This window comes from Cotesia typhae, unplaced genomic scaffold (assembly GCF_013202065.1).
Source record: "Cotesia typhae breed Kobodo isofemale line unplaced genomic scaffold, CoteBio_Ctyphae contig_27, whole genome shotgun sequence".
NCBI classification, from domain to species: Eukaryota; Metazoa; Arthropoda; class Insecta; order Hymenoptera; family Braconidae; genus Cotesia; species Cotesia typhae.
In genome coordinates, this window is record NW_027423733.1 from 3,631,837 (window position 1) to 3,702,041 (window position 70,205).

Genomic DNA, 70,205 nt, shown 5'->3' on the forward strand with positions numbered 1-70,205 from the left:
CGTGACGGGCCCCTTTCGACGTCTACCCGATTTCTAAACCTACAATCACCCGCACAGAGACGAATCATATACCGGGCTCGTTGACTCGGCTCACAGGAGTAACAGTCCAGCGACGAAACATAGACCTAGATACTCCTGCAACTTATACACACTTTACTACAGAACAACAGCCCAGCGACGAAACATAGACCTAGATGTTCTGCAGCACACTCTCATAACCCACACCAGCTACAGCAGTAACGGCCCAGCGACGAAACATAGACCTAATCACTCTGCAACTCACACATAACCCACTCTTGTCTCACACTCACACTACTAACTTGACTTTTATTAATTTTTACTTTAATAAAATTGACTGTAATTAATTCTAATTAAATATTTTAAATCAATTATTCAATCATTAGTAAATTAATAAAACGACAAACAATATTCAATTTACAACCAATTCTCAAATTCCAATTGTTAATTTTAATTCCGTTAAAATATTAGATGGATTAAAATTCCTCAGTAACTTATAATCATGGTCTTAACAATATACAATAACTATTTAAAACAAAAGGTCTTAATACCTTGAATTAACTTTTGATAATTAAATAAATCACAATATAAAATTCTCAATCACGTTCAAAATTATTAACACAAGTTTAATTAATTAATTCTGACTAAGTTTTTACTGTGACAATTTTTGACTCAATTAACTAATTCCTAGGACTTAATGTCCACGCCGATAATTATCAAACTAGAGTAATATTAATTTAATTAATTCACGGACTTAATCCCAAAATTATTAAATTCATACTTGACGGAATAATTTTATAATATAATATTCTCAATTAATAATTTTCCTAATATAAAATATTCTTACTAATTAATTCTTAATATAAAATATTATCAATAATTTTCTATTAGTTTTATCTATTATAAAAAATTCGACACAAGTCGAAATATTAAAATTTTAATTGCTAGAACATTCGCTAGCTGTTTTGCTTGACCTTGGGTATTGGAATTTACTGCAACACAAAAATTGACGCTTGACTAAAATTCCACGAATAAAAATTTGTCGATCTTTTCCAATGACAAAAATTAATCAATTTTACTAAGTTAATTGTTATAAAAATAAATTTAACGAATTTTCAGATGTTAATTAATTAATTGATAATTTTTAGTTATTAAAATTTTCCCGCAAGGTCGATTGAGTGATCCTCGGGTATAAACCCCCATGAAAATCACTAAATCCAAAACTAGCAAATGTTCCACAATTAATTTATTAGTAATCGTCGATTACGATCCAATTGATAAAATAGGAAAAGTAACTGGGTATTGGGTAAACCGCGGTCCACTTCTTTCCCACAGAGTAATAATTGATACCTTGAAGAACAAAACGATGATCTAACTCACTCGTTGAGGATGAAGTCCTAGTTGTAGTTGGCTTCCTTCGTCTCGTCACTACTCCGGGGATCGGTCCTTCTTGATTTCCGTGGCACTCAGTCTGGCGGTCACACTACTTCTCCCTTTTCCACTGCACGGCTCACCTATTTTAACCCAAACTCACCCCCTCCTATTCTCCCTTTAGGCCCGAAGATCGAGACGCGCCAGTGCTATGTCGAATAATTATCGATATCCGGTGACTTATCGATTAAGGGTAATTTTACCCTGTTACACGGTCTTATAACATAAATATCTATTTTTTTATACCACTTATGTATCGTCAATTAATAAATAAAAGGTGTTAATACTAAGATTAGTAACTGGCGTCGCTATAAAAGTTATTTATGTCATTCATGAAGAAAATTTTTTCCAGAAAATAAATGTATTGCTAAAAATAGATGTTACACTTTCACATCACAATTGAATCAAAAGCAAAATCACAGTTTAGATTGAGACTAGAATTTAATAAAATAAATTTTTAGCATACGACGTTTTGAATCATAATGCTACTAATTGGAGTGATAAATATAATTCTATGAATTTAATTGTAGCTTACGAATCTCTATTAAGATATAGCCACGCTTCAAACTGTATGCAACCGCGGGTACATACATGTTTACCGCAGCATGTACGACAAATCCACATCATCATTCTCCACGCATTGATATTATTTATATGCTACACCCACTGAGTACCGTGTAATTTTATTATTCTCTTAGGTTTGATATGCACACATGAACAAAAATGTTGAGAATCTGAAAAGCTATATCTCAAGTGATTATTTGACAGTGAAAAATTAATTACGGCTGATGGGAACAAAAACATTAATAATTTTCAGTTTTTTTCATTATTTTATTTTTTTACATTCGTTATCTACTTGTTTTACTGAATCGCACAATACAAATTAAGGATATTATTTTTTATGCTATACTACATTTACTCTGGTATTATTGTAGAAATTACCTGGGTAGAGATAGGTAAAGAGTACAAAGGAAGAATAAACATATGGTTGTTTTACTTTAAATAGCTAATTTGAAATTTTTGTTAATTATCATAAAGTAAAGCCATTTGAGATAGTAATTGCTAAAAAGGTTTTGTGTTCTTTCATAAAAAATGAAAATTCAACAGCACAAAAGTAGGTCGATGAAAAACATTTTATTCAAATCCCTGTTTCTGTAATGTTTCATAAAAGCAATCAGCTTTGCAGATTTTAATTTAAAAATAATTATTTTTCTACTTTTGTTCATCTCTATTACAGTCATACTACATTTCCAAAACAGTCATAAGACATGAACTTCATGAAAACACAAAGAATAAATAAATCCGATGATATGAAATATGATTTGTTCTGTTTGTTTTAAAAACAAAATTTTTTAAAAAAGTTACAAAATCTGAAATAGCACACAGCTGGCTCTTATGTTATCATGAAAAGTGATGAAAAAAATATTGGTAGTTGTTGAAAAGAAAGTAGGTATGCAGTTCTACATTAATTGATATTTTTTTATTTGAAAACGTAATAAATAATAAAAAAAACAAAAGCGCTTGAGCTTTAAAAAAACTCTTTCAGTGCAATTTTTTTGAGTTTTGATTAGTGCTTATTTATTTTTATTACAAAATTTATTCATTACTTCATATGGTAATTTAAAATATCTGCATCAATTCATAAAATAAAATTGTCTGTGGAGAAAAAAATTTCATTAGGCATTACTTTTTCGTTTTGGTAAAATTCAAATCATGGTTCTAGATTAATTTAATTTACTTTTTTGCTTTTATTATTTCAAGGATTATTTAGCTATTAATCAATTTTTTATTAAAAAATTATGTGGATGAATTTATGTAATGGTCATCTGTGAATAAATGATAAAAAAAATGAATAAATATTTCAAATTTAGAGATTATAAATTATGTCAACACACGAGGTAGCCGTTTAAAAGTTATTCCAAAAAACCACAATTAAAAAAAATTTTTTTTGTAGTTTCTATGGAATTTCTCAAAAACTACTTGTTTAAATCGATCCAAATTGTATTCAAAATCTGTTTGGTCAAGCCCCTTCGAATGGTTCAAACCACGACGAAATCGGTCAAGCCGTTTAAAAGTTATGAGAAGTTTACATACGGCCACACACACACACTGTGTTAATGCTAAGTAAATAAGGTTGACGTGATAGAAGAAAATTGATTTGTATAACAAGATCAAAATGAAATAAAAATTAAAGAAAAGTTCTAATAATTAACTGCTTCGTATAAAGCACTTCTAATTGTTTAAAAAAAAATTACTTTCATTATTTCAATTTTTATCCTTTAGATTTTTCCAACTATCTATTTTTGCCCCCCGCTCTCCAACCCACCACCGGGGCTTTATCCCTGGATCCCAACGTTGTACCAGAATTTATCGCCGCATTTGTCATAAAAACTAGTATCTGCTCGTGCGGTGTTGTCAATTGCCCACGAGAGCGACATTTAGCGCAAAAACGAACCGAGTTTCAGAAGAGACTATTTTGTGTGTAGGAATAATAGAAGATAGATTATCTACATATTTTTATACAGTCGTATCTTTATTTTTGCTGATTGAAAACAGAAATGACGAGTTTTTTTGTAAGAAATTTGACGTAAAATATTTTATCGACGGTAAAACACAACCAGTAACGTTCGCGCTAATGGCGTGCAGAATAGGATTGATTTCATTTAGTCTGTAAGTACATGATTTGCTTGTAAACAATCTAATCACCAAAATGCTCGGTCTATAGACTCTATTCTTTTTTATTAGCTTTATAATCACCCTTTGTTATACCGTATTCGAAATAGTTGTCTAATTGACTGTCATGTATTTATAATCGATAAATAAAAAATTCAGCTGGTCCTTCGTACATCTAGATTGATTGTAAATGAATTTTATTCTTAAACAGCATATAGGCACTGCTAATCTTATTTGCAGTGGCAGCGCATGTATCATAGTTTTCTTATTTGAGCAGAAATGCTGCGAAACATTTTGAATTGTAATTGTCATAATTATTCGTTTACTTATTTGATAACATGAATTTTTACATTCCCATCTTTGTTCTTTGTTCTTCTTAGCTATCATAAATTAAATTTTTTCTTTTCTATTTCATTTTGAAGATTAGCAAAATATTTTATGTTTCATTAAAAATTGAATTAGTGTAACGATGCGTATATTTGGAATTTTCTGAGCTTTTTTAAAATTTTGGGGTAATATTGACTCAATAACTTTTGATGAATACAATTTTATTACTCGCATGACAACAAATTCGGTCCTTTTACGAGTGCACCTTAACTTTAAGCTAATGGCATTATTTTAATCATCAGAACTGCTATGCTGGCTTCTATGTATCGATAATAACTGTTATTTGAATTAGAAGAAAAAATATGTTCGTATTTATTCGTCATCCAGATTAAATTGTTCTTCAACGAAGTAGTTTTTATGAATTTAATAAATTTATACCAATTTTTCTGTGAGATTTTATTCAAACTACTCTGCAAAGATTTTTCATGCACTGTAAGAAATTTGAAGTATATTCAGAGTAAATAATCAATTCCATCTCCCGTAGTACTGGAGTAAAAAAATAAATCACTTCACGTACGGATTAAATTTTCAATTTTTTGCGTGCATTTTTTTATTTCATTTGTAAAGAAACGTCTTCGGTAATTTACAATAATATGATTACATTTTTATGTGTAGAATGTTAAGTATTACTGATTTTATACAATCCATAGCATCTGCAGAGAGAAGATATATTTAAGAAATTTATTAAATTAAAAAAGATTTTTAAATTTTAAAGAGAAAAAAAAAAATTTGAAGGAAAAGAAAAACATAATGCGTCTGATAGTCTATAATCACTATTTGATAGTTTACAATCTCACTTTGATAACGTATATTCACTATTTGTACACCTTGAATGTTGTTATTTTAGAATTACCCTTTTTGCTTCACTATTTATTTTATTAGCTGGTCTTCCAAAAATGTCAATGTCAATAGCATATTTGTTGATGATTTTGCCAATTCTGTATATCGGTGCTCGCGTAGACAATCGCGACCTTATTAATACTCCAGAATAGGTCTAACCAAGATGTTAAATAATTTTATCAAAGTGTCGTCATTTTGAAAGTCAGTAGGGGAGAAGGGAGTCAATTGAACCACGGGGCAATTGAACCATTCGAATTAAAAAATCGAAAAAATTTTAAAAACGCTTCATGCTCTTAGAATTAGATTCTAATATGTTAAATTCGGATATGATCAAAATTTGAAATTATTGAGATTAATAAATTTTGAAAAATTGAGATTTTTTTATTTTTAGGCATGTAAACTTTTTTTTTTGGCTGGTGAAAAATTGTTTAATAATATTTCAATTTTTGAATTAACTGATAAAGTTTGAATTGTAGTCGTTGTATATACTGATACTTTATAATCCTCAACTATGTTTATAGTGATATAATAGTTTACTTATTTATTATTTACTATTAATTGTTATAAAATTATATGGGGTCAATTGAACCAACAGTCCCGGGGACGATTGAACCATACGGAGAAGCATGGGACATGCGCGCGCATCTTGACTCTGCGTGAAAAAACTCAGGGAAATAACCTAACAATTTGATGAACTGAATTTATGATGAAAATTATTTTTAAATTGATTTTTAATGTATTTAATATAATATATGCGCATTAAAACGGTGCAACAGTAATATTAGCAAGTAACAATTAATATATTATTTATTAAAAGTTCGGGTTTGAGTTTTAAATATTATTGGTTCAATTGACCCTAAGCAGTGGTTCAATTGCCCCCAAGCGGGGGTCAATTGAACCATTCGACGCGTTTGGATAAATTAATAATTTTTTAAAATTCACGTTGTTTATTGACTAATTTATGTATTGATAATGATAGTAGACATAATAAACTACCATTTCAAGAAAAAAAAATTATTACTTAGTTTTAATTCGAATAGTAAAAAATTACTAAACTTTTTATGGTTCAATTGACCCCCTTCTCCCCTACTTATCCTCAAAACACTGCCAAGTACTTTATTAGCTTTTGCCTATTAGCTTTAGATGTTAAAATTTTAGAAAATCGAAATTTTTTATCATTCAATACTTGTTTTTAAATGAAACAAAAATTTATAACAAAAGTTTTGACTAGTTGACTTAATCTTTTAAAGGGTAATTTATTTTTTAGATTTATCTCTCTCTTTAATCCTCAAAGATATAATTTTTTTACATTTACCGGAAAAGGAAAGTGTGTTAAATTGTCAATAGTGAATGAAAGCGTCAAATCATTACTTCGAATAAAAAGATTTGTGTCATCATGTGTTTAGGGTGTATATAAAAAAAACTATATGACATATTTTCAAGAGAGCTAAGAAGTCATCATAGGAATATACGTCAAATCTTTAATCATGTCCTAAGTATTGTCGTGTAGTGTGGGAAAACTGTCACATTTATTATTAAACTACAAGTGCATATAAGTATGTAAAATCTTTCGTATATGCGTATATATATGAACTACATGTTCATGAAGATTACTATTTCGATAGTATAAAAGTCACGCTCTAGAAATCACGAATCTACTACCATAATTATTGTCGAATAGTGTTTTTGTATACATTATCACAAGGATTTTGTTTATTTGAAGGTCTCGTAGTAATTTTTTATTATCACGTCCAACCGATCTTGAATCTTATTCGACAAGTTAAACGATTCATGACACGAGCGCTGAAGTTGAAAGTTTAAATTCATTTTTCTCATTCAAATAGCTCCTTATAATATTAAATTTGTTTGCAATAAAATATTTATTAACCATTTTTAAGTATTTTAAAACAAGTTTTATTTTCAGTTGTTCATTTTCCTATTATATCTATCTATAGACACCGAGCGTGACGAAAGAATATTATTAATTCAATTTATCTAGCAAATATAAAATACACAACTGCTATAAAATATGAATTGAAGAAGTTAAAAATATTCTATATCGAACAGTTAACTATGAATACATAACACGGTTATTTACACAAAGTCGGTGTTAAGATATCGTTTAATAAGGGCATGTATACGCACATTGTGCCAGTAAAGTTTTGCATATTTCAAAAGACATCATCATACGTGCCCAGAGATTCAATCGATATTTATTGATTGCATGAAGCGAAAAAGGTTAAGGGTGGTTATTATCAAATTTGCTACAGTGGCTTGAACTTTTTGCTTTTTTTTTAACTTCCCGCTAAGAAAATTGAAAATTTTCAGATATCGGAAAGTTATTGGTTTTACACAGAAAGAAAAATTTCTTGACTAGAGAATAAAATTCTGGGCTCAAGAAAATTTTTGGGTGGCTGAAGGAAGACTGAAATTCTGATGGCCAAAGTAAGAATTTTTCTTGGAATTTTTATATTTGATCAAAATTTTTAAATACTTTAGGGAAGCAGCGCCACTTACTTCAGCTGAGAAAAAATTTTCTCACCTTGAGAAAATTTTTCTCTTGAATATTTGATTCCGATTTTATATTATTTTAGCGTGCAATTTTATATATTGAATGAAAAAAAAAATGATTTAATATTATTTGATCTTCCAATTTGATATATTAGTCAATAAAAATATTAATGAAAATTTACCATCGAGATATTTAATTTTTTGGAGCAAGAGAGAAATTTTCTCAAGGCAAGAAAATTTACTTCTATTAAGAACAAGATTTTTTGGAGCAAGAGGCTAAATTTTCTCAAAACAAGAAGATTTTCTTGACTTAAATAAATTTTCTTGTTGAGAAAGTGAACCTTTTTTTTTGTGTAGCTTAATACATCTTAGTATTAACGAAATGTCTCTTTAATAACTTTTCATCGTATGACATTCAATTTTTGTTACCAATTTCATTATATTTAAGCTGCAATTTAAGAAATACGCGAAAAATTAGGGCAAAACGGAGCTCAGGGACAAATTAAATACTTCAAGAATTCGATAAAAACATTTTTTTTTTCTGTGTAATATCAAGAAATAGATTTTCACGTTTAGCATGATTTGAAATTAAAAAAAAAAAACCAGTCCTTTAAAAGTTAAATTCGATGAAATAATATTTTTCTTCATTTTAAAACATATAAACATATCAAACGTTAACTTTCATGAATCACGAGATTTTCCCTCAGTGAAAAAGAGAACGAATTATTTCTATTGGTCTCAGGGTATTTTAATTTTAAATACAAAAAATGCAATACCTTAAATATTGTTTATCGACAGCCATCATGTTTCTTACTTATTACTTGTGTTACTATTTTTAAGGTTTAGTGATTTATCGAGATGAAACATATGGCGCTACAATAAAATAATGTTGCCTATTCACGAAATTAAAAATTTTGTCAGCACTTAGAGAAACTTATAAAGTATTTATTGAGTTTCTGTATTAATTTGAAAACTATTTATAAAATTCGTGAATGCGTGGAAATATTAGGAATTAACGACAGTATTTTGCTGCCTGGAAAAAAATGATAAATTTTAATAGAAAGTATAAAATTATAAATACCCATAAATACTTAAAGATTTTATGAAATTTCATATGTGTATTTATCATTTTTTCCAATAGACTTAATAACTTTTTTTTTATTATAGTAATATTAGCTAGTGCGTTAAATGTGGGTTTATTGATGAGAGCAAGGTAAATAAAATTGTTTACGACAGAAAAGTTTATTTTACAATTGAATGATATTAGTACTAAATATAAAAACTTGGATTATCCTGAAATATACGCTCCCATTTATGTATATGTATATTTTCCTTCTCAATTTGTTGGAAAAGTAAGTTTTCATACAAAAAATTTAATATGTGCTCAATCAAAATATTGTGATTAATTGAAAGTGATAAAAATTCTTAGTTGTACGCACAAAATTAGCTTAATGGTTTCGTTCTGTTAATTTGACGGAAAATCCATTTAAAACATCGGAACAGACAACTCTGAAATTTTATCGAATTTCCCTAGTAGAAATGAAATCGAGTTTTCGGCTAGTAACTGGCCAGTTCGACTAGACTTGCTAATTACTGGTTAGATTCGAGTGAAAACATGATTATTTTTACTAGGGTTGTCCAATATAAAAAAGTTAAAAGAGTTACAAAAATTCAACATTTACTGATTTTGAGATCAATCGGACAATTTGTATAAAATGAAAATAAGAACCTGGAATTTGAAAAATTTTTGACCCAAAAATTACGAAATCTAAAACTTGTAACTTTCCGATACATGAATTGGTTAATTATTTTGCAAAGCATACACAGAAAAAAAAAGTTTCTCGAACCAAAAAAATTATGAGGAAGACTGAAGTTATTTTGGAGCAAGAAGAAATTTTCTTGGCTTAAAAAAATTTAACTTCGTTCAAGAAATTTTAACTTCATTCAAGAAATTTGCAGTCTTCCTTAAGATTTTCTTGATTTAAGAAAATTTACGCTTGACTCTTTTTTTCTTTCTATGTAAAAAATTGTCAGTAATTTTAAAAAATCCTCATTTGTTAAAACTCGAAATTTGAATAAATGACTGTAATTATTATCGAAGTATCATCGAACAAGATCTGGTTCACCACTTATATTATAAAAAACTTGAAAATAGCCTCGAAAGACGAAAGAAATAGCTAATTGATGATGTTCTGAGTTACCCTCCCTTATTTTTTTTTTTTTAATTTTTAAACTAATTAACGAATTGATTGCAAAACATAATCGCTTTCACTGTTCAAAAAGAAATTTTTATCATTTCTTATATGTAGGCCAAACCAGTTGATTTGATCTATCTTCGAATACATTTTTCTAAAAATCCCAAATTTAACTATTTTTTGAAGATTAATTGAATTATAAATTCTGATTATTTACAATGTTTTTCACCCTAATTCTGTATTCGCTTGAAAAGTAGAAAATTTTTAATTTATCTTGACCATCAAGATTTTTTTATTTTTTTTCGCGTGACTCGTCAATAAAACAAACAAAATGAAAAATAAATTAATTTAATCTTCTTACCTTGAGCATTCAGTCGCTGGGACTTGACAAAAAATAGGCCAGTTCCTATCGAACTTTTAATCAGCTCTAGTCATTGTTCTTATCACAAAATTAGTTAAAAATCCCTCCACTGAATAATTACCACTATTTTATTTTCTATCCATCAATATAAAATCTTTTTTGTTTAGTTTAACAAGAAAAACAAACACTTGTACACGTGTAAAAATATTCGACCCTGTTGATTTTCAGTGATTACCCGCTAATCTATTGTCCACTTGCCAATTATTGCCTACTTGTTGACTAACACCACATTTGATGATGAAAAAAAATTAATAATAGTAACTAATTTATTTAAAATAAAAACGAAGGGAGAATGACTCAAAAGTAAAGATTTTTTTTTTTTTTTTTTTTTTTGGTTGTTGTTAGAAAGACTAATTATTGGAAATGTGTCTTAGTGTTGTGGCGACAGAAAAATACAAAGTGTAAATTAAAGATATAGTATCTACTAAAAAAAAAAGTAAAAAAAAAAAAAATTTATTTATAGTTAATATTCATATTCAATTGTATACTTTTGAATTGAAGCTCACTGAATAAAGAGCCGTGATGCAACGGACACGCGACGTGAATTGAAAGTGGGCACCGGACAAGAAAGCGTTCATGAAGCGCGTCGTTCGTTTGTTTCAACGCAGGCGCACTTGTCGTAACGTCGCCAACGACTATGACGACACGTTTTTCTCACACCCCCTATATTACTGTGCGATTGAAGCAACCACCGGTATAAAGATTATGGATGCTCGGTGTACTCTTTTCTTCATAACGTTATTATACTGATTTATTCGCTTCACTTTTTCCTTTCGATTAGACTATAGACAAGAGGAAAAAATTTTTCGTCTGATTTAATTTTACCTTTTTTACTATCAATCTGTATTTGCTGGGAGTAAATAACGATCGACTTAGATAAATTTAACTGAAAATTTTTTTAAACTCTTGGGATGATAATTACTAACGCGAAGAATTTATTATTTTTATACATGAAAATTCAGTGTTAATTTAATTTAATTAACAAACCGCGTTTGACATAAATCGATTTTCTGGTTGTAGGAAATAAAGTGAGGTACTGAACCAGAGAGTCGAAGTTTATTAAAAGGAATTTTTGGAATAAAATTTAATTTTGCATATCTTTTTTTAGCTAATATGCCTAATTGATATACCTAATTTAATTGGAGTGATAGTTATCACTAATAAAGGAATAAATTAACTTTTTAATGTAAATAAGTACACAGAAAAAAAAATTTACTTGAATCAAGTAAATAATTTTGAAGAATTTCATCTTCTTCATTTGAGTAGAAAAATTCTTAAACCAAGAAACTAAGAAATTTTTCTTGGTTGAAGAATTTTTCTCTTGATTCAAGTTAATTTTTTTTCAGTATAGATATTTTTTTTCGTCATGGTGAGGTTAAATCTCTAACTTTTTGAGATGGTTTATGTTATTCTTGTTAAAAGACTGACTTTGTAATAGATCACTAAAAGTATTCTGTAAGATGTATTTTTCTCGAATCACAAAATATTTTATTCGTCAAAAAATTTTTATTAAGAAAATGTAATACATATCTCTTGAAGTAAACATTTTTTTACGCACAGAAAAAAATATTTCTTGACTGGAGAACAAAATTCTTGGCTCAAGAAAATTTTCGGATGCCTGAAGGAAGACCGAAGTTGTTTTGGCCGAAGTAAAAATTTTTTTTGAAATTCTATTCTTGGTGGAAGTAACTTTTTCTTAATTCAAATTATCATAAATATTTGATACAATAAATTTTCATATTCGATCAAGATTTTTAGATACTTTAGGAAAATAGCGCCACCTATATACTTCAGCTAAGAAAAAAATTTTTTCACCTTGAGAAAATTTTTCTCTTGAATATTTGATACCCTTTTTATATTATTTTAGCGTGCAATTATACATATTGAATGAAAAAAAATGATTTAATATTATTTGATCTTCCAATTTGATATATTAGTCAATAAAAATATTAATGAAAATTTACCATCGAGATATTTAATTTTCTGGAGCAAGAGAGAAATTTTCTCAAAACAAGAAAATTTACTTCTGTCAAGAACTAAATTTTTTGGAGCAAGAGGCTGAATTTTCTTAAAACAAGAAGATTTTCTAGGCTTAAATAAATTTTCTTGGATCAAGATACGTATTTCTTAAAGCAAGAGAATTAATTTTGTTGGAATAAGTGAAAATTCTTGTCGAAAAAAAAATTTTCCTTTGCTCAAGAAAATAATTAAGAAAAAAAATATTTTCTTGACTCAAGTGAACCTTTTTTTCTTTAAAATTCCAAATAAAAGATTAAAGTTCACTGAAGTTAAAATTTATAGGTTGAAGAAAAGAGCTGATGATAAAGTGCGTAGATATAAAGTATAGAAGTATCAATAGATGGAAAATAGACGAAAAGAATGGTAGATCGAATATGATGAGAAAAAAAAATTTTACTTGCAATAGGTTGTTTCTTGCGCGTAGTATCCAACTACAAAAAAAAATTATAAGCAATAAAATTCAATTCTTAGATTTGAATTTAGATGACCTGTTTCTTCTTACATGGAAAAAGCGCTATCTATTTTTCGTCGAATACAATATTTCGGGTAAATTTCTCACATAATGGTATCATACATCCAATACGCTGAGCTTAAAATTATATTTGTTGACGAAATTTCTATTACTTTTTCCTCCGTGCAGCTCTAACACAATTTGTGTTTATCAATGTGTATAAAAACATACACAAAGAGATACATTTTTCTAAAAATATTACAGTAACTAAAAATGATATTTTCTATTTAAACAAATTTTCTTTTGATTTATTTTTACGCTACCATTTTCGCTCTCTAGATGGTAAGAAATTTTCTTTAAAGATTGGCGTAAAAATAGCAGTAATCGTGGGACGTTCCGCAATTCTTTATCTATCACAATTTTCCACATAATTATTTATAAGGTACCTGCGGGTAATAAGGCCTAAGTGTTATAAATGCTATTTAAAATAACCGCTTCCTTTAAAGACTTTCCTAGTACTAGTAGAAGCGCCTAGCATAAAAATGTCGCTTCAAGTTTATAGAGTCCCGATACAACGTTCCTTGTCTTCGATATTTCATCATCCGTCATATGCTAAAGTAGCGCAGAAGAATTCCTAAAAAACGATTTGAATAAATGGTAGACATTTCTTTAAATTTTATATTTAATAATTTAAAATCATTGTTCTAATTTTTATCAACATCCTAAAAATTATTGTTCATTAATTTAAGTGATGATTGATCTCTAATAGCTGACCCGGCAAACGTTGTTTTGCCATATAAATTATTCTAGTGTATGAAAATATATCTTATTTATTGTAAGTGTGCGCGTATGTGGTATATGAGTGAAGATCTCAATAAAACGTAACATATTCTTAGGGCGATTTCTGAGGTTAAGTTCTAAGCTGAGTCAAGTCTGTCGGTTAGTTATTTAATGAAAGCAATTCAAAAATTTTCGAAATTTGATAAAATTTTCAGTTTTACCGTATTCCCGTGCAATAACAATTAAATGCGATTTTATATTTAATTTGTGTAAATCGGATCTGAAAGCTTATGTTATAAGCTTTAGTTTGCATACTTATTCATTTTTCCAAATTAAATAGTTTTGACAGCAATTTAGACATTTTTGAAAATCGCAAAAATTTTCACTCTCACTGTATTTTCATATAATAACAATTGAACGCGATATCCTCTCGAGTTCCTGTAAATTACATCTGAAAGCTTATTAAGCGATCTTTAATTTGCATATTTATATATTTTTTTAGATTAAATAGTTTAGGAATGACAGAAATTTGAATTCTTCTAATTCCTCAAAATTTGGAACTTTTACTGTTTCATCGCGAAATAACTTCTGAATGCGATGACTTATAAAATTTTTGTAAGTTGCACCTCAAAGCTCATTAAATAAACTTTAATTTCCATACCTCACTATCAGTCTAGACCAAAAATTTCCTACACTCTCAGATAGATCTAATGAAATTTTACTTTTGCATTTGTTTTGATTTAAGAAATCTACTCCCATTTTGGCTGCCGAATGGTCTTTTTTTAATTTATTGTAACTTATTTTAAATTGTATATACAACGAATTCTGAAACTATTAGTCAACAATATTAATCTTTTTGTGCAATAGAGTATACAATATTTTTTGTCATTCCATCTTTAGCTCACACAAACAAACTGGATGGTTTGCCCATTCGAGAGCATGCCATGTATAATTGTCCTCGTGAAAAACATGACGTGCTCAAATCTAAGCCACAAACAGACATTGTTTAGCCTTGGGACTTATTAATAGTGATTGCAAATGCCAATCTAATGGGGAACTAAATGCGTTTCAATTGAATTGACACATCTGTGAGTATAATAGGGATTCGTCGAAGTAATATACCTTCACCCCGGCATTTGCTATTTGAAATAATGGTTTTGATGACGTTCACTAATTTTTTAACGGCTAATCGCGTGCCATTGCACAGCCGTATAGTGGGTTCAAATTACGAAGCAAAATAATCGGAGCTCCAAATATGACTCCTAAATTATACGGTGGTATGCCTGGTAAATCCAATGAGTTTAAAAACTCTGTTGGAAAATGTGCAGTTTCAATGACATCGCAAACTGCATCAATGGATCTATACGTCACCAAGTTACCTGGCAATAACTGTTGTATCTTGAGATTCAATTCCTTGACGTCCACATTTTTTATTGCTAAAGTCGCCTTTTCTGTCAGCTACTTATGATAGATGTATTGTGTGTGTACATCGAGAAATATTAGGTTAATGAGGGCATCTCAGAAGGTTCTGGGTTCGAGTCCCAGTCCAAGCTATCCGAATTTCATGTTCTTGATTTGAGTAGAAAAATTCTTAAACTAAGAAATTTTTATTGGTTTAAATTAATTTTACTTGATTCAGGAATTTTTCGTCTTGATCCAAGACAATGACACTCTTCAAAATTATTTTCTTGGTTTAAGAATTTTTCTCTTGATTCAAATTATTTTTTTTTCCTGTGTGGAAGTGTGAACACACTCTAAATAGCGCTAAATAGCAAGACAACGCTTTCAACGCCTTTTTCTCGAAATTATTGAAAATTTTGCATTTTTTAGCTTTCCAAGGCGATCACTTACATTAAATTCACGGTAATCGTGAAACGAATGGGACGACCGTTACTCATAAATTTTATCAAGTCTACTAAGAGATAAATGAATTTTTTTTTGTAATTTTTATTAAGAAAATAGTAATTAATTAAGGCCGCATTATGTTCCACCATTACAGCGAATGTAACGGTAATTTTTTAAAAAAAATTTTTTTGTCTACTGAGCGGTTATGACAAAAATTTTTTCATGCATTAGTTCGGGGAGTAATATTTTTTCTATCGATGCAAATTTTTCTAGTTAAATTATTCATGAACGAAATTAACAAATATTTCGAAAGTTATTGTTGTTAATTGAATTAGATAAAATTCATTGCTTATGTGTTGTTGACTATTATTTCTTTAGGAATATTATATAATTAATCAGTAATAAAGTCCTGTATCTTACTGTCCTGGACTATATTTCCTATCTGAAAAAAAACTGTACGAAGACATCGGATAAAAAACAAAGTATGAAAGTTATTTTTTCAGTTCCGAGTCATTAAAAGTCTAGTAAGAAATGAAAAAATTGGATATGAAATTTCTATTTTCCAGTTTCAATTTCATTCTAGACCTATCTTACTCAAGAAATCAGAGAGATCCCTGTTGTCTCATTTTATTCTTGCCATCTGCACCCACTAGAATAACAAAATTTTCTTCCACAATAAATGAATAATTTCTACAGAAACATGAAAGGAAATATACACTAAAAAATTCTTAAAGTATCCCCTTTAACTTTTAAAGAATTTCAAGTATCTATGATATTTAAGTCGCTAAAAGATTAAATGCCTTTCAAAAATAGTTTGTGATAAACACGAGAAAAAATTCGACTTGTCACATAATAGCAACAGTTTCATTTAAGATAAAATTATGGTAAAAACGGGGTAAAAACAATAACTTCCCGATTTTTGAAAATCTTCGATTTTCTGAGCGGGAAGTTGAAAATACACTCGATTCATAAAAAATAATATTGATCTTAATTGTTTGCCTTTTAGTAGAATGAATTGCCAATATTAAATTTGATAAATTACTCTGTCACTTAATTCATTGTTTATTACATTATTATATTATGTTTATTGTTTATTTATTATATTATTTGAGTAATTGTTCATTACTTTTGTTGTTCAAATTACGTACTTTGATTGTTACTTTGTTTATCAGATCATTTGAAATTATTCATTAATGCTTGAAAAATTTACAGTTTGAAATATTTATTATTATAAAATTTGAATGTATACTATATATTGGATGAATTAAATGTAATTTGGAAGGCCGCAAGGGGCTTAGACTCCATGGTCTATATATAAAAAGATAATAATAATAATAATAATAATAATAATAATCTAAAAACATGATTTTGAAGAGATCAGTTGTCTTGATTCAAGAATTTTCTATCTTAAAACTCGTTTTCTTTTCTTGAGATATTTAAAATCTTCCATCACGATTACATTATCATCATGATACAATTAAATTTTTTTTTTAGTGAATAAATTGAAATGTTAAGTCAATTTATGAGTCAATGAACAACATGTTATTATTTTTATTTATTTATTTTCATTAAAATAAGAAAATTTTCAATAACGATTTCTTTTGAAATGTAAGTTTTATTTTTCCATTCAATTTGTAAATTTCTTAAGAACGGTTTACACTTTTTTCTCTATCGCCCTCTATTGGACAAATGGAAGTATCTCTGTCACATTTATCCAACAAATGAAATTTTTGAATGCATTTAATGTACAAATAAATGAAAATTTTGAAAGAAAGCGCTTCGCGTTCCGATATACATAATTTAATTATCTATTGAGTAGTGGAGCGCTTTTTTCGAAATTTTAACTTATGGATAAGCAAATCACGTTGAAACTTAACTACCAACCGCTCTCTTGAATTAATTCAAACTGAATACCTTGAAGCAAAAATAAAAATTTAGAAGAAAATATTTTTTTTCAAATCATCAACTTTTTTTTTCAGTGAAGTCATGAATTCACGAGATGACATTGCTACCAATCATCATCACTAATTAAAATAAAAATTGCAACGGATATTCATAATTACATCGCGATAAAATAGAGGAATTCTTCAAAAAAGAAACAAAAAAAAATTAGAACGTATGATCGATTGTCTGGTGAAATAAATTACCCACTCAAATCTAATGATCACACCTCCGATGATAATTAACGCTTCCAGCAAGTCGTCACGTGCCATCCTCCTGACGTATACCCTACATAAATGTAAGTCATATGGAATGCTACATATCACTCAGAAGAGAATATTACATGAGTATTCGACTGCAACTGGTGAAAGAGAGCAGTATACATATCTATATATATATATATATATATATATATATATATATATATATATATATATATATATATATATGTATATATATATATATATATATTAAGAGAGCTTGAGTATCCACTATAAAGTAGAATAGTTTAGAGTAGTGAGACGTCGACTAATGTAAAGGTAGGTCATGATGGGAAACGCTTTGTCCTATATGCATGTGGTGTATTAATGCATGTGACACGATAGTTACTGTAGCACATAGAACCCAAGGCCGAACTCGGTAGCCGATCGATCAGGCAAATATTTTGAAAATAAGCTTTATTTGCATCACACACCCTTTCGTTGAAATTCAATATATTTAGTTAAATATTTATTTTTTAGACATGAGAGAAATACTAAATTTTATTGAAATTACCGTTTATAATTGTCTTGATTTAATCAATAAAGGAATCATTTGTTTGAAAAATTAGATGATATTAATAGTTGGTTGTAATTTTCATACAACGTTTTGTTGATTTTCGAATTTTACTAGGTAAAAATAAATAATTAGAATTCAATATTAACTATTCAATATCATGTTATTTTTGATGGTAGGAAGTAAGTTGTCGGATTGAATAAAAAACAAAAGTCTGACTGTGTTTGTTTCAGACCCGTCAAAGTTAGGGTCAATTTTTCTCTATTATTGCAACAAGAAAACTCCTTGATTTAAGAAGAATATCTTTTTCAAAATTTTACTCTTACAATCAAGAAAATAAAACTCGACGATTGAAAAAAAAAAGTTTGGTGAATTCAAATAAGTATATGTTAGGTAAATTGTTTTAATATTCAGTTGTTTGCACATAAATTATGATAAGTTAATTTTAGTTACAGTTCAATTTTAAAGTTTGCTAAAATTTTTTCGTAAACCGCATTTTTCATAAGCTGTATTAAGAAAAAAAAAATTTATGGTTGCTGAAAAGACAGTAAATTAAAAAAAAATTGAGTTGAAAAATTGATTTTTTTTTTAATTATAGTGTTGTACCCTCCATAAAAACTTGAAAAATCCACATCATTACACAGAAAGAAAAAAAGTCTTGAGTCAAGCGTAAATTTTCTTAAATCAAGAAGATCTTAAGGAAGATTGAAAATTTCTTGAATGGAGTTAAATTTTTTTAACCCAAGAAAATTTCTTCTTGCTCCAAAATAACTTCGGTCTTCCTTACTATTTTCTTGGTTCAAGAAATTTTTTTTTTCTGTGTATAAATACATATGCATTTTGACTGACAGATACAATTTAATATGACAAAACGTTGGAAACTTGAGTTTTGGGTGATAATAGAGCACATCTATTATCTTCCCGTTCGTGCTTAAGGTATAAAATATTTTCAAAAATGGGATTTAGTAAACAAAAAATTTTTTTTTTAATTATTTATTTATATTTAAGCCTAAAATCGCTAACTTACTTATGATTTAATCCAGCATTGAAGCGCCATTTCCATTTATAGTGTTCAATAACACCAAAAAATGTAGGTTTGTCTATTTTAGTTTTCCAAGTAAAAACAGAATTCTGCCGCACCACCGCCACAATACTGCTGCACGGCTTTTTAAACACTGCACCACCGTTGCACTACAGCCGTGACGAATTATAAATTATCAACTTCCCGAGTAAAAATAAAATTACGATTTTTTACGAAAAAATAATAAATTTCGATCAACCGCCGTACCACTGCTGCAATACCACCGTTTGATGGTAGACATTCAAATAAAATGTTTGTTGATCATTCAAATAGCTAAACGAAATTCCCTTGGATAACTTCCGGCTTGCAGCGCAGTTGGTAATGTCCGAGACTTTCATGCAGACGACCCAGGTTCGAATCCCATTGCAATTTGATTTTAAAAATTCTTTTAGGGTTTTCGATAGGTGTGCCGGTTCTGTTCAACCTCAAGACGAGATTAAAAATCTACATCAACAATACGATTAAAAAAATCAACAATTCCGCGGAACTTCAGCCTTATTCAAAAAAACCTTTTTTGTTTAAATATTAGGCATTTGAATAAAAATTACAATAAAATTTCTAGGCAGGTTATTCATCAATTAATCATTGCGTAACAAATTAATTATGATGCCATTTTTTGTGAGATTGTATGTATGATTTATAATTGATGGGGTGGTGGTGCAGCGGTGGTGCAGCAATGCTAGGGAGGGTAAATTTTTAGCGTGCGGCGTAATAATCCACTAAACGGCGGAGGTGCGGCGGTGGTGGAGCGGTTGAACGAAATTTATTATTTTTTTGTAAAATATAATAATATCATTTTTTCGGGTCATTGCGAATTTTTATTGATAATATTTTACATTTACATATGTCTGTTCTTTAAAAACTTAACTAATGATTTGTAAACTTAAGTCTCCAAGGTATCGAAAACATTTTTTATTCATAATTAAGTGTCAGCGGATCTTTTGAACAATTATTTAAAGTTCGTTAAAACTTTTTTGTAATAAAACATTAATGCCCTGGGAATAAGTATACGTTCACAGATTTTTTATCTGAAAAAAGTAAAGCAGAATAGTAATAGCTTAGTTCATTTTCATATTCCACGAAAAGTAGGTACTAGATATTATATAAAGAGGAGAGAAAGAGAGAGAGAGAGAGAGAGAGAGAGAGAGAGAGAGAGAGAGAGAGAGAGAGAGATAAAACGAGAAGCTGGTTAGAGGTAACATGTAGTCGATGATAGAATTGACTTGCCTTAGGCATCGATAAGGCGTCTTGTATGTAACAGATATTTTTCACTACATTCAACTGAATTCAAAGTAGGAAATATGATTCTCATTTCTGGAAGCGAATGAGATATTTGAATTTGTTGAATTTTTTTTTTTTATATATATTTTTGTACGTATCCGAACTTGACATTTTTATTTATTTTTTTTTTTTTAAGGTATACAAGAGAATAAGTGCGGTGGTAAATGACTGGAATACTTTGATCTTTTTTGTCCGCTGAATAATGTATTCTATAGTTGTCGCAACAAGAGAGTGTACCTCGGGTTTTTTCGGAATGGTTTCCCCTACTCTTGTACGAACGTAATTGCGCATGCGTAAGTTGAAAGAAGTTCCCAACTGGTATTACTACACGCGCGGTAAATTTACATTTCTTGAAATTAAATATTTCTGAGAACAGAGAGCGCTCGTAGATAATTCTTATTAAAAAACTGCTAAGATTTAAATTCACGTATTTAAAGTTACAATTTTGTCTAATTTCTTAATCCTATTATAAATCAATTATTTTCAATGTATTTTTTTTTATTATTAACATAATAAATAATTGTAACATCAAAAAAGAAATCATAAATTTAAATAAAATATTAATGCTAACCTTAGATCCAAAAAGATAACAGAATGTGATAAAAATAAAGAAAACAACTAACAGAAAAACGGCGAGAAGAACAAATTTCAATACCTAAACGATGCGTTGCAAAGATACAAAGGTGCTAGAAAATATTTTTACAAGCTACGTTAATATATAAGAGGAAAAGTTCATTAAATTGAAAAATAACATTTGAACTTTTTATTCATTTTAAAATATATTTTAATTTATAAAACATTTCATAAATTATGTTTATCAATATAAAAAAATTATTTTTATTTTTGTAAAATTAGACATATAAAACAAAACAATATATACATTTTTTTTAAGCATGCATAAATGAAAATATAAAAATATTTTCATTTAAATTTAGAATTTAGGTGGTTATTGAAAATTTTATTTTATAAATACCCCAAAAGCCATTATTTGGTTCACAATTTACATTTGTTCCAGCTAACAACGCCTTAGCCAATGCTAATGGCCCACAGCATTGAAAAAGTCGAGCTTTTCCAGTGTTGTTCTGAGCTAAACAATTATATTTATCCACTGAGTGGGAGTTGAAAAGGAAAAAATGTTGGTCGTCTGAATGTGGGGAATGAAGATGTTTAAATGCCACAGTTTTTCCTTGCGTAATAAACAGAAATCCTGAGTTTTTTTCAATCCTTGGCAGAACTTCTTGGATAATATCCTTATATAAGCAGCTCAAAGGATTTTGAGTGAACAATGACCCATAACACACATCATTTTTTTCAACTATGACCACAAGCTGATTTTTCATGAGAAAATTAGATAATAACTCATCTATATTTAGCATGTCTTCATTAGCGGTGACTCTGCATTGTAAATAATACTTGTCACCACCAATAAGGATATCGTCTAAATCTTTTACGGTTACAGTAGACAAGTGATTAGGCAATGCTGCTATCGCATATGTTGCAATAGCAGTACATTGTAACCCTGTTTGCTGGTGTGTAAATAATTCCAGGCTGCCTTGGTGGTAATTGGCCGATTGATATAAATATACTCCCTTCATGGATGTAACGCTACAGTGATCTTCCGTGGCCAATTCTATTATATCCTGAAAAATTATTAAAATGATTATATTATACCGGCTTACACAGCTAACTAAGTTGGAATTTTCTAATTTTTTGAAATTGAGAATCTATGCTTGAATGCTTTTTTGAAACCAAAGAATTGAAAAAATATTAATTAATTGTAGATATTGTTGCCATATGTTTAAAATAATTTTTATTCAGTTAACAATTACTTCGCATTCATCGGATCTTAATTACCCAAGTTCTAATTCAGTGTAAGTATTCAGCGCCGAGTATTAAATAAAAGAAATATTATAAACGGTTAAAAAAATTAAATATATGATAACAATGAAAACTTACAATTGTTTCTTCAGAAAGTTGTAAATTCTGATCATTCTCTGATGATGACAATGGTTCGTACGTCTCCAATATGTCCTGAAGCATCTGCGTTCGGAATGGTTTCATGTTAGCGGTGTTTATATTGGCAATCGGTTTTAACATCGACAACTGCTTTGCATAATAACAAACGAAAACGCCACAGTCATAATCATTATTCTGCAGCGGAATATTCTGAAAAATCACTTGACTGATATAAACATGTCGTAAAAACAAAATAATATCCTAAGCATCTACATCGTGTAATGATTTTAATAGAATAATTACGAAGGGGATAGATAATTTTCTAATATAACCCTGTTTTAAGCAAAAATACGGTTAACAAAAAATTCAATAATTTTTAACTTCTTGCTAAAAATCTCAGATTTTCAAAAATCGGAAAGTTATGGTTTTCACCCCGTTTTGCAAAAATAAAGTTTTCATCAGATCTCGACGTTTGAAGGTCACAGGAAGCTTCCCTGACTACCCCCGCGATGTTGTCACTATGTATGTATGTATGTATGTATGTATGTATGTATGTATGTGTGTGTGTGTGTGTGTGTGCGCGCGCGCGCGTGTGTGTGTGTGTGTGTGTGTGTGTGTGTGTGTGTGTGTGTGTGTGACTCGCTTATAACTTTTAAGAAAACTTGAAAAATCTAAAAAAAATAAGAAAAAAATCATTTTTGAAAGCGGTTTTTTTGGAATATCTTTTAAACGGCTCTATCGATCAACTTCAAAAACTAATCCGCCCTTAAACTTGAAAAACCACGCCGATCGTCGCCAATCCGGTCAAAATCGGTTGATTCGTTCGTGAGTTATCGTGAACGAAAGAAAACCGAAAAAAGTGTTTTTTTGGGATTACTCTGAAGTTTTCGATTTGATCAATTAAAACTTGAAAATCACTCATGAGGATGATAAAACTACGTCGAATGCCGCCAACCGCGTGAAAATCGGTTGATCCATTCAAAAGTTATTGCGATTTGAAAAATCCAAAAATAGTGTTCTACGAAACTTCTATCAGACTTTTGAGCTGGGAGAGCTCAAATGCATCAAGATATTATCTCTCCGAACTCAGTGAGCTCAAAATATCACATAAATTATATTTTGAGCTCAAAAATCTTAAAAATGTCATAAGTACAACTTTAAGCGCTCAGGTATGGAATTAGCGGGAAGTTACAGGGATGGCCTTTAGGGTGAACCGTTTTCCTAATTTTTTTTTTTTTTAAACAAGCTGTTACAGAGTTCAATACTTTTTTTCATCTTTAATGTCTCTATTTTGTGCCAAACACTATTTAATTATTTACAGCTTTCAATAACTCGACTGAGCAGAATTAAAAAATAATTTGATATGCGATTTTTATGAATCAAAACAAAAAAATTCTTCTTGACACATCTAAGATATTAATTTGGATTTAATAATCGTATCTAAGATGAAATTTTTATTTTTTTAACTAAAATTATTTGACAAATTAAAAAAGTGTTTTTCAAAAATTGTTTTGAAATTTATCAAAAAATCATAGTCCGAGAACATCATTGTTTGAAAATTTTTTTATTATTATCGTCAAATGTTACTATAGACTATTTTATTGGTAAATTTTGAAGATTTTTAATCAGTTTTTTTATTTTTTATTTATTTTTTTTTTTTTTCGTATCGTTTGTATCACGTTTAATTCATGAAGAAAACGTTACAAAAATAATTGCTTCCTATTCAAAGATCCAAAAAAGAATGTACTTCTATTATTTTTGTTTAATCATTACTAAACATGTATTAGCAAAACCGCGTTCAATTCTTTTTCTGAATTCGTAAATTACAAAGAATTTAAATAATACAACAGTTATTGAATACGTACTTTAGCGTGCTTTTTTGCCCATTTCCTCGGCTTTGCAGCAGAATATTCTTTCTGACATTGTTGCTTTTCTTTCGTAGTCAGATATTCCTCAATAATCTTAAAAAATTAATCGCAATGAAAATGTATAGCAAAAAAAATTTTTTTTTCTGATTCGTAATGTATATGCGATATTCCATGCCAAATCTACAACTTTTGAACTCGACTCCTTTACATTTAGCTGAAACTTTATCATTCTTTTCTACCCTTTGAAAAACGTTCTTGGGAATGTTTTCAAATTTATTTGTCCAACCCAAAAAATGTTTTGATTTTCCTAAGAAAGTGGCTTTTTTATTTTCAAATAGCCATAACTATTTTAGATATTGACCTTTGGGTACCTTTTTTTTTTAATTTTTGTTTTTGAATGAAATTTTCGGAAAAATACACAAAAAAAAAACAAATATGATTAATTCTATTATATAATAGATTTTTTTGAGCAAAATCGTTATTTTCCGAAGTCGGTCACTTCTTTTTTTATTTTTTTTTCTCAAAAAAAACTTTAATCAGTTTCACAACTATTCCCACTCATCTCGGGCAGGGCCGATTGTTTTTTATTTTATTGAAAAAAAAAAAAAATAACTTTTTTATTGCTGAAAATTTGACAATTTTTTATTGTCAAAAAAAACCATTTATTTTATAGATTTGGTTATATTTGATTTTTTTTGTGTATTTCATCGGAAAGTTCATTCAAAAACAAAAATTTAAAAAACAAAAGTTACCCAAAGGTCAATGTCTAAAAAAGTTATGGCTATGTGAAAATTAAAAAGTCACTTTTTTGGGAAATTCAAAACTTTTTTTGGGTTGGAAAAAAAAATTTGAAAAAATTATCAAAAAAGTTTTTCAAAATGTAGAAAATAATGATAAAGTTTCAGCTAAATCTAAAGGGGTCAAGTTCAAAAGTGGTCGATGGAATACCCCATATATACTTCGGAGTGTCTATTGACACCATCCACGGAAAATCCGTGACTAAAAAAGTGAAAAGATGGTCATTTTTAGCTTTTTCCCATGTCTTTAAACCGTGAAAAATCCGAGGAAAAAAATTGATTAATTGAACGATATATATTATTGTCCGTGACTTTAAGAACTTAAAAACACGGAACATTTAAAATTACAAGGAACAAATAAATTCTTTTTTTTCCGTGACTCTAAGAGCTAATTAACACAGAAAACCTTTAAGAAAGGGACAATGCGTTCGGTTGTCCGTGACCCTAAGTACTTAAAAACAGGGAAAATTCTAAATAACACACGGAGAAAAAATAATTTTTGCGGTAAGGTGAGATGACTTATGGTAACAAATTTTTACCTTAGTATAGAGCTAACGCAATATTCTTTGTTGTAACATAACATTGTAATGATAACAAATTTTATTTTTTCCTTAGTAGTGTCATCTGTAAGTACGACAAAAATATTTCTATCAGTGACATGAGTTTTGAAGAGCCATCACCGTCCCAGACTTGGCCCAGACCTGGACCAACGCTTGACCTAACAAGTTGATATTTTCAAAGCGAGGCTTGGGGAAATCACTATTGCTGGACTGAATATGAATTTAAAACTTGCTTATTGTTGTCCTAATAGAGTCATAAAAACTTTTTTGTTATAATAAATGCACATTGATTTCTTATAAAAAATATTTAAAGTTAAAAAATACTGCAATTCTTCATTAACCTTCCGTTACACGCGCTTTCTCTAGTGTCTCACTCTTATTCATACAATCTCTGTTAGGTTGAGTAGTGTTGTGCGGGGAATCCCCGCGTACGCGAGTAACGAAGGGTTAATAGTCACATTATTTTCGAATTATCAGAGCAATTTTCAAAATTATTTATCACAATATAATTCCGTTCATCTATAAATTATGAAATAAAATTAGTAAGTTATTTTTTATCAAGTGAATGAAAAGTGACAATTTCTAAATTAAAATTTTTACAACTGTGATTATTCATTCATTTTTAGTAACAGAACATTTTATCGCTTCCGTCGAATTTTGGTTCACCGAGCCTTGTTTTTTTGTTTCCCTCGACTTGGGGCATGGTTATCATCCAAGGCTTGGATCGAGGCTTGGTCCAATCGTTAACCAATGCTCGACCGAAGCTTTGGCAGCATTGGCAATACAACGGGCCAAGGTATGGTCCAAGTCTTGCCCAATAGTTCCTTCCTGCTTGGGTTCCTTGCACGGAGAAAACGATTTTGTCACCGTAACACAAGAAGGGATAACATAAAGCTATGTTCATGTAACATAACTGACTGACTTACAGTAAGAAATTGATTTGTTATAATAATAATAAGTAGTTATAACATCAGTTTAAAAATTGAATTTGTTATCCTAACGAAAATGCAATAATTACAGTGGATTTTTTATGTGCTTATCTGTATCAAAGTAAGAATTTGCTACTATAAGTTACTTTAGCTTATCATAAGTAATTATTTACTTTGTAAAAAAAAATTAATTTTATCACTCCCAAAAATATTTTTGTTCTCCCACATAGCGATTTTGTCGTACTTACAGATGATATTACTAAGGAAAAAATAAAATTTGTTATCATTACAATGTTATGTTACAACAAAGAATATTGCTTTGGCTCTATACTAAGGTAAAAATTTGTTATCATAAGTCATCTCACCTTACGGCAACAATTTTTTTTTCTCCGTGTGTTATTTAGAATTTTCCCTGTTTTTAAGCCCTTAGGGTCACGGACAACCGAACGCATTGTCCCTTTCTTAAAGGTTTTCCGTGTTAATTAGCTCTTAGAGCCCCGGAAAACAAGAATTTATTTGTTCCTAGTTATTCAGAATTTTCCATGTTTTTAAGCCCTTACAGCCACCGAGAACAAGAATTCATTTGTTCCTGATTATTTAGAATTTTTCGTGTTTTCAAGTCCTTAGAGTCACGGACAACCAGATGTATTGTCTGTTTCTTAAAGGTTTTCCGTGTTAATAAGCTCTTAGAGTCACAGAAAACAAGAATTTATTTGCTCCTGGTTATTTAGGATTTTCCGTGTTTTTAAGTTCTTAGAGCCCCGAAAAAAAAAAAGAATTTATTTGTTCCTCGTTATTTAGAATTTTTGGTATTTATAATCTCTTAGAGCCCTGGAAAAAAAATTTATTCGTTCCTTGTTATTAAAAATTTTCCGTGTTTTTAGATCCTTAGAGTCACGGACAATAATATATATCGTTCAGGTAATCAATTTTTTTTCTCGGATTTTTCACGGTTTAGAGACACGGAAAACAATGTTAAAAATGACCATTTTTTTCACTTTTTTTGTCACGGATTTTCAGGTGGATGGTATGTTTAGCAGCGCCGTATATACTTACGTTTAAAGTTTTTTCATTTTTTCCACCAAGTCTATCGTAGTACCAAATAGTAGAATCGATTACATCGACGACACATAACGTCCAATGGTTTTCCAAATGGATTGGAATGAAAATAATATTTTTTGCTAGAATGTCAACCTAAAATTTCGAATATTTTATTATAAGCTTTCAAAAACTGTTGAATTAGTAATAATATAAAAGAATATAAAAAAATTTTACGTTTTTCGTCCATTTTTCAACATATGTAAAGCCTTTGTTCAATTGCGGATAAAAATGAGTGTCAAATACATAAGTATCCACCAATGACAAATTTGCAATGATTTTCAAGTATAGATTAATTACCTAAAGAAAAATTGAATCTAAATAGCTTGTTGAGATTAACTTCTTATATCTATGTTATCTGATTCATTCCAATGATCTTTAGAGTAGCAAAAATGATTGATTATTAGTCTTCTTTTTCAAGCAAAATTAACTCAATAACTTTTTTATTTTTAATTTATTAAATTATTTCATCACTTCTATTACATTAAGTTATAAAGAAGTTTTAGCATAAAATATTAATTTGTTAATATTAATGACTATTTAGTAGACTATTTACGCAATACGTCTGTCAGGTCACTTAGTTATTTGTAAATTAAATATTTCATGTGTTATTTTTGCTACACTCAAGATAATACATAGGATTTTATTATTCTACTGATTTCAATGACAATAAAAGAATTATGAAGCTAACATTCTTACTTACTTCATCATTTAGTTGATTTGGCGGAACAAGCTTCTTTAAATCCATAACTCTAACACTCATTCCAACATTACTTGAAAATAAATGTTCGCCATTGACTTCAAGATGTTCCTAATTGGAATCAATAAAATGAAATTTTAATCAAATACATCAATGTGGTCGACGACATGAAATGATATTCGAAAAATAATACAAAAAACTCACTTCCAACGTTTAAAAACACAACTATTATTTTCGAATATTAACATTGCATTTTTCAATTGAAAAAATTTTTTTTTATTTTTTAGTGTTTTTTCAATCTTACATATAACATGCACGATGAGCAATTTAAAAAAACATAGAGTTCTATTGAATCAATTTATAACATTGTATTATAATTTTCTATCGCATTTTGCTTAATTTTGCATAATAAAGAAGTGTACAGTGCTTCTAATTTAAGAGGATTCTTTGGTTTGATGGTATGACTTACACGCATGTTCGTTTATTTTTTAATTTTTTTGTAAGGTCCAATGAAACTACAGGACTTTAAAGTTGTCATCAGTTATTCATAAGTATTTTTAGGATATACGTATACATTTTTTAAGGGAGTATTCTAGTGTAGAATTTCAAAAAAATCGATTTTTTTTTATATCTTCAAAGTTTAACTATTTAAGAATATGTCTACGAGAGGATTTTTGAAAATTTAAATTATTTTCGGAGCTATAGACAATTTACTGACCCGGCCTCCAAACTGGTTCGGTTGGGTCTAGTCGAACAAAAGACATTAGGGATTCTCCGTCTACCTGAATCTATATTTCTCAGTTAAGCCTTTTGTCCTTTATATATATGTATATAAAGGATATATACAGGGTGTCTCAGAAGTCGTGAGCCACCGGACAGGGTGTGGTAGAAAATTGGATTCTGAATAGAAAAGTCCTTTACCATTTTTCGATCAGACCCATAGAAAAATTACTACAAATTTATGAAAATAGACCAATGAGGAGCGCGGTTTAGCGGCAGAACGGTAGGCGCAAGAGCGAGCGAGTGGAAGCGCGACAGGCAATGCGTGCGCGCTCGCTTGCACACGTGTGATATCATTGCTCAGTTATAGCGGGATGCCCGCATGCAATAATAATGATCAATGATACTCCTGTAAATAAAAAAAAATTAATATTAGAAAAATCATCCCATAGACAGCCCCATAAAATAAAAAATGTGCGATTTTTTGATAATTAAAACTCAAATTTTCGGTGTCACCGAAAAATGAAAAAAAAAAAGCCAACAGTCATATTCAATGATACCCCTGTAATTAAAAAAAAAAGAAAAGTTATAAAAGTACCCCATACACTCTGAGATACAGCCCCATAAAGCCAAAAATTTGCGATTATTTAATGATGAAATTCAAATGATCAGTGTGCACTTGAAGTTAAAAAAAAAAAGCAATAAAAATAATCAGTGACACTACTGTAGACCAAAAAAATTGAAAAAAAATAAAAAACAACCTCATAGACACTGAGATACACCCCCATAAAGCTGCGATTTCTCCATTATTTGTGAAGTTAAGTTGAAATTCTCGGTGTCAACTCGGAATAACTCAAAGAAAATTATCTTTCTTTCCAGTTTAACCTTTTTATGAATTAAAAATCAAAATTTTGGAATCCACCCCATAAACACCGAGAGGCAACCCCACAATGCTACAATTGTTCGATTTTTTATTGATTTAAATTGAAATTCTCGGTGTCTACTCAAAATAAGTAAAAGAAAATTATTGTACTTTTTAATGTTATCTCTGTTATAAAATAATAAATCAAAATTTTAGAATCCACCCCACAGACACCGAGATACATCCCCATACAGTCGCTATTTGTCGATTTTTAATTGACTTAAATTGAAATTCTCGGTGTCCACTTAAAATAAAGAGCATAAACTCATTCCACTTTCCAATTTACTCTTTTTAATAAATGAAAATATCAAAATTCAAGAATTCACCCCATAGACCCCAAGATACGCCTCCATAAAGCCGCGATTTATCGATTTTTTGTGGATTGATATCGAAATTTTCGGTGTCATATGAAAATTTGAATTTTAATTATTGAAAAATCGCGAATTGTTGGCTTTATTTGGATGTTTGTTAGTGTCTATGCGGTGGATTTTCAAGAGTTAAGTTTTTTATGTTTTTAAGGGTGTAATTTAAAAGTACAATAGGTTTCTCTTGTTGTTGTTAAATGGACACCAAGAATTTCAATTTCAATTACTAACAAATCACAAATTAGCGGATTTATGGGGTCCTATCTCGCCGTTAATGGGGTGTTTTTTCAAATCTTATTTTTTTTTGCTTACAAGAGTATATCTGAAAATGAGTTTTCATACTTTTCATTTATTTTCAACGGACACCGAGAAGTAGCATTTTAATTACTAAAAATCAGAAATTTTCAGCTTAATGGGATCATAATTCGGAGTTTGCGGGGTGGTTTTTTAAATAATAAATTTTTTTCGATACACAGGAGTTTAATCGATAAGTACAAAAGGTTTCTTTTGTTGATTTTCAATGGGCACCAATAATTTGAATTTTAATTTCTAAGCAATCCCGATTTTTGTGCGTTATCAAGTCATATTTCGGTATCTATGGGGTGTTTTTACAATTTTTAAATTTGTCTGATGGTCAAAAGTACCACTGATAATTTTGATTGGTATTTTTTTTCTATTTCGAATGCACTGTGAATATTTTAATTTTTATGTTAAATAATCCCGAAATACTCGGCTTTATTAGGCTGTATCTTAGTGTCTATGGGGTGGTTTTTGTAATTTTTAATTTTTTTCTGATTGTTATGGGTATAGTTAACTATTAGTCCTAGATTTTTATTTGAAATTTTGAGTAGTCGTCGAAAATTTCTATTTTAATTATTGAAATATCGCACAATTTTTGGCTTTATGGGACTGTATCTCCCTGTCTATGGGGTAGTTTTTTATTTTTAAAAATTTTCTTCACCTACTGTAGTGTCACTGATTATTTTTATTGCTTTTTTTTTTCACTTCAAGTGCACTCTGATCATTTGAATTTCATTATTAAATAATCACGAATTTTCGGCTTTACGGGGCTGTATCTCAGTGTCTATGAGGTAGTTTTTTATTTTTTTTCAATTTTTTTGGTCTACAGTAGTGTCACTGATTATTTTTATTGCTTTTTTTTTTAACTTCAAGTGCACACTGATCATTTGAATTTCATCATTAAATAATCGCAAATTTTTGGCTTTATGGGGCTGTATCTCAGAGTGTATGGGGTACTTTTATAACTTTTTTCTTTTTTTTTTTAATTACAGGGGTATCATTGAATATGACTGTTGGCTTTTTTTTTTTTTTCATTTTTCGGTGACACCGAAAATTTGAGTTTTAATTATCAAAAAATCGCACATTTTTTATTTTATGGGGCTGTCTATGGGATGATTTTTCTAATATTAATTTTTTTTTTTATTTACAGGAGTATCATTGATCATTATTATTGCATGCGGGCATCCCGCTATAACTGAGCAATGATATCACACGTGTGCAAGCGAGCGCGCACGCATTGCCTGTCGCGCTTCCACTCGCTCGCTCTTGCGCCTACCGTTCTGCCGCTAAACCGCGCTCCTCATTGGTCTATTTTCATAAATTTGTAGTAATTTTTCTATGGGTCTGATCGAAAAATGGTAAAGGACTTTTCTATTCAGAATCCAATTTTCTACCACACCCTGTCCGGTGGCTCACGACTTCTGAGACACCCTGTATATATATATATATATATATATATATATATATATATATATATATATATATATATATATGTGTGTGTGTGTGTGTGTGTGTGTGTGTGTGTGTGTGTGTGTGTGTGTGTGTATGTATTTAGTGTGGAATGGCAGATTGAATAAAAGTAAGTATAATATATCATTTCATGACTTTGACAGCGAAAAACTTTACGCGAAACTTTAAATGCGTTTTTCTCAGAACAGACTTTTTCAATATATTTGTCACGATTTCTCGAGTTCTACTCGACCGATTCACTTGAAATTTTCAGAGAATCTTCTTTATAGACCTCTCAAGAATTGGAACTAGTCTCATCCCCAAATTTCAATTTTGACTATTTTTAAAAAATTCGAGAAACTCAAAACAATGGTAAAAAAAATCGTCTTTTTTTCAAACAGTCGCCATTTTGTCAAAAAAATTTTTTTTCACTCATCGCTAGTTCAGATTCTTGCGACATCATTGCAGATTAATAATCTTTTTTATTTTTTCATTTCAGATAACTAGGAAGGTTGAAATCATCTCAAAACTCATCTGCCAATTTTTTGACCCCCCCCCCCACTTCATCAGCTGCCAGTTTTTAAAATTTTTGACTTTTTTTTTTTATTTTTTTCTGTACTCTTGCAACATTAATAAATAACTGATAAAAAAATGGATAGTAAAAATATTGATTGTTTTTTTTTTACGACACTTTAAAAATATCCTAAAATTCATGTCTCTACACTAGAATACCCCCTTAATGAATATATTTATTAGAACCGAAGTTATAGAGCTCTGAATGAACTGTTATCACAAGAAAATTTTGAAAATTAAATTTTTTATCGATTTTACAACAAAAAATTTTTACGTTTAAGTTTTATACGTCAACTTGTTGTTAGAAAAATTTTTAAAAATTTAAAATTATAGTTTAATGGTTTACTTTGTTAACAACTATTTACCTTGTGCAGTTGTAGTAAGGAATCGATAGTTGTCGTTCCGATGCTCGATTCATTTTCATTTCCACGTTTATTGTTGGAATTGTTTCTAAAAAAATTACTGAGTAATTTTTTCCTTCCTTCAATAATGTGACTCATGTTCGAAGATATTCCGTTATAGTTCTTTATTGACTCCACAGCTGCTCGTAATTCTTCATTGAAAGGTTGTGGCGACTGTTTTTCAATCAATGTTTCGTTTAAAGCATTTACGATGTTTTCATATTCCAACATGGCAAAATTATCGTCTTCTACCATGTACACAAATGCTTCATCCTTTACAATGACTTCTTGTAACGATATATCAGTCGACCAGTCAGTGAAATCCATCGTCATTTCAGACTTAATTAATTCGTCACAATTATGTTGATGTTGGGAAGAATCCAAATCGACATCTTTTGCATCATCTCGCTCAAAGTCGTCAGGCATTCCAACAATTAAAGAATCCACGCTTTCCATAATTGTTTCATCCTCACTGTCAACAACCTTAAAAAAAGGTAGATTCTGTATTTATTAATAGCATCATGAGCAGTTATATATTTTACATAAAGAGAAATGAATAATTTCAAAAATTTTAATTATAATCATTATTGAATAATTATAATAATAATAATTATAATTATTAGGGTATAATTATAATAATTTTAATTATAATGTTTATTTAATTGATACTAGCCTTGTAATGTTATTGACTAAAATTAATTCATGGTAATAATTACTATCACAATAGTAATAGTTATTATAATGATAGTGAAAGTCATCATCACGAAAATATTAGTAATTACCATCTTTAGAATTTCAATTTTTTTGTTAATTTACAACAGGGTTACCATTACTATCATCATGATAAATATTACTACTGAGATGGTAACTATTACCATCAATTACTTATAGTCAATAAAATTCCTAGAGTAATAAATACTGAACAATATAATAATAATTACGCAATTATTTATTTCTTTCTGTGTAATACTAAATTATAAACATTTTACGGAATTAATTCATTTAATAGAATATATATCTTACTTATGTCTTAAAATATGACGTTTAGTCTATTTATTTTTAAGATTTGTTCAAAGTATTAACTTCGAAATGTTCATTTCTGAAATCTACTTCCAATCTTAAGGAGTCATCTGGTTTGAAGCTCTGATTTTTGAGCATTTTTTTTGGGATTTTTTTGTAAAGACCGACGAAGAGATAGAACTTTGAACTTTTTACCATTTATTTATACATATTTCAAGAATATACAGTAACATTTTTAGCTGAAAACATCAAGCAGAATTTAAGATATAGTAGTCTGAATACACCTGTCTCGAAAAAATTGACGCGCCCTTCCTCCATGATATCAGCTGTTTTACGAGATTTTTAATCAGTATACTTATAGGACTATAGAACACCGATTGGACTACGATCAAATAAAATTTTTTTAAATTTCTATTTTTTTTTGGATCAAAAAGTTAACAAAAAAAAATTAAATTCGGACCTTTTTGTTCCGAAATCTGTCAAAAATGAAATTTTCAAAATTTTTTTGAAACGATTTTTTTTGGAACGATCAAAAAACTATTTTGAGAATTGGATTTTTGACAGATTTCAGAACAAAAAGTCCAAATTTATTTTTTTTGTCAACTTTTTGATCAAAAAAAAAATTTTTTTAATCGTAGTCCACGCGGTGTACTTTCAAGTATACAGATTAAAACCCCGCCCGTTTTTTTTTTCTTTCAGATAAGCCGATCAGCTGATATCATGGAGGAAGTGAGCGTCAATTATTTTCGAGGTGGGTGTCTTCAGACCACTATAACTTCAATTCTATTTAATATTTTCAACTGAAAATTTAACTGTATATTCTTGGAATATGTATAAATAAATTGTAAAAAGTTCAAAGTTCTATCTCTTCGTCGGTCTTTACAAAAGAATCCCAAAAAAATGCTCAAAAATCAAAGCGTCAAACCAGAAGATCCCTTTAACCAATTGTCCTTCATTTCTCTACTTAGCTACGAGCAACTTACAAAATACCCCGCCCCTTGACACAATCGCCAGAAAAGCTGCTAAAAACTTATAGTAAGGGTACAATAGTTATTGGTTGAAGTACTGAGATCACAAAAAAAAACGGTGTCTCAGAAATTGGACATCTTCGTACGATCTATTGTTGTTAGCTAGCCTCGTCACATTTTTCATAACCAGTCCTCAGAGCAAATCATGTAATCAAATTTTCAGTCTCTATCGCTTTTAATTTTTTTTGTAAATCAATATTATACTAATTTATTACCTGGTCGTTTTCAAAGTCCTCCTGAAGCTTTCTCTTGACATTGTCCAAATGGCTTCTATCATTAGACATATCTATATCGAGGTCAGATCCATCGACTACAGTAACCATATCGTCATCATCATAATCATCATCATAATCACTGTCACTGTTATCAGCTAACCCTGGATTATCTTCAATCTCGATTTTAAAAGACTCTTCATAGAAACGCTTGTAATCTTCAATTACTTTTCTCTCCGTATGATTAACATATCTATTCCAGCGTTCTGGAGTAACTTGCGATAAAGCTTCAGACCAAACTTCCATCGCTTTCTCCTCAGAATAGTTACATTCTGGTGCAAAATGGGCATCATAGTAGCGCTTGCACTGACCCCAAACCAATTCGATAGGATTGTAAAAATAACAATACGGAGGTGTTTTTAAAATCTCATGTCCACTTTCCTGGATTAACGAATCTATTTCATGGCTTTTTGGTTTCTTGTAATTCTGACACAACATAAGGAGATCATTTTTAAGAGATCTTTTGTCATGCAGAATTTCATTGTCCGTTAACCAATCAATCAACTTTTGCTTATTCCAGGAAGATACCGGTTGTTTTTCCGACTAAAAAATTAAGCTGAGTTAATAAATTAAGCATTATATACTTAAGAAAACAGATAAGCAAAAACCATTAAAAAAGTTAATTATGCAATAAAGATTATGTTTAAAATTATGATGAAAAAGTTCACTAACAAATTAGTTGTTAATTATAATTAAATAAATAATATGACAGACTGTAGTATCCAAGTGTTTAAAAGCGGTTGATAGTTAATTTTCAAACAATTTTGTTCATATATATGTAGGAGCAGGAAAAATATTTTGTTGTAAATATTTTCTATGCTTCTACTCTAGTAAAAGTATTCGGTTTAAATATTTTTATTTTTAGTTGCAAGGATAAGTGGTTGTAAATTTAAGGATTAGACGAGTAACTAGTATTTCTGACATGCTGTCGCCAGATGTCAAAATATAGTTACTGTGTAAGATGGTTAAACATATTGTAGTTTAAGTGCGAGTGACAGAATGAGCAAGAGTGTATGAAGTATGCAAGTATGCTGTTTAGAGATGGGGGGTGAAAAGGGACCGAAAGGCCCAAGTAATTTTAAAGGATAGTTTTGTAAGTTAGTCTAATACCACCCAGGCTAGTGAGCAGTTGTATATTATTTCCCTTATCAATAAATCTATTATTATACTTTATAAATATCGCCTCGTGCTGTAATTTCTTTTAATTAATATAATCTAAAAATCTATATACTACATATAAGAAATAATTTATCATTCATTTATGTTTTAATCGTTTTAAAGATTCGATTTGTTGTACAAGTATGATAGAGATACTTCCGTTTTACCAATAAAGGGCGAGAGAGAAAAAAGTGTAAGCCCTGCTTAAGCACAAAAACAAAATAGATGTTAACTTAATAGCTATGAAGACAATAGTATATTACACACCTTGGGCAGTAAAATAAGAAATTTCTTAAATTACATGTAATTGTCGACCGAGGCGAAGCCGAGATTGACTAACATGTGATCTGAGGCCTTCCATTTGTATACTTCCCAAGGACTGTATACTATTTTTCTGTATAATTGTGTTTGAATGCGGTTTCCTCATGCATCAACAATCTCAAAAAATGAACAAACACACTAATTTTATATGTTTAATTATTCTCACCATTCCATGAACTATTTGTTGATGGATATTGCAAAGTTAAATTTGATTGCAATATTATATTGAATTTCATAGTGAGCATGGAAATCCATTATTACGTCTGTTCAATATTACAGCAGTATGTCAATAATCACGTATTTGCTAAAGCTAAACTTTCTGAATAAAAAGTTATTACAATATCTACGGTAAAGCATCCAGTAACTGTTCAGGAACCAGTACCTGCCCACTTTTTGTATTTGTATATCTATATTCAGAAATTCAGGTATACAAATACATGGCGTTAGTAAGTAATGGTTCCTGAACAGCTGCTGGGTATTTATATGTCAATTATATTACCTGCGTGGAGTGGTAAGAGGCATTGTCCATAACGATTACCGATGGTTCTTCTAAATTTGGCAATAATTTTTCGGTCAACCATTTTTCGAACATCTCCGCGTTCATGTCACCATGATAATCATCGTATTGTTTGGGTTTTTTTTGAGTGTTCACAATCAGAGAAGCGCCATCAACGAAACCATATCTTCCTCCTGCATGGCAAACAATATATCGTGGCCCAGTTGAAGCTTTCTTTACCGAAACGCTTCGACTGCTAAAATCTTGCCACTCATGAGTCTTCCCGGTACCATTGCGGAAAATCCAGGTTTCATCTTGGAAAATAAAGCGTTTTTTTTGCTCTAAATAATTTTCATATTTTCCAAGATATTCAATCCGGGCCGCAATGATGTGTGGTTGTTCCACTAGATACCGGTTGTTGTTCCTTTTTATGTGTTTAAATCCAGAATCATGTAAAACCTTACGTAAGGTTGAAACCTTCCCATAAAAAGGAATATTATTTGCTCTGCAATAAATTTAGTTTAGTTTTATAAACAGTTTTGAATGCTAATAGTGAAATAAATATAAAGAAATGAGGTCAATGTGCTCCTTGCGGTCTTGGGTCCATGATGTTTACACCGTCTCTGAAAATACACTATGTATGCAAAAATAGTGTATACATTGACTGTACAACGTGTATGTAAGGTTTCCTGGGTTCATTCATGAGATTTTAATGTGACAGTGAAGAGGACCAGTGTTCGATTCGACCGTACACCCAGTATTTTATTTATTCAAACAATATCAGAAATAGAATTTTGTCGACAAATAATTTTTTTTAAAATATATATTTTTGTAAATATCTACCCGGGAAGAAATGATCAGACCTGACTATGCCTGTTCATGTATGATCAGGCCTGAAATTAGATATAATCGTGCCTATTCATGTCTGAAGGCCTGTTCATGCTTGTCCATGCTTAGATAAGTTAATTAAATTTACCCTATGGTAGGTTATAAATGATAATCAAAAAACTTTTATTTATTGAATAGTAATATATACCGTTTATTGATAATTTACAAATTTATTAACTATCGAAATTAATGTATATACACTGAACATATACAAAAATTGTTTCTTAGCATATTTGATCCTTAGCATGAACAGGCATGGATAGGTATGATCATTTTTCCCGGGTTAAATTTTTACCAAAGTACAAAGAATTTCCCATGGATATACAATGAATACAACGTGTATGAATAAAACAAATACACGCCGGTGTATGTACAGTATATACACCGGAAGCTCAAGGCCGCAAGGAAATGCTTTAATCTAGCACAAATATACGTAAGTTTATCAGATCAACTAGGAAGAACGAAAAAGAATAAATGAATGATTTATTAAAGATCATACCTTATTTGCTGGAAAAGTTCGACTACCGTGATTGTCTTTCCTATAAAATATTAAGCAATGAAAAATAAAAAATATCAAGCATAAAAGTTAGAATTACTACATTATAAATACATCATAACTCTTATAGCCAAGTAAAAAATGAAGTATTGCCGAAAACTTTGATATAAATAGACTATTCTGACGATTTAGAAGAGACATTAGGAAACGAATGTATTCATTTCATTTACATTATCAACTCAAAGATTCTTCAGCAAATACAGGAGATGTACGGTCTGCAGAAAATATATGCAATGTATTACATTCACATAGTCTTCGAGATGTATACCCAAATGTTGGTATTGCTTTACTTTTTTTTTTTTTTATTTTTGAGTATTTCGGCTTCAAATTGTTCAAGAGAAAGATCTTTTCCTACTTTAAAAGGAGTAAAAACCTATTTACGGACAAGTATGGGTCAAGATAGACTTAATGCTCTTGCATCACTGTCTACTAAAACTCAACTAGTCCAAAAAATTAATTATGATGATATAATTAATATTTTAGCGCGGACCAAAACCAGGAAAACGAAATTTTTAAATTGATTAATATTGAAAATAAAAAATTTTTATTTATTTGTTTAATGTTTATTTCTTAAATATCTGTAATATTTATTAGTTATAATTAAAAATTATATTCCAACGAAAAAAATTTATTTAAAATTAATAAAAAAAATTGTTTCAAAAATAATAAAATATATTCTAATATTAAGGGCGGCGCGACAAACAGGGCCTAGAGTGGCATCGGGCCTGAATCTAAGACTGTACATAGCTAGCAACGATATCAAAAAAAAAAACGAAAAAAGAAAATTTTCTCTAAAGCATACGTTTCGAGCGCGAGAAAAATGTTGAAATCAATTTTGATAATTTTATATTCAACCGGAATTAATTTTTTGAAACATAATCTCTCATTCCATTTCAATCACAAATTTATAGATAGGTACACTGTAAAAAATTTTTTGGACTCGGGTGGTGTAAGTGATTCGGTGTAAAAATTTTTAACACGGACGGTGTGAAAATCACACTAAGTGTAACGTTAAATTTGAAAGGGGTGAATCTTAAATTTTACACCATCAAGCGTGTAAATGTAATATATTCAAAAAATTTATCATTAATTAATATAATTTGATTGTTTAGTTTCAGGTTTGTATGATATTAGATTATAAATATAAACATGTAGAAATAAATATTAAAAAGTATATATTTTTTTATATTATGCTATTTTACGGAGTAAAATTACATTTTTATGGTAAAATTTATCATGACTTTTGTTAAATGGCACTGTACTTTTTTAACTATTGACGTTTTTAAAGATATAAGCTCATCCCGATGTTACACTCATCGAGACCTTTCATATGAATACCCACATCAATTTTTCATATATTTATATTCATTGTATATATAAATATATCAAAATGCATGTGGGTACTCAAATGAAAGTTCTTGATGAATGTAAGATCGGGATAAGCTTATATCTTGAAAAATGTTAACAGTTAAAAAGTATAGTGCAATTTAACAAAAGTCATTTTTTAATGAAACAAAATTTTATTTATTAATCGTTCACAAGTCACGGGATTTATATAGTGACTGTAGGGTTACTAGCAATAGTTATAAAACTTGCAAAGTTATAAATAATAACACGGAATAGTGTAAAACAGTCAATTACACCGTGTTAAATTTACACGAGTGAAAATTTCACTCGGAGGAAAATTTATACCGACTTTTAACACTTACACGACGGTGTAAAAGTCTCTGGGTCCAACGTTTACACCGAAATTTTTTACAGTGTAGTATTTACTAATACTAAATATAACACGCTCGCTTCGCTCGCCTTCAATCATTTAAAAATCCCGCTACTATCTCAGTCGACCAATCAACAACCGAAAAAAATGATCACAGAAGTGACGTAAAACGATACGACATCCGGCCATCAACTTTTTAGAAGAGGATTTTGAAATAATTAAGAATATTTTATAGTAGAATAGAGATTGTTAATTGATTAACTTACTTTTGTCACAAGCATCGTAAATTAGTTTACGTATCTGCTCTTTAACTTCACAGTCGACGTCTCTAAATTGTCTCTTTCTTTTTCGCTCTTTGCCAGGTGTCCTGAAGGGTTTGCCAGAATGGCCATGAGCAACGTACTTGGATACACTCATAAGTGAACATTTTAAAAATGCTGCTGTTCTTTCTCTACAAAATACATGAAAATTTCATTATAAATTTAAAGCTAATCATAGCGATTAGATGATTACACACATTACTGTGGAAGGCATTCTATATGAGATATAGAACGTTTTAACTAAACTTTTTAAATTTATCGGAAACTCTGTTATCAAATTGTATTCAAATAAAAAAAAAAAAATAAGGAAAATGGTTGACCCTAAACACCTTCCCTGCTCGAAGAGGTCAAAAGCTTAGAACAGCTAACTCTTTGAGCTCGGAGAGCTCGAAGTAACATATAAATTATATTTTCGAGCTCGAAGAGCTCAAAAACATCATAAGTTCAATTTTAAGCGCTTAGATATGGAATTAGCGGGAAGTTGCAGGGATGGCCTTTAGGGTCAACCGTTTTCCCGATTTTTTAAATTGACATGTAGGAATTTTATAAAATAAAAAATGCAATTTTTTATAAATAATGTTTTGGATAAAATATGTTTGTTACAGATAATTGAAAAATTGTAAAGTAACAGCTACATTTAAAGTAATTAAATTTTATGTGTTGATTAATGCGCATAAATTAATTATTTGTAAATCAATATTAATTACTTTGTGTTTATTATTTAAAAAAATATTTGTTTCTCTTTTTTAAACTTCTTATTTGTTTTTAGAGAGGGGGGCGGCTTCGCCCTCCAACCTCCCGCCGGGTATTTGCCCCTAGAACCCACCGGGGCTCCACCCCCGGATCCTGCCAAGGATTTGCTCTTGGACCCTGATTTTACGTTCATATATATCGCCGCATTTTTTGTAATGAAAAATAGTATGTGCAACTCGTGCAACGTTTCCGATTACTCACTCAAGCGAATGAGCGCACCTTGGCTAGTGCTTTTAACTTCGCTTTCGTGAACAATCGACAACTTGTCGCACTAGTCGCACAATATACTATTGAAACTCAGAGCATATAATTTTTTAATGTGCGAAAATTCTACATTAGAGAAATGACGTAGAAATTTAATTTTCTTGGAAAAAATATTTTAAATGCAGGTTAATAAATGTTCAATTTCAACATGAATAAATAAGAATAGTTTACGATGTTTACATCTATCGCACCTGACTTTAGAAAAATCGATGAGAGGTTGACCGTGAACACGTATGTGCTCAGCCTCTTTTTTCAAAAATTCATAAGCCGTAAAGATGTCGTATTGACGTTGGCTAGTGAAAGAACGACCACGTTTGTCGCCTGTAGTAACATTCCATGACAATGGGTCTGGGCGTTTTCTAGGCGTTGTTTTACTCCGCACTCGTCTTATTCGCTCTGAAAATTTTAAAAGATTTCATACAGATAAATAAATACATTTTGTAGTAAATATATGAAGTACTTATTATTTCCAGTAACGAATGAAAAAAATAAAACTAATTATTTCTGAGAGAAATTTTCATTAGTTTCAATGTATTCAACTTAGAAAACGTTTGGAGGTAATCATGTAGTTTACTCTTTATTCGTTCTCATCGAAGATCTTGATTTCGATATCTGAGTAATTAAGCCTAAATAAAGTTCATTCAACTGAATGTTACAATTTTAGAAAATATTATAAACCTATGCAATCTGTTTCCTGATACAAATTGGGGACCAATCGAATTATATTATGATACCTGTATATTTTTATGTATAATACGTCATCATTTTTACCACTATCATAATGTGTTGAGATTTATGACATGCAAATTTTTTTTTCTATCTTACGAACGTAATACGAAGAATTTTTTTATAACTATTATATTTGATAAATGTAATTTATAACTGATTATTTTTTGTTATTGACATGTTCTTATGATCATGAAATCAACGGACATCTTTTATTCTTTTTAAAATTTAATGTCAAGTAAATCACCAGAAAAATTTTTCAAAAAGTGTACATGTGTAATGTTTTTTAATTTCTAATGTGGAACTTAGCCATCAAAGATTTTTTTTCGATTATCGTTGTTATGTACATCCAATATATTTTCTGAAAAAAATTTGATTGAAAATTTAGAGGAAACTGAAAGTAGCAGACAGCTGTCAATTTTTCGAATTTTTTTATCAAACAAATTGTTTTAAAAAAAACTAGTTTTATAAAATGTACTCACAGTTTTTGCGAATCCCTTCTTGTGAAATTAAAAAAAAATTTTATTTTTTGTAATTCATTAAGTAAAAAAAAATCTATAAATTGGTTTCTTCAACTTTCAGTATTATAAATTTAGCTGATGTTAATCAACGTTTCAATAAAAAAAATACACTCCTTATAACAATAGGAAAATTGAAATCAAAATTTAACGAATGCACACATAAATATTTCAATTTTCTAACGGTGCATTTATTTTAATTAATGACTACTGAATCTAACTTTTATAATAATCATAAGAATTAATTTAGGTGTTAAAAAAAATTAATTTATAAATTTGCGAATTTGTAGATATTCTTGTTATGAATATTGTAATTCATTGTCATATGTAATTAATTTACGAACTAATGAAATGATATTTACAAAAACGGTATTAGTACATTTAATATCATCAATTTTTGTTATCTTAATTACTATTTATTTTTACGAATTAGATCATAAATTAAATAAAAAGAAAAATATACCTCTTGTCATGATCCCTAGGTTATAAGAAGTAGTTGACAATATTATTGATGTAAATTTACAACAAGTTTATTATCTTACTAATTATTTTTTATAAATTAGTAGACAGTATATTTTATATGCTTATCAACAAAAATTGTTGATTATAAACAATATAATAATAAACAATATGACGCAATAAATTTTGGAAGGTGCAGGACAAAGAAATGACTCCAATTACTTTTAAGTTTTCCCACTCGAGTTTTATTACTATTATGATTATACATTATTATTATTATTTTATTTTTATTACCATTAAAAGATAAATTACTACTTGTTGGTAAAATAGAACATGCTTTTATTCAACCTAACGGAATATAGGACTATTTTTTCATGGCGTAGTAAGAACTATAAAAATGCGTTCGGTACAGTATTTGATGGAGTGGGGATGAAAGCCGAGGTACACTCTCTTGTTGCGACAACTATATGAATTGAAGTTAGGTCGATCGAGCGAGGACAAAAATTTAGATGTTATGTCAAAAACAACTCTTCTTAAATAGGAACAATAGTTATGTTTTATATTCATACAATCATTTTTATTCAACCGATCGAATACGCGTTACTTTTGTTTTTTATGTAATGATATTTATTCTGTGAGAAAAAAAATCTTGAACACATTCAACCCTGCAGAAAATTTAAGAAACTTTCTGTTACTTTTAAGCTGAAAACTCGAAAATATGGTTATGATTTTATTTTCCGTTTTTAGATTTTTCAACTTGGACATAACCATTGATGAGTAAGTCAATTTGAATTCAAACTTTTAGATTCCGATTAAGAGAAAAAGTTTGGTAACTCTAATGGGCATGCCTGGAGCGCTGATATCATACCCCAATTATTTAAATTAGTTTCCATATATACTGTTACATTCTGGATTTTTCGAATAATGATTTTTATTAATTTAATCTTCAGGTTAGCGGAGATATAGGCAGACATATTCGAGCAGAAGACCTACCGGCGGAAAATAACAGCAGTGCAGTGGCGAGGCGCTTTCAGGGTTGCCTGCGCCTACCGTACAGTTTCCGAAGCAGCTGTATTGGTCATTGCGGAAACTGCGCCTATCGACCTAGCGTTTGAGAGAGCAAAACTCTACGACGCTAAAACCAGTGGCGACAATATAAAGGAGGCAAGAACGAGGATAAAGGCACAAATGCAGAGTGGCAGGACTGATAGATATCGAGAAAATCAGGCAGATGGACAGCGCGCCTGATCACAAACATCAACTTCTGGTTTTGTCGGAAGCACGAGGACACGGAGTTCTTCCTCATCCAGCTCTTAACAGGAGATTGACAGTTCAACGCCTATCTTTTTAAGATAGTACTGCCCCCGACGACAACGTGCAAATACTGTTTGTTTGTTCACGATATCTCACGAACGAATTAATCGATTTTGATTGCGTTAACAGCAGTTTTTCGTGATCCAGTTTTTAAGCTTAAGAGCTGATTATTTTTTAGAATCGATCGGTCCAGCCATTAAAAACTTATTCCAAAAAAACAGTTTCCCAAATTTTGTATTTTTGAGATCTCTCAAAATCAACCAGTCCGAATTACCTCAAATAGTATAAAATATCAAGGGGCAAAGAAACTCTTTCGATTGCCGTCAATTTCGTTTAAATCGGTCGAGCCGTTCAAAAGTTATGGCAGGTTTACATACATCCATGCAGACATACATACATACATATATACATACATACATACACCCACCCAGATTAGAATATGAATATTGTTAATTTACATTGAGTTTTCGGTTTTCATAATTGAGTGGCGTCACATAAAATTATGTTAAGTCTACAATTTAGTACACACAAAGAAAAATTTCTTGACTGGAGAACAAAATTCTTGGCTCAAGAAAATTTTCGGGTGCGTGAAGGAAGACCGAAGTTGTGTTGGCCGAAGTAAAAATTTTTCTTGAAATTCCATTCTTGGTGGAAGTAATTTTTTCTTTATTCAAATTATCATAAATACTTGATACAATAAATTTTTATATTTGACCAAGTTTTTTAGATATTTTAGGAAGCAGCGCCACCTACTTCAGCTGAGAAAAAATTTTTTCACCTTGAGAAAATTTTTCTCTTGCATATTTAATACCTATTTTATGATATTTTAGCGTGCAATTTTACATATTGAATGAAAAAAAAATGATTCAATATTATTTGATTTTCTCATTTGACATGTTAGTTAATAAAAATATTAATGAAAATTTACTATCGAGATATTTAACTTTTTGGAGCAAGAGAGAAATTTTCTCAAGGCAAGAAAATTTACTTCTATCAAGAACAAAATTTTTTGGAGCAAGAGGCTAAATTTTCTCAAAACAAGAAGATTTTCTTGACTTCAATAAATTTTGTTGGATCAAGATACGTATTTCTTAAAGCGAGAGAATTAATTTTGTTGGAATAAGTGAAAATTCTTCTCGAAAAAAAAATTTTCCTTTGCTCAAGAAAATAATTAGGAAGAAAAATATTTTCTTGACTCCTTTTGTGTACTTCTTTTTCTGTATAGTATGACGCAACAATACTGTTGAACGAGTGATGAACCGAGAGAAAAACCGAATGATAAGCGGAGTATGGAGTGCGAACCAGATTTATAAATTAGTGTTGATGTGATAAATTTAATCTGAAATAAGTAGAAAATTTTTTTTTTACTTTGCAAATAAAATATGTCTCCAGCTTAGTAGAAGATGAACTTGTTGAAAAAGATGATGTGGCACATGGTAGATTATTCAAATGTAATGAAAAAAAGCAGATGAGGTGAAAGAAGAGTTTGGTGACAGACATGGAAGGTAAGTAAAGGTTTGTAAAGGGTGAGATATAAGTAAAAGAGGTAGTTGACGACAGTGACGTCGGCGACAGTGTGAGGTGAATGAAGAAAAAATGAAACATTGGTTGGCTGACTCTCATCATCCTCTGCTAATATTTACCTGCCCGAGTACAAAGAGCTCTGTATATAATAAAGCCTCGTTTCACGTCTCTGATAAAAATGTCCGGATTTCAGTTGAGATCGACCGCGAGAGGGATGTACCAACCGCACTATACACTTCATTGTATCTACGAAACATCATCACAATTTCACAAACCTCAAAAGTATTTTTCACTGATGAATTATTACTTGTAATTTTCATTATAATTTAATTAAGATGCTAATGCATAAGGGAGGAAGAGGTCAATTGAGCAAAAAAAGTTTAGCAATTTTTTACTATTTGAATTAAAACTAAATAATAATTTTTTTTTCTTGGAATGATAGTTTGTTATGTCTATTATCATTATCAATACATGAATTAGTCAATAAACCACGTGAATTTTTGAAAATTATTAATTTATGCAAACGCGACGAATGGTGACCCCTGCTCGGGAGCAATTGAACCAATAATATTTAAAACTCAAACCCGATCTTTTAATAAATAATATATTAATTGTTACTTGCTAATATTACTGTTGCACCGTTTTAATGCACAGATATTATATTAAATAAATTAAAAATCAATTTAAAAATAATTTTCATTATAAATTCAGTTCATCAAATTGTTAGGTTATATTTCTGAGTTTTTTCACACAGAGTCAAGATGCGCGCGCATGTCCCATGCTTCTTCGTATGGTTCAATCGTCCCTGGGACTGCTGATTCAATTGACCCCATATAATTTTATAACAACTAATAGTAAATAATAAATAAATAAACTAGTATATCACTATAAACAAAGTTGAGGATTGTAAAGTATAAGTATAAACAACTTCTACAATTCAAACTTTATCAATTAATTAAAAAATTGAACTATCATTAAACAATTTGTCACCAGCTAAAAAAAAAGTTTACATGCCTAAAAATACAAAAATCTCAATTTTTCAAAATTTATTAATCGCAACGATTTCAAATTTTGATCATATCCGAGTTTAACATATTAGAATCTAATTCTGAGAGCATGAAGCATTTTTTCAATTTTTTCGATTTTTTAATTCAAGTGGTTCAATTGCCTCATGGTTCAATTGACCCCTTTCTCCCCTATGCATTAAAATATTGAAAAATTTTCAATCTCCTTAAAATCACAATAAGAATATCAAAAAATAGAGTTTTGTGAATTTTATTTTGCATGCCCGAACAGCTCATTGTATACTCGAATAAATTAAATAAACGCATATATATTAAATATATATTAGAATTGTTTTTTAAAGTTACTTACACACTTTTGGGTGAATAAAAAACTTAAAACTTAATTGCAAACACTTTAATTAAAAAATAATTTCCGGAAACTTCTATGGAAAATTGTGAAAAGTAAGAACAGGTTCTCATACTTTTTTCAGCGTTTAAATTTGTTTGTTACCTCTAAAATGTCTTGCGGAACACTTGCGGAACAATTCTACACTGATAGAAGAATTTGTTTATAGTTAAAAATATTTGTTAATATTTAATAAATCATTTATTAGAGATCACTTTTTAGTATTAAATAAATATTTCTTAGTATTTAAAAAGATTTATTAATATTTAATAAATGAATATCAGATTTATTAAATACAAATAAATCATTTTAAATATTAAGAAATATTTATTTAATGCTAAAAAGTGGTCTCTAATAAATGATTTATTAAATATTAACAAATATTTTTAACTATAAACAAATCCTTCTATCAGTGTAGAAATCTTCCGGAAATATTTTAATAATTTTTCTAATGCAATGATCAGAAAACTCATTTTGAACACTATTACAACAATATTTCGAAAATGTTCCCGAGAAGTTCTTGAAATTCGAGAATTTCAAGTTTTTCATTCACCTAAAAATGTGTAAGTAACGTTAAAGAACAATTCTTGAAATTTTTCAGAAACATTCTGCAAATGTATTCGAAACTTTTTTTTTTACACGGGCAATGTTCGACATATTTTCTCGGACTTTTTTTCAATTAATTTTTTCTGTAAATTTGTGTGTTAAATAAATAAATTAATGTTTTAGTCAGTATTCTTTCACCATTTATCTGGATGTAATTAATTAAAAAAGAAATTACGAAATGAATAGTCAACGAATTTCCATTTTGAGACATTATTAAAGTACACCGTTGCGCTTCACGCTTAAGGAGTACAAAAAAAAATTTTTTTTTTTAAATTAAGAATGTCGTTCTTCTAGTATGCAGAAGTAATTCAATATATTCTAAAGTAACTTCTATTATACTTTACAAGCACTTCATGAACATTTAGGGTATCCGTTATTTACCAATTTGGTTTCTGAGTCTGCAGCGCCCCTAAAATTTGTAGTAAATGACCTAAAAAAAAATATTAAACCCATATAAGCCCTTAATATTAGTAATAAACCATGCCACAAAGACGATTCGTTTCCCATTTAAATAATATGGAACTTTGGTACTTTTTGCAATTAATTTTTTTATTTCGATCCCAGTGCATAGATTGCTGTGGCAACAAATTATTTTTATAGGAAATTGAATGCTCTACAAAAACTCTCTCTTAGCGTTTTTCGATAAATTCACTGGCTTTAAAGTTATTTAAGGTCAAAGTTGAACTAAAAGTAACTTCTCATTTTTTTTTCATTTTGACCAAAAAATTATCATTATTTATATTAATATTTAGTGTTTATTGCTAAAAATATCTTATTTTGGCTATTTTGTTAAATTTGTCGAAATTATTGTACAGAGCAAAGCCAAAATTATCAAACAAAATTCTGATAAATTAAAAATTTCGCATTAACAATTACTTCCATGAAAAATTTAAATTTGTAGTTGCGCATGCCCATCGAAAAGAAATTCAGTACCTTGACTAACCGGTTCTGTATGTCGACTATGTTTAGTTATCATCCGAAACTTTCTATTTTCCAACATTGTCGGTGTTGCTGTCATTATTACATTAAATGCGATTTATATTATTATTTGGAATCAGTGGTGTATAGCCTTATCATTAGTGAAATTTTTTTATTATAAATTATAAACGTGTAAATAAAACCTATCCGAGTATCGAGTAATATAATTACAATTTTATAAACAGTCATAACCTAGAATTTTAATCTAATTGTTGTTTACGATGAGTGATAATCAAACTATGGACTTAAGGAAAAATATTTTTTTAATTGATAAAACAATAGATACCATAAGTGATAAAAATTAGCTACGAATAAAGAAGCCTTGCAGCTTTTATTTCATTACACAAGAAATCTAAAACAATCAATCGGAGACAGCTGTCCAATCGTTATATCAGAAATTAAAAAAATTTGGGATAAAGCGGAGATTCCAACTCAAGATAATTCACGATGTGTCGCAAAATTGAATAAGCTCTATACAGACTACAGATACGTGCAAAAACTGCTAATAGAAATAATAAAACAAAAGAGCAAGAGCTATGCAATATTCTTGACAAATTATTCGATATCGCTCATAGTAATATTTTTGAAATGATAGATGATGAGACAAAACAGTTTTTGATTGATCAGCGAACTCAACGAATTTTACATTTAAATTACGTCGCTACACATATTGAACTATTACCAAAATCTGGTAATAAAAAATAATAAATAACTACAATTTAATATTTTATTCCAATTGATAAATACTAAATAATTTAATTACAGAAATACTCATTTCATCTCCTGAGAATCAGCTGAAAAACGACGAGTCCCTCACAAATACGACTTCAACTCAATCACTTACAACAATAGATCACGTTGTGAGGAGTCCAAAAAAATGTCTGGTAATATTGAGTGCTTTAATGTTATAAAATTTTTAAAGTTTTTGTAATATTATTTGTTTTTAATAATTCTCTTGTTCAACAGATATTGATACGCCAAGCACGTCACAAACCATCAGTGAAATAAAATCTAGTGGAGAAACTATTAGTAACTCGCAATCAACTTCAGTATCTGAATTTGAGGCAACTGGACGATATTATGAATCGAAACATCTTCGAGGGACTATTAACATCCTCACAGAAGATGTGATTGCGGTGTTTGACAGCTGTAATATTTCTTACAGAGAATCAGTTCGTCTTACCTCAGCTTTGGCTCCAGCTATGGGAGTTGATCCACGTGATCTCGTGTTAAATAAGTCTTCTTTTCATGAGATGCGGTCTGATTTACGGAAAAAATGGCTGAAAAATTAAACTACTGTTCAACGAAACTGAAATTGATGCCGCAGTTATACACTGGGACGGTAAACTAATTCCTGATAGTATGACTTGTGAACGTATTGAAAGACTTCCTGTTTTGATAACGTGTAATGGACAAGAAAAAATCCTTGGAGTACCTGCATTACCTGATGGATGTAGGTCTACTCAAGCAGAAAAAATTTTTAATATTATTTGTGAGTGGAGTTTAAACCAATCTGTAAAGGCCTTATATTGTGATACGACTGCTTCTAACCTTGGTTGGAGAAACGGAGCTGCAGTGATTTTAGAATGTAAACTTGGGAGAGATTTGTTATATCTTCCCTGTAGACACCACATATATGAATTAGTGTTATCCTGCGTACACTCAACGAAAATGCCAGGCACAACCGGACCAAATGTACCGTTATTTAAAAAATTTCAAAGTGAATGGAGTTCCATTGATACAACAAAATATAAGTCCGTACAGAAAAATAAACTAAAAAAAATATTACGAGATCAAATACCAGAAGTGACTGCAAAAATTGATGGGTTTTTAAACACTCTTTTACCACGGGATGACTATCGGGAACTTTTGGAATTAAGTAAAATCTTCCTAGGCACAATGGACACTGAAAATATAAAATTTTATAAACCTGGAGCATTCCACCACGCTAGATGGATGTCCAAAGCAATTTATTGTTTAAAAATTTATATTTTTCGAAATTGTTTTAATTTAAGCAAGGAAGATGAAAAGAGTTTACAAGAAATTTCTTTATTTATTGTGTTTGTATACGTTCCATTTTGGTATACGGCACCGTTAGCTGCAACTGCTCCAAATCAAGATCTTGAATTTCTCAAGGTAGTCTATAATTATCGAACAATTGATAAAAAATTATCCGAAGCAGTTATAGCAAAATTTAGAAATCATTTATGGTATTTAAGTCCAGAGGCAGCAACTTTATCATTTTTCGACAAAAATATTTTTTCTGACGTAAGGCGAAAAATGGTGGCGGCTTTGACATCAAGCGAAGAAGATCAGTTTGATTTTCCTAAACGTTTTATTTTCAATTTAGGAGATTTTGATTGGTTTCTGAACAAAAATGTTGATTATTTTATTAATTCTACTTCCGTCAAATTTTTCGAAAGATTTAGTATCGATACAAACTTTCTCTTATTAGATGACAGTACATGGTCAGAGCATCCAGATTATTTAAAAGGTTTGGAAATTGTTAAGCATCTAAAAGTGGTCAATGATTCTGCAGAACGAACTGTTAAACTAATGGAAGAATATATTAATACTCTAGCTAAGCACGAAGATCAAAAACAGTATGTAATTCAAATTGTAAGTGAATACAAAAAAATTTCCAAATGCTACCAAAGAATGTTTAATAAAATGAATTGTGTTTATGTATGTGTTGAAAAATTTAGTAAATTAGTCACATTTTCAATAATAATTGAAATTTTTTAAATTAAACTTACATCATAAATTACATTTTGTAATTTTCGGAATATTTGCTACTAATATTAGTTATAAAATAGTTGATAAAAGATATTTTTAGCAATAAACAATAAATAATCATAATTTTTTGGTCAAAATGAAAAAAATGAGAAGTTACTTTTAGTTCAACTTTGACCTTAAATAACTTTAAAGCCAGTGAATTTATCGAAAAACGCTAAGAGAGAGTTTTTGTAGTGCGTTCAATTTCCTACAAAAATAATTTGTTGCCACAGCAATCTATGCACTGGGATCGAAATAAAAAAATTAATTGCAAAAAGTACCAAAGTTCCATGTTATTTAAATGGGAAACGAATCGTCTTTGTGGCATGGTTTATTACTAATATTAAGGGCTTATATGGGTTTAATATTTTTTTTTAGGTCATTTACTACAAATTTTAGGGGCGCTGCAGACTCAGAAACCAAATTGGTAAATAACGGACACCCTAATGCATATATATCAGACAAGAGAACCTATTCATGTATGCTATGATTTTCATGTACAATTATGGAGATATATCCTATGTACTAATTCGGTAGAACAACTCTCCTGTTTGTACAGGCACCATTACTATATGAGTGGTCCATAGAATGCGTTCCGATGTATTTTTGTATCTTCAGTAGCTGTTTGATACGATGAATGTATTATTTATATTTTAAATTTGTCTTTGATTTTATTCTTTACCGATTATAGGAATTAAAAAATTATAAAAATGAAACCAGGTTTAAAAAAGTACAAAATTATTGTAAAAAAAGACTGGCATAGAAAATAAAAACTAGAAACCTGGAGAGGTCCTAGCATAGTTTATCAACGAATTTATTTATTTATTGCAATCAGTTGACAAGCTAAAACCGAAAAATAAATATGTAATTACTAAAATTAATCATTTTGTATCAAAATTGAAAAAAAATAGTTTAGTAAATCTAAATGTGCATGTCTTGAGTGTTCATGTCAGGCGTAAATTAATCAAAGTAAAGTTTAAATACACAACCAATTTTCACTTATAACTTGAATATTATTTCAAATAATTTTATATCGATCTTTGATAGAAAACAAAAAAGTAACCATTTATTGTGAATCACAAGAATAAATTAAAAAAATTATGTTGATGGAGTTAACGGCAAATAAGTTACAAGAAATGAATTTTATTTATATTCTGATTTTAAAGTTTATTCGAAGTTTTAAAAAAAAAAAAAAAAAAAAAAAAAAAAAAAAGAATTACCTTCAACTGTCTTACTGACGGTTAGCCAGCTACACAATTGAATATCATCAGCTATCTTGAGAAATACATTTTTATAAATGGCTGCTTAAAGAACTGAAAATTTCTCCAATTGCCAGTCGAAAAAATTAATCATATTAAAGCAAAATAATATAAAGCTGCAATTGCATGCCTCATAAGCAAAGCGGATGAGGTAGTGCTCTACACTCGCCTTACAAAACCAAGGGGTTTCTTGAATATCATGGAAAAACACTAGTTTCAACATTTATGACATTTTGCTTCTCAAAGAAATCAAAAAATCCGAAATGGTTTCGAAAATCCAAAAATTTCATAGAGACAGAAAAAATGATCAACAAATTCGGTAGAATTTGGCGCCAAGTTCCGTTCAAAACGGATCGCCAGACTACCGAATGTTATTACTGTAAGCAGAACGGCTTTTCGAGGTTACAAAATTTTATTTTAATTCTGAGGTACTTTTTTAACTTAATTTGTTATCATCAAGATTAATTAATCACTTATTTTACCGTTTTAATCAATTATTTATACTTGCAACAATTTATTCACTTAAAATTATTAAATTTTATCAGCACATACTATAGCTCGCTCAGATTTTTCAATTCTGACTTTTTTTTGCTGGAGAAATATATCCGCCCTAGACTAGATAAAATAAAAATGTGTAGTAATCTTTTTAAAGATACGAAACTACAGTTAAAAAAGTAATTCATAGCTTACATTTACGACCGCCAGGGTGCGCTGGAATTATATCCACATAAACTGTAGACAGTTTGCGGTAAACAATACAGCCAATGCGAGATTTAAGATAGCACCCCAGAAGCTTTTTTTTTTTTTTAATTTTGAACTTTTTTTTATCACATCGTTAGTTCATCGTTTGTTCTTCATCGCTTACTATCAACATTTGTTTGATTTGTTAGTTCTCTATTTATTTATTTAAAAAAATTTCTTATTAATATATCTTTAAGTTAGCCTCCCTATTGGATTTTTAATATTTTTTTAGCAATACGGCTCATTAAACCTCTCTTCTCGATTGTTTATGTATATATAACAATCGTTTCTACTTCACATTGTTTATTTGTTGTTTAATCAACATTTTTAATTAGCTGAATATTTTTATTCTAAATATTTGCAGTGCGCATGCGTCAACTTTACGTTTATCCACAGATTCGGTATAATCTGGCGCCAAGTTCCGTTCAAAAATTCCGTTGTAAACGAAGCGCCAGACTACCGACTGTGTTTACTGTAAGCAGAATGGTATTTCAAGGTTGCAAAATTTTATTTAATTATATGGTACTCCTTTTTCCAAAATGATATATCATAAAAGTAAGTCATACTCTATTTTACTGATATTAATTAATTATAATCAATTATAACATTTAATTCACTTAAAATTATTAAATTTTATCAGCACAAACTATAGTAAGCCCAGAAATTTCGATCCTGACTTTTTTTTCATGGAGAAAAGTCACCGCCACAGACTAGATAAAATAAAAATGTGTAGTAATCTTACTATAGATACGCAACTACACTGAAAAAAGTTAATTCACAGCTTGCATCTTCAACCACCAGAGTGCACTGGAATTATTTCTACATAAACTGTAGATTCAACGGGATAGCTCACTGAAGTTAGAACCCCAAACTTTTTTCTTTTAATTTTTGATTTTTTTTTCTATCACGTTTTCAGCTTTTCGTTTGTTCTTTATTATTCACTCTCAACATTTGATCGTTCTCCATTTATTTTAAAAAGAATTTATTAATAATGTACCTTTAAGTTAGCCCCCCTGTCGCATTTTTTAATATTTTGGTAGCAATTTGAGTCATCAAGCCTCTATTTTTGATTGTTCATGTATATTTAACATTTGTTCCTACTTCACATTTTTTATTTGTTGTTTAATTAACATTTTTAATTAGCTGTATGCATTCTAAATATTTGCACTGCGCATGCGTCAACTTTACGTATATAGACTTTTAGCGCGGTCTTTTGAAAATTATAGTGACAAGCACATCTCATGTATAAAAAATTAAAAAATTTACGGGTGTAATTTTTTAGGAATTACCATTTAATTAATTCAAATAATTAAAAAAAAATTGTTAGACGTCAGCCAATATCAATGTCATTAAGTAAATAAATATTCATTTCATTCTAAATTTTTTAAAAATATCGAGAGAATTGTTAATCAATGCATGTACATTTTTTTATTTTCATCAATTCTATTTTCATCAATACTACGAAATAATAAAAAAAAAAAAAAAAAAAAAAAATCCATAACAATTAACAAAAAATTTCAATACTTTATTAAAATAAAACTTATTATAAAATTATTAAAAACTACACGTTGCCCTTTTGTCCTGTGACCTCTATAATTAAAATTACAAGAAAAATACACTTACTCTAATCACTGTGCTGGTCAATATAATTTTCAAAAGTCCGCGCTGAAAGTCTAAACGTAAAGTTGACGCATGCGCAGTGCAAATATTTAGAATACAAATATTCAGCGTATTAAAAATGTTAATTAAACTAGAAATAAACAATTTGAAGTTGGAACAAAGGTTTTTTGTACATGAACAATCATAATCAGAGGTTAATCCCATTGGATAGTGTACCATTCTATGATTTTGTGGTCGTTGCTAATAGGTTGCATTGTTATCCAATCAAGTGGATTTAGGTGAAAAGTCTTACAATTATGAGCATGGTGTATTGTGTCATTTACTTACAACAATGTCATAATAACAATAACACTAATAATAAAAATTATGAGAATGAAATTAATTATATCGGTAATACCAAATTGAGGTTAAAAATATCATTATCATTATTATTACTGAATGAATTATTGTTATTATTAAATTAATGTGTATTAGAGTATTAAATCCAAATCAACAACTTTTTTAATTCAAAAAAATGTTAAAATTTTTACTGTATATAAATAAAAATGTAAAATCCCTATTAATAAGATAGTTAATCGCTTTTAACCGCGGAGTTTACGCGGATCAGTCACGTTAAGTCTTTTAATGCTACTAGCTACTATGAGAGAAACAGAATTTCAATTTTTTTATTAGGATTTGATTATCAAAATTAATGAATAAACAACCTATCATATTTGAATAGCTTTGCCTGCATTAATTTATTCATTTATGAATTTTCAATTTTGCGCGGGAAAAATTTAATTTTGAAATTAAGAATGTTAAAATACTTTATAAATACAAAATTTCTAGAACAAACTATCAAACAACTTCATATGTGGATGGTTTTCAAACCTATTCTTTCTATTGAATTTCATTTATTAACTAGACTAAATACACAACAGGCTAAAGATTGTTTGAGTTTTACTTTCTTCCTTCAGGCCAGCAGTTCAAGATTTAGGCAATTCTCATTGGATAGTGTACACATTCTACGACTTTATAGTCGTTGCCTGTAGGTGGCATTGTTATTCAATCGAGCGGATTTCAAATAATTGTAATTTTTAGGCCATAGGTATTACAATTATGCGTATGATGCATTGTCCCCTTTATTAACAATAATGTCATTGTAACAATAACAATAATAATCATTATAAAAATGAAATTTATTATATCGGTAATGAAAAATTGATGTTAAAAGTACCATTATCATTGTTTATCTTTACCAAAATAATTATTGTTATTGTTAAATTAATGTGTAGTAGAGCATTAAATCTAGATTAACAACTTTTTTAATTCAAAAAATGTTAAACTTTAACTATATATACATAAAAATTTAAAATCCCCATTGATAAGCTAGTTAATTGATTGAAACCGAAGAGTTTACACGGGTCAGTCACGTTAAGTTTTTTAATGCTACTAGCTACTATGAGAGAAACAGAATTTTAATTTTTTTGTTAGGATTTGATTTTCAAAATTAACGAACAAATAACCTTTTATATGATAATAGCTTTACCTGCATTAATTAATTTATTTACATATTTCTAATTTTACGCGGGAAAAGTTCAATTTTAAAATTAAGAGGCGAGCAAAAATTACACTTAACAAAAAGATATGAAATCCGAACAAAAACAGTTTCACTGTAAAAAATTGCGCCAAGTCCACGTTCATAAAACTCATCTCAATAACATCTGCACTTTGCAAAAAAATAAGACTCGTTACAATAATTTTCATTCTATACAAAAAAAGTTAAATACAAAAAATACCAAGAAACCGTTATAATGTTGAAAAATTGAAAAAATTTGTTGAAAATTTAAAAATTAAGAAAAATTTTTTTATTGTACTTGGCGCGCGTCATTGAGTACCCCAAATTTTTTCGAACGAATTTCAACCGAGAAAAACGATTTCGCTTGAATTTATGTAATGTAAATATGTATAATTATATAATATATATATATATATATATATATATATATATATATATATATATATATATATATATATATATATATATATATTATATCTTATCAGCTCTAATTATATAATATATGATTTCATCCATTGTTATGTTTATAGATTTACATCAGTGAAGTATACTCAACGAATTAAAAACACTGCTTACTGGATTAATATCAGTTTCAGTGAAAAAATCCGTTTCGAAAATTTTTTTCAGATTTTTAGTGAAAATATCTGTCAATATGGTAGTCTGGTGAAGATATCTGAAATAACACAAAATTTTTTAATTCAATTTTTTTCAGTTCCGTCATTAAGCTTTCATGAAGAAACTTGATCATGCTTCGTTTAATTGTAATTAACACATTTTGATTGGCAATCACACCGCATTTTCTCAATTTAGTCGGCCATACGTTTTATTTTTTAATCAACTCAATTTTCGCAGTGATTCCACGACAGAGTCAATGTATGCAGGCGTATTCACTTGTAAGCAAATTGCATAACCGAACAGGAGAGGGCGTTTTATTGAAATCATAAACGATGGGCGGAGAATTTAAAAATTTCGAATAAAATACGTATGCCATGTTGATTTTACCTAACTTTTGTTAAACGTATCATAAAATAATATTTCATTAATTACATTAATGCATTTTATAGGTTGACTTACTTATAAATGTTGAAACATTAAAAGGATGTTCATGTATCCTGAAAAAATTTGGGGTACTCAATGACGCGCGCCAAGTACGATAAAAAAATTTTTTCTTAATTTTTAAATTTTCAACAAATTTTTTTCAATTTTTTCTACATTATAACGGTTTCTTGGTATTTTTTTGTATTTAACTTTTTTTTGTATAGAATGAAAATTATTGTAACGAGTCTTATTTTTTTTGCAAAGTGCAGATGTTATTGAGATGAGTTTTATGAACGTGGACTTGGCGCAATTTTTTACAGTGAAACTGTTTTTGTTCCGATTTACTTTAACCAAGTAGTTCTCTCAAAACTGATATTGATTTTTTTTTAATCATATCGCACTTATAGGATAATGTAAGTACACTTACATCAAATCAAATAATATATCAGGAACATAAAATATATTTCAATAACAGTTATATTGTTTAACATAGTAAATAATAACATTAAAAATAATCTTTCTGGAAGTCTGAGTTTCGAGAAAACTGCTTTTTTTGACATATCGAGAGTAGAACACTATTTTAACGCTTCAAAATAAGATAATGAGGTGTTCACTTTTGGATTTTCCAAGCTTTTTTCATTTCAAAACGTCTCATAAGTCAGATGAAGATTAAAATGTAAAAAGGTTTTTTCAAAAGTTATCGCGTTCACTTTTCATAGAGACTTAATAACTTTACACCATGAGCCATTAAACAGACTTTTTTATGTAAACATAGCAATCGATCGATTAAAAAAATTAGAAAAACGGTTGACCCTAAAGGCCATAACTTCTAATTTAGTAAACCGATTTTCCCGCAATTTGCAGCGATCGATGCAGTTTTTTAAGAACTATAAACAATATGTAAACATAAATTGATCAGATTAGAAATTTCAGTTTTTCTTAAAAAATTCCTTTTTTTCGATTTATTCGATTTCTTTCGTTCACGATATCTCCCGAACGTATTTACCGATTTTGACCCGGTTGGCAGTGGTCGACGTCGTTTTTGAAGATTGAGAGCTGATTAGTTTTTGGAATCGATCGGTAGAGCCGTTTAAAAGTTATTCCAAAAAAACAACTTTTACAAAAATTTTTTTTTGCAGTTTTGTTGAGATTTCTTGGAATCTACCTGTCCGAATCGGTTCAAATTTTCAGAAAATCTAAGTTTGGTGAACCTAATCGAATGCCACCAACCGCGTTTCGATCGGTCGAGCCGTTCAAAAGTTACAAGAGGGTCACATACTTACACACATACACACACTCACACACTTACACATACATACAGGCATAGTGACACCCTCTCGGAAACCCTCTAAATGGCTTCCTAGGACCTTAAAACGTCGAGATCTGTTGAAAACTCGATTTTTGCAAAGCGGGATAAAACCAATAACTTCCCGATTTTTGAAAATTTTTTATTTTATTAGCGGGAAGTTAAAAATTTTTTATTTCTGCGATGATTTTTCTGTCTGACAACGAACTTTTTTGTATTTTTTATAGTTACTTCATGAGTGTCAGATATGAATTATTGTGATAAAATGGTGAAATCTCAATTTTTAGATAATCATAGAGCCTATACTTTAGCGCTCGCGCTTAAGGCATGCAATTTTGCAAAAATTGTCATTTACATTCTACATAAATCCGAAGTAGCTTAACCTCAAAAACCCGATAAATGAATATGATAAAAAGTGCAAAACATATTAATCGAAGAGGAGTTTCCATGACGATGAAGACAAACGCGCCGGGCAAATGTGACTAGGGAGGGTCAAAGCTTTCAAACGGTGCAGTAATGAAATTATTGGAAGCTTCCGACATCGTTGGTTACCACTAGCAAATATTATAGCTTCTGGCTACTGGGGTAGATGTCAGTTTGTCGAGGCCTTGAGGTCAAATTTTCATCTAAGAGTTCTCTTAAACATCTTTATATATTTATGTTTACAAATAAAACGATGTTATTTATAAATAAAGCAATTTTCAGTAATTTTATCACGTTAACTTTTATTCGCAGCTCCGACATTTTTTAAAATTCGCTTTTCTTGGATAAGGAAATTGCATAGGAAAAAAATAAAATATTCTGTCGTGGAACGTACTTTCTTGGGTCGTAACGGCCGATAAATTTTCAGGGATGATGACATTTACTAATTTTTATCAACGCCAGAAAATATTTTTTCATTGCTTTTAAGGTTACCTTGAATTAGTTAAGTCTTGCGATGCAACGTGGGTTAGAGCAGAGAAAGTGGAACCGTTTATGAAGGAACCAAAATCAATCAAGTTGCCATACATGTACTGGTAATAGACACATGGCTGCTTTTGCTGGTCTAGTTTATCAGCGTACCCAAACTAATGACAGAAACACAGAGCGGGTTGTTTATGTATCATGTTTATGTACCCTTTGACTTTAAGTGAATATTGCACTTAAAACCGAATTACTATCTATGTCAAATAAAATTAACGTTTAATTTCATTTTAGTAAGTATATTTTAAGCATATATTTAATAAATGTTTCATGATATCGTTCTACTTGTATATAGTATAAAATCATTACAGCTAACAAAAATAACAAGTTAGGTCAAAAATTTAATAATTCAAAATAGCATGACGTTAAAACTCTTGTTATTATGAGAAACAATTTTAAAACAAAAATAAATATGAGAAAAACGATTATTTAGCATTTTTAATGAAAGTAGATTCTTTAAAGCAATTAAATATTTGTAGAACCGTTTATATGACAAAATCATAAAATTAAATTAAAAAAATAAAACGAGTGAGCCTCACAGACATAAGGTCACAATAGAAGTAAAACTTTTTTAATCGTTGAGTTGGTCTATATTATATGTAAATGTATGTACAATATAACATCTCATGTTTTGAAAAACAAAAGAAAAAAAAATATTATCAATTACCCGGTATTTGAGAAATAAAATACAATTACATTTTTATTAATTAAGATACACATAAATTTATTAATAAGAATGTTATTTTTATAACAATACGTTTTATCTCAACTTTTATTATTTTATGTTGTTATTATTAACTTCTCGCTAAGAAAATATAAAATTTTCGAAAATCGATGGTGTATGTGTGTGTGCGTGTATAAACCTCTCATAACTTTTAAACGGCTTGACCGATTTCATCGCGGTTGACGCCATTTGAAAGGGCTTGATCAAACTTAGATTTTGGATACATTCTAGCTTAATTCGGAAGAGTAGATTTTGAGAAATCTTCAAAATAAAAAATTAAAAAACCTGTTTTTTTTTTTTTAATAACTTTTAAACGACTCCAACCGATCGATTCCAAACACTAATAAGCTCTTAACATAAAAAAACTACGTCGATTGCCGCCAAATCAGTTAAAATCGGGTGATTCGTTCATGAAATATCGTGAACGAACGAAAACCGGAAAAAAGTGTATTTTTCGGAATTACTCCGAAATTCCTAGTTAGATCAATTCAAACTTAAAAATTGTTTATGAGGCTTTAAAAACTACGTCGAATGCCTCCAACCGCGTAAAAATCGGTCCATTCACTAAAAAGTTATTGCGGTTCGAATATTTGAAAAATAGCGTTTTTAAATTTCTATCAGACTTTTGAACTCGGAGAGATCAAAATGAGACGAAAATTATATTTTGGAGCTCGTCAAGCTCAAAAACGTAATAAGAGCACTTTTGAGCGCTTAAGTATGGAAGTAGCGCCAAGTTGCAGGGATAGCCTTTTGGGTCAACCGTTTCTCTTATTTTTAAATTCCTGCTAAGAAAATTGAAAATTTTCAAAAATCGGGAAGTTATTGGTTTAACCCCGTTTTTCGAAAATCGAGTTTTCATTAAATCTCGACGTTTTGAGGTCCTAAGAAACTGCCCTGAATGTTTTCGTGATGATGTCCGTATGTCTGTATGTATGTGTGTGTGTGATTTCTTTTAACTCAGCTTACTTATTTTCTTAAAACTTTTTAGTAGTTATATTATTTTCTATTTTTTCCATAAAGTTTAGATACTTATAGCTGACAACCTTGGCCAAGTTGACAATCCACCACTTGAAGCAATTCAATACCCTGGTAAGAAAATTTATATACTATTGCATATACTTATATATAAATAATATTTAATTATTAATTTCATATTGATTATATGTAATTAGATGTGATTTATACATAATTATATGTGATAATATATAATTATCTATGATTATATTATTAATTATTTATTCACCCTTTTCAGGGGTACAAATGCAGACCCCCGTTCTGCTTACAAAAACACTTATACTACTACTTATACTTAATTTAAAACTTAGTCTCATACTTATTACTACTATACACCAGCACACTACATACTAACAAGACGGCGGAAAAAGAAAGCCATGCAAGGCAAAGAAAAAACCGCCCAACGTCTCATCCACTCAAACCTCCATCCATCTCACTCATCCTTCCGGACCTCCGTTTCCGCTGCATTTCCACTACTTCCTTTCCGTACTACTTATTGGAGCTTACAAACGCCCATAATATTTCGATCCCCGTTAGTCAATTTTTCCCTTGTTCTTCCTCCCACAATACCTGATTTATCCTCCTCCTTCCTCCACTCCTTTATCATAACACCAGGCTCTCATCCCCGCTTTTCCCTCTAGTCTCTTTCTCTCTCTCTCTCTCTCTCTCTCTCTCTCTCTCTCTCTCTCTCTCTCTCTCTCTCTCTCTCTCTCTCTCTCTGTAACTCATCTCTAACCAAGTAGCCTGCAACTCTTCTAGAGACCCCGAGTATCCATCTTAGGTATCTATCCTGTATACTCTCCAACTCTTCTGTGGCTTTCCATCCCCATATTTCTACACCATAACTCAAAACTGACCACACCAACCTGTCGAACAATCAAATCCTTCTAGTCCAATCTCGTCCAAGCTTTTTCCAATCCTCCAAATTTTTCCCAAGATCCTTGTTCCTTTTACCACTCTCTCATTCAGATGATCATTCTGGTCCCCATTCACCCTTATAACATAACCTAGATACGTGTATCTGTCCACCTCCTTCACTTATTTTCCTTTCCAATTCCACCAAACCTTCTACTTCCTACCTCCACCTTTTCTACATCTCATAATTTTTGTCTTTTCTACATTAACCTCTAAATTTTTCCTGGCCACATACCTTTCCAAGGTACTTATCATCCCTCTCATTTCATCCTCATTCATAGCTATTACGACAATATTATCTGTGTAGGCCGAAGAGTACACTTTCTTCCCCCCAAAAAGCTCCACACCTCTCCATCTCCCTTAGTCCAGCTCCTCATCCAGGTCCGCCATGAAATCACGAATAGCAGAAGGCTTAGAGGACAACCTTGTCTAACTCTTTTCTCCGTCCAGAACTTTTCTCCTAGCTCATGTCCAACTCTTACCCTGCTAGACGTTTCTCTTACTACTTCTTCACATCTCTTCACTAATCCTTTACGAATCCCTCTTCTCCTCATTACTTCACACAGTTCCTTCCTATCCATTATATCAAACGCCGCTTTTAAGTCTACGAATAATATTACCATTTTCCCCCTACACTTGACGATTTCACGATTGATCAGGTAATTCAGGACGTATATATTATTGATGGTTTCTCTCCTCTCTCTGAATCCTGCCTGTGATTCAGGTAAGATTCCGTTTCCCTCCACCTCCGTCTTTAGCCTTCTTTCTAGAATTCCAACATAAACTTCATATGCTGTCTGTGTAATTGTTATCCCTCTATAGTCATCCACCTTAGCTCCATCTCGTTTTTTACTTATTGGCACAATCACGCCATTTTTCCAATCCTCTGGCCACCTCTCCGTGCCAAATCCTTTGGCAGATCCTCCAAAGTTCAACCAATACATCTTCCACTCCGTAGTTTCAACCTCATTCGGAATTCCATCTCCCACGGCTTTAAAGTCCTTCAATCTTTTCACCACGTCCCTGACTTCTTATAATCAAATCTCGTCATCCTCTGTCTCCTCACTCTCCTCCTCCATGTTCCTGTTCTCCCCAATTCTGCTTACCCCCCCCCCCAGACTATTATGAAACAGGGTATCCTACTCTTCCCTCTTTATATCTCTATTTATTATGTCCTTCTTCTTCCTTCCCTGATTAATTATTTTACAAATCTGTGCCTCCGATTTAGCGCTTTTTACATGCTCCTCCTTCACTTTTCTGCGTCTTTTTTCTCTTTGCAGATTTTACCATATCTTCTCTTTTCTACCAGAGTCTTTCTTTTCGATTTTACCACCCCTAAACTTTTTCAACGTTCTGTTCAAATTTTTTTTTCTCTTCCCTACACTCATCATTCCATCAGTCAGAGGTACCTCCTTTTCCTTTTTCCTCCTTCTCCGATTCCTCCATAGCTCTCTTTATTTTTCTCTTCTCATCAGATCTCTTTCACCTCATTTTCTGCCAATTCCTCTTCATAAAACTTGCTTTGGAACTGTTTTATGTCTTCATCAGACCAAACTCCTCTACCTGTCTTATTCTTTACCTTATTGCGGACTTTTCTTATACCATATCACATTGCTTCAATATCCATTACAACCGGTAAGTGATCCAAGTCAGTCTTTTCTTCTATATAATTTCATAAAGTAGTAAATAAATCAATAAATTTCAAATAATAAATTAGGCTCGTTAAAAACATAAGTATTATGACATCAAAAATCTTTAGTCCATCAGAATTAAAAGAAAAAAAAAAGGCAAAACGAACCAAGTTAACCTTAAGTGAACCAGAGAAGTTATTTGTAGCAGAATGTTAGTTTGAAAGTTCAGTCATTTAGTATCTAATAGATATTTGAAATGCTACTATCGTTTTCCTATCAGTGCTGTATTTAAAAGTTTTCAACAACCGATTAGATTTGAGAACAAAAAAGTAGAAGAAAGAAAAGAAGGAAATGATAATTTTTTTCTGTTTGGCTGTTAGCTTTCAACAAGATAACCCTCAAGCTGTTCATGGCGTCAGTATAAAATCATCTACGATGACCGAAAACGTGATGACACGGTTGATGTCATGCCGACGGCATTATAGAGCCTATCTGTTAATATTTGACCGTCTTCAACTACTTGCGTCAGAAATTTTCAAGTGAAGATGAACATAGCTCCGGATGAATGCACAGATATTTTCATTATATCGTGACTTACATATTTAAATTTCACATCATTCCTCTATGATGAGATTTTACAGTTATGAAAATGCCTTCACTCCATGTTTTGGTGAATGTTTTTATTCGTTTTTATGCCAAAGCAAAATTGCCGACTGTCAAAATTAGATTACAAATTAAAGAATATAATGATTTTCTTAACCTAACTCATGCTAGGTGCTTGGTATAAGCCTTTATACAGACTTACAACTATGTGTAATCTTATTGTCTCTAATAGCAACAACAATAATAACAATAATAGTAGTAATGATAATAATAAATTATTATTAATAATATAGGTATTGATCCCTCGGCTACGCCTCGAATGTTAAAATTACGCCCGTTTCAAACATTCCCTCCACAAACCTTAAGCTCATATCGAAATATCGTCGCTGTCAAAAAACCGCCATTTCACGGCCTTATGACATAAATATCTATTTTTTCAATGCAGAAATATGTGGCTGGGTCTATTAGTTACAAATAAATTACAACAAATAAATTTTATTTTCAATCCAATTTTAGAGCTCGTATAAGTTTTTCCACATCAATAGAACGCTCTCTTTCATTGAAGATATGGATGTTAGACTTCCTGAATGACTTGCAACACAGGAGAACTATGGAAAGTTTAAAATATCAAACTTTGCCACGGCTGCGTTTGAATTTACCTTCGTTGTTATTTGTATTCGGATTAAAAAATAAATTGAGTTAAAAAATTGATTTTCTATAAAATTATCGTATTTACCCTTCTATGTAGGCTTTAAAAATCCACACCGTGAGCTATTAATACCACTATTTTACGTAAAAATAGCAGTTAATCGATTTGAAAAAAATTTTAATAAGTTCTAAGTTTATTCTTCTTTCTGATGATGTGATTTTTCCATAAATAATGTATATTCTGACTGCAATGTACGATTTAAAATACGTAAAATGTTGAGCGCTGAGGTATAGAGTCAGCGGGAAGTTACAGAGATGGCCTTTAGGGTCAATCGTTTTCCTAAATTTTTTTTATAAAATCAAAAATACTAGGTCGGACAACTTTGTACAAATTTATGACATCTTTACAGAGAATCACCTATGTATACATATACATATCTGGGTTGAGTTGGGTAAAAAAATTTGAAAAAATTCTGAAAAACGTTTTTCGGAGAGTGGAAAAAGTTAAAAAATTTTTAGCGAAGACAAAGGGAGTCGGGTAAAAAAATTATGGATTTGGCAATGAATGAGCTACATACACGGTGTGATTTTGCAAAATAATAACACACATGCGAGATTTTGAGGAATGAGGATAATTGAACATTATTGCAGGGACATAACATCACCAAGGTGATTTTTCATTATGCAAACCAATTGCGCTCATAACTTCCTGGACTCATTTTACCGCAAGGATTGTTAATCATGGAACAGTTAAGTTGTCTGCCTACCACTTCTAGTGCTATCAAATTTATTGTCACCGCTTCAGGATCTCATTTTATTTTTTACCCATTTTGAACTACTCTCTGTTTCTAATTGTATTAAGGTTTTACTATTTTTGTCTTTAGTTGGTCTCATTATTTTGGAAAATACTGCATGCAGTTTTTTTTTGGAAAAAATAATTTTTTGTTATTGAATTTTATTAATTTTTTGTATGGTATACAAAATATACAAATTAAACAATACTGTCAAGCGAGAAAGAATAGGAGTTACGGTTATTATTACGTGAAGCATTCCACATTCTAGTAACAGGATACTTGGTAGGTAAGGATTGAGAAAAGAATGTGGGGAGGATCTTCGTAATGTGAGTTTATAGAATATGCTAGAAAAAATTCAGATAGCTCGGACTGGGATTGGAACCCAGAACCTTCCGAAAACATGTCGGCTGCTCTATCATTTGAGCTACCCGGTCTATACTAAATTTCTCTTTCGCTTATTCTATATACATTAAGCCACACCGTCCATCTTACAGTAAGCATTTTTACAAATTAAATAACGCTGTGAAGCGGGAAAGATTAGGAGTTACGGTTATTATTACTAATTAACATGATAACAAATAATAACAAATTTGTAACAGAATCTTGTTACAAAGAAAAAATAATATAACTTATAACACAAGTTAGCAATGTTAAAGCATGAAAAAACACCTCAGAAATTAAGAAATAAACTCAACTATTTGCTTTTTATTCATCAACAAAAGTCAACGGTAATGAGGACTCGTTTAAAATCTCCAATGTAATTAAATACTATGAATTTTTTAATTATCTTTCTATTCTAATTAAGGAGCATACAAATGAGCTTATGTTCAACTTATTATTTTTTATTTTCTAGTACAGACCTAGTTCCTCTGGTTAGTCATTTTGCACGGTTTATTTGTAGTTTACGTCAGTTAAGCTATAGCTACACGTAAAAAAACTACTTCTCTAAAAAAAAATATTTTTAATCCAACCCATAGAAAACTTTTCCAATATGGCCATATCAGGCTATATAAAACAATAGTAAAATAGTCTTTTAATTATTTATTTTTTAAAGAAAAGTGCACTTTACTTAACATATTACATTAAACACAAAATTTGTATAATTCAGAAGCGCACGCCTAATAACGGTCATTTAATTTTTAATAAAAAAAATGTCTAGCTTCAATTCAATGCTCAAATGTTTTGCGTTATTTTCAACTCAGATAAGAAAAATATGACGCCATCGAATAACTAAACAGATAACAGAGGGAAAATGCGTGTCTTAAGGAGACCCAATCGTCAATAGGTTCGATTTCCCAGTCGAAAATGCCGATTTTTTTTTTCGGTTACTGTAAAACTGCCAATGAGTCCAACCTCCTACCCCCTCCCCCCCAAAAGTTTTTTTTTTAAATCGATTGTCCATTTTTACACGCTTTATATTAGCTTCACCTATATGTTTGTGTGTTTGTTTGTAACCGACTTCTTTGGGCGCGATTTTGACCCACTTTAAACGGCCAGATTTCGTTAAAACTTTGTAGATTTATCGAGGACCGATGACAATACACTAATTTGATAAAATTACTCCATTTTTCAATTTGCAAAATAATATAAGATTTTTGTTAATTTATATAATTTTCATCTATAGTTGATAAGGCAGAAATTTTAATTTCCAACCATTATCTTTAGCCGATTTATCTAATATTAACAAATTTTCGATCACCAAAGAGAATTTTTAATTCAACAAATCATACAATAGTTTAAAAAAACTAAAGAACACGCTTTTTATAAAAAACCGAACTAAAAAAATAGAAAATAAGTTTTAATAAATTTGAATTAAGAATAGAGTTAAAAATTTCAATAAATATAAATTAATAATAATGTAAATAAAAAAAAATGTATTTTATTTTAAAGAAAGCGTGAGGTGCTTTTTAAGATATTATAAAAATGACAATCACTCGACTCATGTCTGTCAATAGAATATTTATATCTATTGATTCATGCACCCCACGCTTTTTTTAAAATAAAATACATATTTTTTATTTGTACTATTATTAATTTATATTTATTGAAATTTTTAACACTATTCTTAATTTAAATTTATTAAAACTTATTTTATTTTTTTAGTTCAGTTTTCTATAAAAAGCGTGTTCTTTAGTTTTTTCTAAACTATTATTTATTACGATGATTGAATTGTAAAGCTTGCGAATACATCTTTTATAATGTACTCTATAATATTGGTCATTTTAAGTATCTTATTAGTATTATTAGTTGAATAGAATTTACGATAGTAGATCATAAAAATTATTAAATGAGAAGTATAGTTCACCTTAACTATTCTATTTAATAAATCTTACGACAGTAAAATCGTAAAAATTCGTTCAATTTTCTTACTGTGCAGGTAAACGTCTTTCATTAAATAAAGGATGAGATCCTTTAGCCGTTTATCTTGTTATATCTTTGTTGTATTATTTTAGCTAAGTTTGAATCTTCGAGCTGTAAGCTTGCAGAGTGAGTATTAATTATTAAGGTACCTTTTGTCGTTAACAATTAAGAAGTCTCTTGCCCCTTATAGCCATAAATTAATTAAGAAGATTCAAAACAATTTAACTAGATAAGTAGTTAGTATTCATTAATATCGGAACACCAGTAATTCATTAATAATTAATTGATTTTCGGGTATCATACTTTATGGAATTTCACTCATGAATCTTTAAAAATAAATTAAGAAAAAAAACGTCACCAAGTGAAACCAGCTCATTAAATGGCTGCTATGACGCTCGTTAAATACTCGTAATTATTCATCTCGAAACTCAGCTTGTATTGTTCTGGAAGATCCCTTTGTTCTGTGGAAGAGTAAGCGAAACTTAACTTTAAAAGGAATTTACCGCTATAAGCCAAATAAGTAAAATACCATTGCCGAGATTTAAGCCACATCTATCTCGATAAAACAAGAAAATCTTATAGATAATTCAATAATACGATAATAGAGTTTGTTTTATTATTGATAGCTAATACGTGATTTC

At 29.8% G+C, this 70,205-nt stretch overlaps 1 protein-coding gene across 1 annotated transcript; it reads right to left on the reverse strand.

Moving 5' to 3' along the window:
- Positions 1 to 21,549: 21,549 nt before the first annotated feature.
- On the reverse strand, positions 21,550 to 49,654 carry LOC141525702 (uncharacterized). The gene is made up of 13 exons (XM_074240267.1): positions 49,570 to 49,654; positions 42,271 to 42,475; positions 41,009 to 41,193; positions 38,969 to 39,008; positions 37,585 to 38,086; positions 35,550 to 36,149; positions 33,251 to 33,769; positions 28,560 to 28,667; positions 28,034 to 28,156; positions 27,815 to 27,952; positions 24,470 to 24,565; positions 22,605 to 22,814; positions 21,550 to 22,288 (listed from the first exon to the last, which is right to left on the reverse strand). The coding sequence occupies exons 1-13, from the start codon at positions 49,652 to 49,654 to the stop codon at positions 21,587 to 21,589; spliced, it is 3,513 nt and encodes a 1,170-aa protein (XP_074096368.1). The 3' UTR covers positions 21,550 to 21,586.
- Positions 49,655 to 70,205: the final 20,551 nt, after the last annotated feature.

Excerpts from the sequence above, each read along its gene's own strand:
- LOC141525702 (XM_074240267.1), bottom strand. The coding sequence starts at position 49,654 with ATGACAGCAACACCGACAATGTTGGAAAATAGAAAGTTTCGGATGATA. Across the intron at positions 33,770-35,549 it reads AGGACTTTGAAAACGACCAG|GTTGTTGACAGTGAGGATGA; the intron begins GTAATAAATTAG and ends CCTTTTTTTAAG. Across the intron at positions 24,566-27,814 it reads AAAATGAAAAAACTTTAAAC|ATTATTGAGGAATATCTGAC; the intron begins GTAAGTATATAC and ends TAATTTTTTAAG.